Source organism: Dysidea avara, chromosome 15 (assembly GCF_963678975.1).
Source record: "Dysidea avara chromosome 15, odDysAvar1.4, whole genome shotgun sequence".
Classification (NCBI taxonomy): domain Eukaryota; kingdom Metazoa; phylum Porifera; class Demospongiae; order Dictyoceratida; family Dysideidae; genus Dysidea; species Dysidea avara.
In genome coordinates this window covers 6,013,048-6,085,136 of record NC_089286.1, presented here as the reverse complement: position 1 = coordinate 6,085,136, position 72,089 = coordinate 6,013,048, and the positions used below count along the sequence as shown (strand labels likewise).

Sequence of the window (72,089 nt, the reverse complement as noted above, 5' to 3'; positions counted from 1 at the left end):
CATGTCAACGCTGAAAGAGGGGCATTTCTGACAAATGCCAGTAAAAGGTGGTAATAATGAGTTTACAACTTGCGTGATTTTGTTTAGCAATTGAATTGTTCTACTAAGTGTTGACATCTCTTTTTATGCTCTCCACCTACATCTCACCAGCCAGTATATTTTCATAATGCAATCATTGCTGTACGATCTATTCCAACAAGTAGTATGACAGTGTTCAATAGGAATGTTTAATGCAAAACATTCTTAAACATTCTTGGTTAATGCAAACTGATTACTTTATTGATACAAACATACCAGCTTTGTTCATCGACTTGAACTGTCACTACAATAAAATGTGTATTTGTGCATATGTGATGAACTCTAAATGTGATATACATATAATGTACTTCAGTGGGGTATGTGATGTGTAGGAGATGATGGTTCACATTTGCTAACTAATGAACAAATGTGAACTATCATCTCCTACACATCACATACACCACAGGAGTGCATGCTATGTACAACACATTTAGAGCATACCACACTATGATATGCACAAATACACATTTTATTGTAGTAGTGTGTCTGTGTAATGGCTTAGCAAAAAATGAGTTTATTTATAGCACATAAATTCAATGCTTTTCTATACATCCTACTACCTGTAAATGATAAAGGATGTCAAAGAACACCTAATTTTTAACACTAGAATCATCTATAATAGCAGAAAATAGTTTTTTATTTACAAATCTTAGTGTCATGTACACCACACTGCTTGTCTTGTGTGCTTCACACACCATATCCTGAAAGTGTGCCTGCCCCCAAGGGTGTGCTGCTGGGTAAGTGTGCTATGACCACCTCAATATTAACAGTACACTGTGTGTTACTGCGAATTAATGCCTACGTGGTGGTGGAGAAAGAAATGGGACACAAAGGAGGAAAAGGTAAGTCCATAGTGCATGCACTGTAGCTGCTGCAGTTCATGAAAAGGCGAAGCATTGTTGAACATGCAGTGAAAAATCAAGCTTATAGTGTTAACCATAGTCAAGTTATGCTTGGCTAAAGACATCAGTTAGTTAGTTAGTCAGTTAGTAGAAAATTCAGTAAATTTCTTCAAATTCCGCAGAACCTTTTTGATGGGGCTGCTTTGAAGACATTTTTGGTCTTGGCTAACTCACCAGTACCATTACACTGTTAGTGAGGCTGGTTTTGGATGATATTTTTTGACGAAAACACCCAACCCTACTATACAGTATCACAATTGTCACATGTGTATGTGAAAGATGGAGGGATAAAGGTCACGAGATCCCTTTCACACGGTTATATCTAAACCTCTAGTACCATATATCTACGTATTGCTGTTTGTGCAATTCATTTAATGTCAGCAACCAAAACAATTACAATATTCTAATAAATTGGTGCATACAGTGTGTGCCAGTCTCAGTTTGCTACAAGTGTACACGTACAATTGTAATGTGAAATGTTTACTGAATATAGAGTTCGAGTTGATCAATTAAGTTAGAGCCAACAGGAAATATATTTTCTCTATATATCCTAGCTTCCATATTATCTGTGGTGGTCCCACTTAACTCTCGGTAGCTCTCATGGTTGGGTAGGGTTGTCACAACAGTTGCTATAGTGATGCAACCAGATCCGTCCCACAATGGGTCATTGAAGTAGTAGGTAGAAAAATTCCTAGTGTTAATGCTTCCTGATTCACAGTTCCTACAAAGGGAGGAGAAGGATACTCAGAACCAGGAGGCAGGAGCACATGGACAGTTGTTTGATGCTGAACGATTATCATATAGTCCATTAGCAAATGTCCAGATGTGTTGACGTGGGTTACCATGAGTGATTGATAGTCCATCAACATAGTAGCCATCTATTGTCTGTCCTGCTTCATGATATCTGTTAAAAGCAACTGACCATCCTTTCTGGTATCCTCTTGCTCTACCACACACTCTCTGATAACTTGTACCATTAGTGGAGAAGGTTGTAGAGGAGCAATTATTTGTAGGGTGAACATCACTGACCACACGACAGAAGCTAACACCAGAGTGAGTGTCTTTACACCATCCACTGGGACAATCACCTCCTGTGCTAATATCCATGTTGGCAATTCTTCTCCATCCTCCTCCCACACCAGCACATGTGGGAAGAGAAGCAACTGCAATTTCTGTCATGTTACAAAATATCCACTGGTCATCATTAATACGATAGTATCCTGACTTGTCACCAGTTTCAGGATTATTGTTGTAGATGTCCTCACAAGATGATCCAGTATAAGATCCCACAATATACTTTTCTAGGGCCATCTAATATCCAATAATATCCTGACTTGTCATGACTTTCAGGATTCATGTTATAGATATCCTCACAAGACTCACCAGGATAGAAAGGTGATTTAAACTGATACTCACTACACTGCTCAGTAGCCATCACCAGTTCCTTAGCAGTGTTGGGAGTAACGCGTTACGTAATATTATTACTTTTGTGGTAACAAAGTAATATAACGAAATACGCTATAAAAACAGGTAATATAACGCAAGTTACTTAACTTACAAATGAAACACGTTACATAAGTAATATAGTTACTGTAACGAGTCTAATATTACGTAATATTATTACTACAAGTAACGAAGTTACTAGTCTCATTAGTAACGCCTAGCCACAACGAAGTAACGAGGCCTACTGAATGAAGCTTATTCACCAGCTTCTTACTTATAACCAAGATTTGCATATTGTTCAACAACGCAATCATGTCACGTGATAAGGTGGTAGTTTCACACGTGACAGCTTAAGGCTGTGGCCACAAAGTAATATAATATGTAATATTATTACAGTTACTTTATTTTATGGGTAATATGTAACTGTAACTAAATAGTTCAGTTGCAAGTAATATGTAATATGTAACTAGTTACTTTTACAAAGTAACTTGCCCAACACTGTTCCTTAGTGAGGATCACTGATATTATGAAGATCACTGACAACATTTTCATCAAACTTGTATGTAACTGACGGCAGTTATAAATCACTGGAGTATTTCACTGGAATGGACAAGTGTAGTGGAATACTGGAATGACTATTTAGGGCAGACAGAAATATCAATTTGCTATTTTATTCATATGCTATTGTGGTGAAGTTATTTCCCTCACATAGATCTGATCTTTTATATATATAGCAAGTTGCACACAACAGTTATTAAACTAGACATAGTATTACAGGTTGTCACTCAATATATTAAAGTCCCTATTACCGTTTGTGTTGCAAAACCAAAGTTCACTCGAATAATTTCTTTGTGCTGGCTACTTAGCAATGGAATAATTTCATCAGATGCGTGCAAGTGATGTGCCTGAAACATAGGCCATCTTGCACAAATACAAGGTAGACAACAGTGGTAATATGCATTTCCAAAGTTAGATTGTTGAATTCCTCCAGCAACATAGCTCTGCCATTCTTCATGTTGAACGACAATGTTATTAGGTGCTTGAGTTGGCTTTTGTGTACTTATGCTGGCATCAAGTACAGAGAGATATGTTTCCATTTATAAACCAGGAGCTTATAAGCTGGGCCTTTGGCGCTTATGAGCTCCTGATGAAACAAGGATGGGTAGAGCCTGTTGAATCAGAATTGTTAGTAGGTGATGTCATTTGAATGTTTGCAAACTGTGGGCTATAATTTTACATTGAATATGGCACTGGAGAAGGTAATGTGGGAGTAACTGACATGGGCATAGTAGGAGTATAGTGGTGAAAATTGGGCTGCTCCATGATCCCATGGAGTATGAATGATATATTTCTGCCGGTAGTTGTCTTGAGGTATCAGTCGAATTAGACGGTGTCATGGATTTTTTATCTTGTGATAGTACCCTGAGAATTCAATCAATTTATTGTTAGCCTCAGATGTTGCAACAACATGTGAGCAAATTCCAAGAACTTTGTAATTTAAGCAATTGCCATCACAAATGAAGCGACCACCTTTACCAGGTTTTACTAATTAATGTGGTCGCTTGCCAGATGTAGTCTTAACCATTCTTGCTTCTGCACCATGGCCAGGAGCTAGAATCAGACTTTCACTGGATGACAAAATATTTCTGCCTTTTTCCATATTCCTTCCAGTGATGGATGGAATAATCCTTGAGCAAAGGATCTTACATCAATAGATAAGCAATCAGATTGAGATATAGCCTGAGTGAGACGAAATTTTGAGTTTTGACGATTTTTAAAAGATTCTATATCTGGCTGCCAGTAAGTGTTTTCTTGTTTTTAACGCTACATTTGATGTTAGATGGACTAATATTATTCTGTAAAGGTGATTTTGTCGCATAAGAAGTTTCTAAGCTGGTTTTTAAAGGCGGTATTTTTGGCAGCACGCATCACTTTGATGCAAACCCTACTTAAACAGTTCGGTAGATACTATGTGTGGCTGGTGAAGTATCTCTGTTTGGCTATGAATAATGCTCTACCCAGTAATAATAAGGAAACTGTAAGACCTTTAGTCTAGTAATGAAAGGAACAAAACAAGGTAGTGAGTCACTACAATTATCAATAGTTGTAGCTATGATTCAGATGGTTTGCTTGTGAACATGGCTTACTTGCTTATGGCTACAAATATCACTGTTGAAAAAAAACTGTGAAATAAGTTTTCCCATTCCTGTTAAGTATGAAGTCCCCAGGATTGTGTTGACGTCAGGTGATTCCAAGTGTTATGGGGGGAAGCCGGACATCAACTCTTTCCCCCCTTCCTAGTGAAAAATAAGGTTTTAAAAATCTTTACCTTAGCTATTTGTCCGGCACTTCATGATATTTGAGTGTGGCTTGACGTACAGTGATACACAATCCTGAAAAGTGGACGTGGCTTACAAAAGAGGCTGGACTGCTGCAGGAATTTTCACATAGTCAACCAATTCTGATAGAGATTCTGATCGCAGGTAGCTAGCAGCAGACCTTCAAAGTTTTTGACAAAACTGCGAAGTCCCTATATGGTAGCTCATTGTCTGGCCGTCACTGAATTTGATAGGACATTGTGGCCTATATGGTTTACCAACTTAGTAACCACTCTATCTGGTGGCAGCTACCACTAGCAGATGTCGCACTGTTATCACTGACAATGAATATAATATTGTATAGTGGGAAATTTTAGAGGGATCAAACTTCTGCCAAACAGTGTAAAATCTGATTTTCGTGTTTTTTAATTCACAAAAGTCTAGAAAACAGATTTGGTAAGTATGTGTATAAATCTGAAACATTTCACGATCATATTTTCACGAAGCTATCATTGCTCGCAAAATTTACGAAAGGTTTTGTCCCTCAAAAAATTTCCGACTATACGGTACTGTTACCAGTGCCCATTTGCATACTGTATATTGAATGTTATGGATGCACAATACAGTGTGTAGAAAGGTAATGTAGTGTTAAAATTTTCAGAGTTTTTGATCAAAAAGTTGCTTTTTGTGGCTGATCAGGCATTTGGGTTTTGTACTTGGTAATGTTAGATCAAGTGGTCATAATTTTTGTGAAGTCTTGGTTAGACTTTCTGTGTTATTTCAAGAAGAGAAGCCATACATACAGTACTACCATTGGTTATATAGCTGTCCGCCTATATTGTCTATCCATCTACATTCTTTTTTTGTCAGGTTGCTTAAAATTGAACAGATTATCTGGCAACTCCAAGTTTGTTATTACAAAATGAATGTTGACTCTAAACTTGGTGAAATTCTTTCTATAGACCGCAAGCATGACCACAAGCAAACTCAGCTTACCCATAGCTTATAAGCACTTTTTGTTGACAGTACGTTGGTATGTGCATTTTTTTTCATTTAGTCAACCTTTTATGCGCTTTTTGATACTTTGATACACGTGTGTTATATTATTTTACTGTAAAGTTTTTCATGACATCCTTTTCTCTCATTCTTCACCTATTTATCTCTTGTGTATCCTTTCCTACTACAAGGTAATAGGTAGGATATAGAGCAGGAGTATAGATACCACTTAGTTGAGTGCACTATACAGGCTCACTTGAAATATATGTGATGTAGGAAAATTACTACCACAATGGTTACCATATTCTATAGTTTGCTACAAGTGTACATGTACAGTTGTGATGTGAAGTGTTTACTGAATATAGAGTTCAAGTTGATCAATCAGGGTAGAACCACTGATAAATCCATGTTCTCTACATATCCTAGCTTCTATATCATCTGTAGTGGTCCCACTTAACTCTCGGTAAAACCATGGTTGGGTAGGGTTGTCACAACAGTTGCTAGTGATGCAATCAGATCCGTCCCACAATGGGTCATTAAAGTAGTAGGTAGAATGGCTATATGAACAGGAATATATGCACAGAATAGAGGTCTTGTAGTTTTGGACACATCTGTCTGACTAGCTGCACTGGCAAATCAAAGCACAATATACAACAAGTAAATTGGGGAATGTCATCATTATAAATTATTACTATATATGTATTATTAGTTCCTGATTCACAGTAATAGTCAGTTCCTACAAAGGGAGGAGAAGAGTATAGTGAACCAGGAGTACATGGACAATTATATTGATCATAAATATTTAAATCATCTCCCGGACCATCATATAGTCCATTAGCAAATGTCCAGATGTGTTGACGTGGGTTACCATGAGTGATTGATAGTCCATCAACATAGTAGCCATCTATTGTCTGTGAACGAGATAAAGTAAAAGCAACTGACCATCCTTTCTGGTATCCTCTTGCTCTACCACACACTCTCTGATAACTTGTACTATTAGTGGGGAAGGTTGTAGAGGAACAAGTGTTATAATCATCACTGACCACACGACAGAAGCTAACACCAGAGTGAGTGTCTTTACGCCATCCACTGGGACAATCACCTCCTGTGCTAATGTCCATGTTGGCAATTCTTCTCCATCCTCCTCCCACACCAGCACATGTGGGAAGAGAAGCAACTGCAATTTCTGTCATGTTACAAAATGTCCACTGGTTGATGTTAACACGATAGTATCCTGACTTGTCACCAGTTTCAGGATTATTGTTGTAGATGTCCTTACAAGATGATCCAGTATGAGTCATCCCACAATATACTTTTCTAGGGGCATCTAATATCCAATAATATCCTGACTTGTCATGAGATTCAGGATTCTTATTATAAATGTCCTCACAAGACTCACCAGGGTAGAAAGGTGATTTAAACTGATACTCACTACATTGCTCAGTAGCCATCACCAGTTCCTTAGTGAGGATCACTGTTATTATGAAGATCACTGACAACATTTTCAACAAGCACAAAACTGACTGCATGTAGAATGCAATGCAATATATAGTTTTGTTTTCTATTTGTAACAGTGGACAAACAGGAAAGGTATCCATGCCTACATATGTGAGGCTGGTGAAGTATCTCTCTGCTTGGCTGTGAATAATGCTCTACCTGGTAATAATAATATTTAAAGGTAATCAATTATCTCACTTCAAAGGAGCTGTAAAGACAAAGTAATAGCCCATTTTCAATAAGGCTAGAGTATGCAGTGCACTTTTGACTTCTTGTATGGCTTTACTGGAGTACTTAAAGTTAACTGTGAAAGCCTGTTTTCCATAGACTCCAATGTATTTTGACATCACTTTTGATTAGCTGTTAATCCGGTATACTTTGGTGTGGCAATTACAGGTTTTCAGAAGCTTCTGGAACCACTCTATTAGTTGATTCTTGTTGAATAGCGGTGACCTGTTAATTATGACATCATTTGTGCACGAGTTGTCTTTAGCAGCTAAAACAGACGAGAGAGAGCTCTTTTGTGAGGTACGCACTTAGTGGTAAAGAAGTGGTGTTTCTGGTAACCTTCCTTACTCCTCTAGCCTTTGTCTTCCCTGCTTTCTAGTCTATTACACACACAAATGATGTCATAAGTGAGCAATAATTTATACTGCTGCATATTAATGTTAACATTTATCACAATTCTTACATGGTATGAACCACCAACATGGACTGGCTTAAAGAGTACTCCTTAAAGTTTATAAAGTTTCATAGCAGTCACCAATACTGTGAATTATGCCCAAGTAATGTGTGTAGAATGAGAAGGCTAAAATACATTGGAGCCATTGAAAAACATGGTTTCATGGTTAAAATAAAGTAATCCACTGAAGCCATAAATTTAATTAGATTCCTTGGTTGGTTATTGAAATTGGACTATTCCCTTGGTCAAGGCTGGTAAAGTAATGTTGAAGGAGGAAAGGGTGTTGAAGGAGGAAAGGGTAGTGAGTCACTGTAATTATCAATGGTTGTGGCTGAATACTTTAGAAGTATGATTCAGATGGTTTGCTTGTGGGTTATGGCTATGAATATCACTGTTGAAATGGAGAACTCTGTGAAACAAGTTTGTCATGCCTGTTAAGTATGAAGTCCCCAGGCTTTTGTTGACATCATATGTGATTTCAAGTGTTATGGGGGGGGGGGGGGGGGGGGGCTTTCCTGGTGAAAAGTAAGGTTTGAAGAATCTTTACTTAAGCCATATCTGGGACTTCATAGTATACCAGTGTTATAACTACTGGAATTATCTATTGATTACTAGACAAATCTTCCAGCATGCTATACACAACCAGGGTTCTGCCCACACTGTGGTTCAAAGTAGCCAGTACCTTCTTAAATCCAACTAGTACAATTCTTACATTTATCACTGATATACATACTCCAATATAACACACAGCATATCAGTTCATGTTTACTTTAGGCCACCACTCAGGAATTACTTGGCAGAACCCTGCATAGCTGGGTGATATCCTGGTATTGTTGATAATGGCATGTGATGTGTTTGGATACCATGTTGCTATGAGGTGTTTACCACTAGCCTAGTAGCTAAGTGGAAATCTTTGAGTAAAGTATGCTAAGACAAAACCTAGAAGACGCAGTCAAGACAAGTATTAGATTTGAACTGTATTTCTCCCTACCCAATGACAAATGGCAGTAAAAGGAGCTAGCAACTTGCATGATTTTGTTTAGCAATTGAACTGTGGTTAGTAAATGTCATCACCTCTTTTTATGCTCTCCACCTATGTCTCACCAGCCTGTGTGTATTTTTTCTTGTCATATAATGCAATCATTGTTGTACGATCTGTTCCAACAGGTAGTATGACTACATTTAATAAAAATGTTATTGTTAGCATTCTCTATCCTCCCTCCCCCCAATCCGCAATCTCACATAACTGCCTTAACAGTGTGATTACATGAGACTACCTTATAGGGTAGAGGTAAGCTTTGTTGGAGGGAGAGAAAAGACAATGTTATTCTGCTGATTGTCTTTATCTCAGTATCACCTGAGAATATGAGGTTGAGTTCGTTAAAAATGCATCTGGCATGTGTGCTAATGCTGCCATTTTTTGGCTCCCTCCAAATGTTTCTAGATCACATTTAGATGTAATTGTGAGTCAGAAAATCTCCCATAGCTAAACAGTTTAGAGTTACATAATAACATTACTTATGCTGTAACAAAGCAATATAACGCATTACAAGTAACGAGTAGTATATAATGGATATTACATCCAAAAATTGTGACCGTCTCAGCGAAAACCCGTCTTGTTTGTACAAGCATGCGTATTGAGAAAAATGAAATTTAAAAAAAAAAGTGAAATTACACGTGTTACAAAGAAAATTTTACACAAGTTTTAATCAAGCCATTACTTAGGAAAGGAAGTGTTAAATCGACTAAACCTATATACCATCATGTTCGCCTACTCATGGGGAGTTCGAAAATCTTTGTTTCATTTCTGTAGCCCCAATGATTTGCGTGGCACATGCATTTGTTTACGATGCGGTAGATGTAAACAAAATTGTCATTGTTTCTCGCCTTCATACACCTATGCACAAGTGACTACAGGGCTAAACTACACTTGTGTCACTTGTAGTTGTAGGCTGGGAACATGTATTTAGAAGATTGGGCTTAATTTATAGCTTGTAACCAAATACAAGATGTAATAATATGTAACATACAGTAGCTGTGTATAGTGTGTACTTGTACGCATGCGTGTAGTGTATTTGGGAAGCGTCAATAAGAATAGTATAAGGAAAAACCACACGGTGTAAAGTTCCAGCCCTTGTGCTGTAACAAGGTACCCCAGCCTACACCCAGCCCCACATTACTTTGAGGGCTGTTACTAGTTACAGTCCTCTGAGTAACGTGTAATATGTATGTAATATGTAACTCGTTACTATTTTTCTGGGAGTAATATGTAACTGTAACATGTTACAATATATAGTGTTACATTTTTAGAGTAGCGACCCAACTCTGCAAGTTTGTCTATGTAGTAAGAGGTCACTGTGTTCTTACAGAGTCTAAAGGATGAGATTAACCCTAAAAAATTCCATAGAAACTTGTTGAAAGTCACTCTGAATGCATATTTGGGGTAGGGAAAGTGAGGCTGGTTTTGTGGTGATGTTTTTTGGCTAATCATTGTGGCCCCTACTATACAGTACTACTGTACTGTATGATTGGCTAACACTCTCTAAGACTGACATATATCATTTACTGCAACATGCACTCTACTACTGAGTGACTGTTCTAATAGAGTATTTCAATTACACATTTGCTACACATGTTTGGCTTTTGATCGTAACTACTCCTATTACTTTCAAACCACAAAATGATGGTTAACCTCTATGTACTGCTAATTTTCAATGTGTTCCTGTAAAGGCTTTACTTTTTAGGCATAGCACTTGTCGTTATTAGTTCAAAATTGCTACAAATCATGTTTAATGTTTAATTAATGTGACCAGATTTGGGTAATTGTGCAGTCATGTGGTCGCTACGCTCATAATTTGAAGAAAATTGAGGTTAGTGATGTGCGATAATAAGTTTGCAACTATATCGATTAATCACGATAATTGCATCATGATACGATAGTTATCACGATAGTAAATCCAAATGATAAGATGTATAATGTAGCACTAATTTTGCTTATTTTCTATGAATACGGGTAAAGGCACATCCTGTATACCCGAATGCATATATGTCATGCCAAAATACAGCAAAGTTCAATCTCAGAAAACAATTAGAATACATAATTGAATAAACAAATGAATGCTGTAATTGTTCGAGTAATTCTGGCGATGTAAGAAGGTATAATATTGGTGCTCACGATAATCTCAACTGAAGCTATTATCATATCACGATAATGAACCACTGCGATACGATTACCACACTATCGATATTATTGCACATCACTAGACTGTGTTTGCCTTGCAACTGCTTTAAAGCACCTTGGTACCCCTGTGTCTAGGCCCCTTTTTAATTTCTTGTCTTAAAAACCATAAGACGTATATATCAATAATAAAATACAAGCGCTTATTTAATCAATCATAACTCATGACTGCAACAAGCTACAAAGATGGGGCTTGAGTCAATCTGTTCACCATGAAGTTACTGGCACATTGATCAAGGTGTAGTGTTTTCCATGTACGTCTCCATGAGGACTGAGAAGAAGGCCATTTCAACAATTAAATGACGATGGTAAACTTTATTTCTACCATATCGTAAATAAATGCCCATATATCTTACAAACCACACACTATATAACCCAAAACAGATTTTCTTACTACCAATGAACAGGAGAATCTGGTGGTGTATAGATTTTATTGATTTGAGCTTTTTTTCAGTAGACACTGAAGCGATTAAAGATTGTGTAAAAGTTTTATGTACCACCTGTATTTCACCTGGTTCTGCTCAGCAGGTCACATGTTAGTCTACACTTCACATCAAAGAATACTGTAAACACAAGGTATTTCCCTTGGTCAGGGCTGGTCTAGTAATGTGGAAGGATGGAAGGAACAAACAAGATATATCTGTAATATCAATAGTTGTAACATCTTGTTAATACCCAGTAAAGGTTTACATGAACTAGGGTGTCTTTAGTACCACACTGACAAGCATGATCAATCAGTGGCTTGTTGTTTGACATGGAGATAAATCCTAATTGGCAGTGAACTTGTAGGTATGTGAAGAGTTTGCCATCTCTGTTAAGTATGGAGTGCCCAGACATAGTCTAAACGCAATAAGTGTTACTGCATAAATGGAGAGTATTTATGTACTGTATATTAGGGATCATGGTCTTTTCTGGCTATTTTTTATTTTATTTAGTGGAATTTTCTGCTGACTGACTGCCTGACCGCCTGATGCCTTCAGACAAGTGTAACTTGATAACAGCTATGTCTACAGGATTAATTTTTTCACTGTTTGACTCATGACTGGTGTTTTTGGCATACTGCAGTATGCATGCTTCATGTGTGTCCTCCTTTGTGTCCCATTTATCTTAGTTGACAGTGCAAGATGTCGATTCATGGTAGCATTGCATGACAGCTTCCCTATGTTTGACAGGAATTGTCTGAGTTTCTGTTGTGACTGCAGAGGTCCTTTTCCTAGTGTTCTTTGTTTGTAACACTGTGTAACGGGCTGAATATTGCTGACAATGAAGTGCTTTTAAAGTAGGTTGCAAGCCCATTTCTTTAAGAGACTACCAGGGCTGAAATGATCGTGGAATTTTAGTATTCGAGTACTCTCTAGAGTTAACGATCAAGTACTCATGAATACTAAATACTTGTAGTCATACCCTTTTGAAATGTTGTATACTGACTTTAAACAATTTGCTGCTTTTTCAAGTAACAACAATGATATACATACTGTATCAAAGTACTGATGTTAGTGTTCCTGGCAAGAAACTATGCCAATCAAGCTCTGTAGCATTCACTGTGCCACTCCCTGATGGAAAATGAAACATGTGAGCTGGGTCATGTGATCTTAATGAGTGCTCAAGTACCAATTTTATTGTTGGAGTACCAAATCCTAGACTACTTGAGTATTTGCAGTATTTCTATCAACCTTAGAAGCCACACAAGCATATTTAATTTTTTTGGTTTCTTAAATAGCATGAATATATTTCAAAGTGGTAAAATAAACTGTGTTAGTCACTTTTCTAAGGGTGCCTATGTTTTTGGTATAAATGGTACCATACACATATTTTTTTCGAGGCATTTTATTTTCGTGAAATTCACGAATGGTGCAAATATCATTAAATTTTAGTACTCGAAAAAAAAATTGGTTTGGATCCCAGGAACCAGTACCAGTAGCTATAGTCTGGCATACCGTAACACATGGTTTGTATGTGGGGTGGGGGAGATGAAGGGAGGGGAGTACCCACACAAAACCATTTGGCACACACTGAGGTAAAGTGATGCTGTGTATCAAGTGTAGGCTAGCTATTTGCTCTTGAATTTTAATGTCAGGTGCGAAGCACTGTTAGAGGATATCTTGTCTATCAGAATATCTGGACTGCAACTATAGGTGATGTCCTCAGCTGTGAGAAGGAGCCCCGAAATGCTGTGGATCCATACGCGGTGGCTACAATATTCGTGGATGCAACTGTTGGTCACATTCCACGAGAATATTCCTGTGTGTTTTCAACATTTTAAGCCATTCTGATTCCATTAGCTGCACCATAACAGGTAGCCAGCGGCTCAAGTTGATAATGAGGTAATAGCTGATAACAATGATGCTTCCAAGTTGTCAACTGGAATGGGACCCAGAGATACAGTGAGCGTTGATGACAATATCACTACTGTAAACGATACTATACTGCCAACTGACAGTGATGTTACCATGGCACAAGACACGCCTGTCACCATTGCCACACCACAATGCTACATTGCCAGTGAACATTCATATGCAGCTAAGCCAACACAAGGAAACCTTACTTTAGGTGCTTGTTATAATGTATGGTTAAAGTTTAAAGGTATTTCTTTATGTGATCAAGACCAGAAAATCCTTGAAGAAGGTGGAATGCTAATTGATAAGCACATAAACTTTGTACAAAGACTGCTGAAGCATTTATTCCCAAATATACACAGCTTACAGTTGACACTATTGCAAGATAAGAATCATAAAGAGCCAACTACTAATCGCATACAAGTACTACATGTGAACAAAAATCATTGGGTGTGTGCTGCATCTATGGCATCAAAAGAAAATGAGGTTAATGTCTATGACTCAGCATACAGCAACTGGGATCATATATGTTACAAGCTGTTGCAAACTCAGTTCCAATGCAGCAAGTGTAATGTTAAATTTGTTGATGTGCAAAAGCAAACAGGAGTTACAGATTGTGGTTTGTTTGCCATTGCCAATGCAACAACAATTGCTTTTGACGGAAATCCTTCCAAGACACACTACAATGCAAGCATCTTCTTGAGTGTTTCACCACTAAAACTATTCTTTAGAGTTAAACATTATTCATAATGTATGTCTAGACTAGTGATTATTCATTACATAATTAGATTTTCAATTGTACAACAGATCACAAGTTGAAAAAAAAATTTACAATCTAGCTACAGATATGTTGGTTCCAGTAAGCACCATATGTCACAGCACTACAGTATTTCTGATAGGATATCTGTTATACCTGCTGCACGAAATCCACTGACGACAAAACCACTACCTTTAATATAATCACATGCTTTTTCCAGCCACTGAAACCCGAGTGGTTGTAACAACGATAAATGGAGATCGATAACCCTTTGTCATCGTTCCCAGCAAGAACTCTCTGCTTTTATGCCAAAAGCATACCGTTCTTGGAAACTAGTGATCTTTAACTGGCTTGTTGATGCTTAAATCCAAGGGCTGTAAACGGTCTGTACAATGTGCAGGAACTTTCACAAAAGAAATATTGTAGCTCTCTAAAGCTGCAAGGAAGCCTTCCGTTGTCTGTGCCTTGAACTGATCAAAGATCACAAGAGCTCAATGGGTATTACTTAATTTCAGCTCAGCCTTTGTTTTCTTGATGTATGGAATTAGAATTGTGTCCAAATAAATCACTATTGTCTGTTCATTAGACCAGTGATTTGGTGTTTATGTTACATTCCAACCATCTGGAACTTTTGCTTTTGGAAGACATGCAGGAGTCTTTCCAGCATAAATCACCTGTGGTGGACGAAACTTGCCACTTAAAGTACGAGAAAGCAATGCTGTCAGTTGTCGGTTGTTGTCACTACCCACTATTTCCACCCTCTCGGTACCCTTAACCCAGACATACTTTAAGCCTGTATGGTCCCAGTTGATGATGAGATCAGCAGGGATATCTTCCATGAAAACTTTAGTTCTGATGTCTGCCAAGTATTGCTTCTTTAATCCTTCAAAATCTGTGGGGTCAACTTTAGCTTTTGTTGTTCCATGCCATTAACTAAACCCCTTCTTCCCAGTAGCCGCCTAGCCCAATGTGGGGTTATGTCAAAAGGACCTCCATTTTCTGCTAACAAATTAGCATCATATGAGGTTACTACACCTATTGCAGTGCCAATTGTAACTTTGTATTTACAACACTGCCACTCCTACGTATTGCCTCAAGAAACTGCCTTACTTCTGTCTCTAGGTGGTCTCCAATTAGCAGGGGTCTCCCTCGTCGCTTAGTTGGTAGTTTGACTACTGGACTTCTCTTCCTCGACTCATTGTGTTTGTCTTTCCAGCCACGGACGGTAGTCTCTTTCAACTCAGGGAATTCTTTCGTATTATCAAAATGTTTAATGGCAGTAGTAACTCCATGTATGGCTGCGTAGCCTCTAATCTGAGCCCTTTCTTCATCTGAAAATCTACCGTATGTTCCTCTCTGCTTGCTTACCCTATCGTCTTGGATGATTCACTTGTTAATCTCCTTTTCTACTGCTTGTATTCTTGCCTTTGGTATGGAAGGTGGCAGCTTGTCTTCAAGTGTAAGGTTTTTCAGTTTAAAAAAATCCTGATATCCATTGAAAGCACTCTGCGTCATTTTGTGCCGAGTTACTGTATATAAATAGGTATAACAATTATTATGCAATAATTATATTATGCAATATTTGTCACGAGATACCGCTTCCAAGATCATGTGATATGTAGTAGAAGATGCATTCGCAAAAATAAAAGTGTGAAATACTTGAAAACAGGCTGTTTGCAAAATTTACATGCCTCTAAAAAAAAACGTGTATACGGTACCAATAGAAATAGTATGTTGCACATCTGTGGTTTGTATACCTTAACCCTCTATGCTTTGTAACCTATTGATCTGGATGGACACCCAGCTTCTGGATATGGTTATCCTTTGCTTGCCTACAGACTGTACAGAGATACAAAGTTTTAATATATTTACTATTGAGCATTTCATCAATACATTTTCTATTGGTTTTATTTTTGTCAGGTTCTTCATGCATGATATGATTGGTAATTTTAATGGCACCTAATCCAATATGAAATAGTATGATTGCTGTACAAGATACGCTGGTGCCACTTCTGTCAAGGTTCTTCTGGTATCCTGTTGTGTACTGTCATTGAAGTGAGAACACAAGTGAACATCTTGGTAATAAGGAAATAAAAATATTCATTTAAATATTTAAATAGTGCAACCCTTGTACACAATTTTGGGGCTCGTGAGCTACCTTTCCTACCAGCCAGACATAATGCATGCCCTCACAGTCAACTACTGAACTGCAGTCTCAACTTTGTTTTTCTTTGTAAATACTATTTGTCTGAATTCAGCTCTAAGGTTTACTTGTTAAACGGTGTTTGTTTGCTATCATGTTTATTGTTAGCTACAGAAAGCTTCTCAAGTATAGTATTATAGCTAAGATATTGCTCACTAATGTAAATTTTCCTTGAAGAGTGACCCTTCCTTCAACGGTGTTTTATTCACAAATTCCCTGAAATTTCTAATTATAAATTACCCTGCAGGGGCGTAGCAAGGCAAAAAAATGAGGGGGGCCCATGCATGCATGTACTGGTATAAGAGGGGAGGGTGAAGTTATGTACTTGTGGGAACATGCATAATGCGCGAAGCGCACTCAGAGCATGCAAAGCATGCTCTCCTTCTAGGGGGGTCTGGGGGCATGCCCCCCCAGGAAATTTTTGAAAAATAAGTGTTATAAGACTGAATCTGGAAGCAAATTTAACCATTATTTCGGATTACAGGCATGGTTAAATAAAGAGTCTGATAGCAATGATGTATACCATGCATGTGAACATGCATGTTTTTGAATTAATTTCCTATATTAGAAAAGTACATAAATAAGATGATACATATATAGCTATAGCTATAAAAATACTTAGCTATATAATCACAACACAATATTATTAAAACCTTCCAAAATAATACATTCTACGTTTGTTTGCAGATGCAAAGTCCTTAGCTAAGTTACACAAGTCAAGTGAATCTGTAATGTCTCTGTGGATATATAATAGGAACAAATTATTTAATCTGGAACTTGTCATAGTACTTCTGAGATAAGTTTTCACATGTCTGAGGGAAGAAAAGGAGCGTTCAGCAGTAGAAGTTGTCACTGGAAATGTTAGATACAATTTTAAAAGTTTATCAACCTCTCGTAGCATGCCCTTGTATATTGAACTCTTGTTCATTACACTTGCTATTGTTCTCACATTGGTTACCTTTTTTATGCCTAAACAACTTGTTTTAATTGCATCTGGTAGCATTGACAGTTGGGTCTTCAAGTTTTCAAATGCAAAATCATTCTTCAAATACATCTCTAAATCTGGAGAGATACTCTTTTCTGCATTACCACTAGAAAATTCAATAAGAATCGATTCAATTTCATTTACAATTCCTAGATTCTTTTGAATAAACCTTCTTTCAACTTCACCAGCAGTTGCTTCAGCTACTTCAAAATACATGCGACGGTGTCTGTCTTTTGGAGTTTCATAAATGTGGGAACTTGCACCATCATCAATTCTTCTAGGCCTTTTTCTTTGATGTGGAAGGGTCAGTTCTGCTGTTAAATTGACACTTTCACGCATCACTTCACTGTAAAAACTATTAAACCTTGCTTCATTTCTCATGGAATTTAAATGCGTTATGAGAAGTTGAGCACCACGAACTGCCTCTTGTACAGTGACATCCTTTGCTTGAATATTTATTGATACCTGTTCTGCAGCAGAAAATATGAGATATGCAAGTTTTAGACCAATAAAAGTATCAAAATTGTCCATCTTTGATGCCATTCCATTAGCTTTTGCAGCACACTCATCCAAGGATGTGCTTCATACCAACTACTTTGAATCGTTCTTGAATGAGATTTCTGCTTGCCATGTTCTTTGATAGAGTATAACTGTTGTCTTTTAGAGCTATCAACTGCTGAAGGATGGTAAGGAATGTTAAAGTTAGTACAGCACTGACACTCGCATGGACTAGCAATGGATGACGATGATGGACTACTAGTGGTAGCAGTAAGTGATGGCATATCCCTAACTTGATCAAGTTGATGGTAATTCAACAATACAGCTTCACTCAAACTTTGACTTGAGGTATCTGGTTCAAACGAGTGAGGTTGCTCTGATTCAGCTACCTCCATCAGATTCACGCTCACAGATCCATCATTACGCACACTGTTATGGCTAAAACAAGGCGGATTTTCAGATCCACCTCCGCTAGTACCGCTTGAGGAGCCTCCTTTAGAAGCTCCTTCACTAACAACCGAATTCTGTGAGCCTCTGCTAGTGGTACAAAACAATTCGTTTAAAGTTTTCTGCCGAGACATAAAACAGCTCTTCGATAATTATCTAACACGTGTCACCATGTGCTAGCACCATGTGAGTTTTAACATATTTCACAGCATTTTAGCGCCTCTACAATTATTTCAAATAAACTGGGTATGCTTTCACTCAGTGTCTCCCTCGGTGTCTCCAATCAATATCGTCAGTCAGGGAAGACAATACATCAGCGAAAGTAGGATCACGTGATGTATTACTGTAAAATGGCTCCTGCTGGCAACTGAATAAGACCTGGCCTGTTCTCTATATGCATGGCCACAGACTAGGGGGCCCTGGCCCCTGTGGCCCCCCCTGTTCCTACGCCCCTGCCCTGTTTCCATAGTATTTCCTATTGATTTTTTTGTACATTGATTCTTGAAATGTATTTTAAGATGTCTTGTGTTACACACTGGGTGACATTTCATTTATAGGACGATGTTCCGGTGGAGAGTCCAGTGTTGACATTTGAGCCGGTGGTGAAGCTAGCTCCTGTGGAGGTGAAGACATTAGAAGAAAATGAGGAGGAAGTGTTTAAAATGTGAGCACTAGTTATAATGGAGACTGCTATACAATAATTGTAGTTCATTGATACTTGGGTACCATAAAGCCATTTGGAGTCCAGTTTCAACTCCTTTGTGTAAAGCACAAGTTCAGAGACTGATAACAAGAGTTTATAATGGTGTAGGGAGAGTGTCGAACTACGCTATACCTTGTGAAATATGAGCCGGTAAAGTCCTATGGCATTGTTCAAACGACTTTGTGATTTGTGTTGATTGGTAACTAATTATAAGTGCAGTGGGTACACCCATACATGTTGAGAGACTGAAGTAGTGTACTATCACACTATGCATTGAGGAACTAGTAGAAAGAGAAAAGACAAAGCCAACTAACCTGGAAAGCCATAGATATCAACATCATGGGTGACCTCTTAATAGGAGGTTTCATCATGGTCGCCATTTTCAAAGCATGATAGCCATAGGAATTCAATGTGGACCACCTGGCCAAGGTGTTAAATCTGAGCAAACAACAGTGGTCAGATTTACGAGAGAACACAAAGATGTGGGCTACTTTACAGGTTTCATTGGGTATAGCGAAGTTCGATACTCTCCCTACACCATTATAAACTCTTGCTGATAAGTGTAGTGAAAAATCCACACTATTATTGGCCATGTACCATTGGAAATTTCAAACATCACACAGTTAACAAACTTCTACCACTTCTTCTCTTGTATAACTACACCTTGTGTTAGAGCTTGTGTTAGAGCTTGTGTTAGAGCTTGTGTTAGAGCTTGTGTTAGAGCTTGTGTTAGAGCTTGTGTTAGAGCTTCATGTTTATCTGTATGAGCTTATCAACTATGATTAAGTACAAGAAACAAGTACAGGGATTTTTCTAGAAAATAAATTCAGGGGGGCAATCCGAGTTTTTCAGAAATTGAGGGGGGCAGAACTTAAATTAGGCTAAATTTGTTTTATTGTAGCTAGCTAGCCATCGACTAAATTTTATGATTTCAAATCAATTTATCATTGTTTCATCATTGGGCTGGTTGAGGCAGAGTTCAGGGGGCAAAATCATTTTCAGGGGGGGGGGGGGGGGGGGGAAATGCCCCCTTTGCCCCCCCCCTAGAAAAATCCCTGCAAGTATGCACCTTGATATACTTGTGCTTAGCAACCATACTCTGTAATATTAGGTCATTATTTTAAGTACTAGCCTTCCATTCTCCTCATCAAACTACCCAACCTTGAACATCACAGGGTTTGGGATAACAACTGCCCAGTGAACAGTTCAATGCCCAGTGAACAGTTCAATTTAATGCCTCAAGTTATGGTTATGCAATAGCTAACATGAACGTAAAGCTGTGAGCCCCTAAACTAAGGCCACCATTTGTAAGAGACAAAATTTAATTTTCCAATTGTGTCTATCTTTCAACATGTGTTAGTGTTACAACTTTCCTTTGGTTATCACAGGAGAGCTAAGCTGTTCAGGTTTGACACTAAGGAAGATCCTCCGGAGTGGAAGGAGCGTGGTGTGGGAGATATGAGGATTCTGAAGCACAAGAAGACTGGTACATATCGGATTGTCATGAGGAGAGAAAAGACGCACAAACTTTGTGCAAATCATCGATGTGAGTTGTAATGTTTACTGTGAACCATTCTGACTAACTGTTGCTATAGTAACTGCTGATTTGAAGTTGTTACCGAGTGCTGGTAGTGATCGTGCATGGGTATGGACAACTCAGGCTGACTTAGCTGATGAAGAGGCCAAACCAGAACAATTAGCAATAAGATTTGCTAATGCTGAGAGTAAGTGACTCTGCAGTTCTGCTATTTGCCATATTTGGTAAATAAGTGCCAGGATTAATTATGTCGGGCTTCCAGGACATTAATAGCCCCAGGCTGTTGTTTGCTTAACTATTTCACATGATAATCATTTAAAACAACATATAATCCAATCCCATGTTAAATGATTGAGCATGTTTTTGTTGAAGAGCTAAAGAAATCGAAGCTTTGAAAGAATAAATTCTAAAGTCTTTGGAAATAAATTCATCTAATCCAAAACAGCCAAGCTGTAAAAAAAGTGTGCGGCCCTCAGAAAGGCTATGGTGAAAAAAGATGTGAAATCCAAGGTGGCGGCCAAGAAATGGCTGTGATGGTAGGTTAGTGGTAAAAATTTTAATAATGACAATTCAGGTGAATTTTTGTGCCGCTTCACAAAAATTCACCTGAATTGTCGTTATTAAAATTTTTACCACTAACCTACCATCACAGCCATTTCTTGGCCGCCACCTTGGATTTCACATCTTTTTTCACCATAGCCTTTCTGAGGGCCGCACACTTTTTTTACAGCTTGGCTGTTTTGGATTAGATTTCATTTCTTTTTGTATTTGTATACCCCAAAGCCGGCCTATGGCCAGCTTTGGGACTTTTTTAACCTATGTTTTTTTCTTTACTACAGGAAGAAGAAAAGATGAAGTAGATGTACTTTAAATATTTTATCAGTAAATGTACAAATTATATATACTGTATAATACATATGTGACCGGATTTGCGAAAAGGGGTCCAATTTGCCAACTTTGACAATTGATAACTTCAGATTGGAAAGAGCTATTGCCTTGATATTTGGGCAGTGGTGAGCACCACTATAGCTGAATACATGGTGAAATGTTCAGGTTAATATGTTACTTGAACACTGAGTTATGGTCTCCAACATTTACGGAATTGGATGTGTGTGGAAGACCCCTTTTCGCAAATCCGGTCACATATATTGATTACAGAAATCTCCATGGTGGTTTCTTTGTAACTGAACACTCTACAAGGTGACTTCTTCTAATTGCTCTCTCTACAGGGTGAATTGTTTGTAGCTGAACGATCTACAAGGTAACTTCTTCTAGCTGATCTCTCTACAGGGTGATGTGTTTGTAGCTGAATTTTGTATAGGTGATTTGTTTGCAGCTGAGCTCTTTACAGAATGGTTTCTTTGTAGCTGAACTCTCTAAAAGGTAACTTCTTCTAACTGATCTTTCTACAGGGCAATTTGTTTCTGGCAGAATTTTCTACAGGGTGATTTCTTTGCAGCTGAACTCTCTACATGGTGGTTTCTTTGTAGCTGAACTATGTACAAGGTAATTTCTTCTAGCTGATCTCTCTACAGGGAGATTTGTTTGTAGCTGAACTATCTACAAGGTAACTTCTTATAGCTGATCTCTACAGGGTGATTTGTTCGTAGTTGAATTCTGTACAGGTGATTTGTTTGCAGCTGAGCTCTTTACAAAATGGTTTCTTTGTAGCTGAACTTTCTCCAAGGTAACTTCTTCTAACTGATCTTTCTACAGGGTGATTTGTTTGTAGCTGAACTATCTACAAGGTAATTTCTTCTAGCTGATCTCTCTACAGGGCGATTTGTTTGTAGCTGAATTCTGTACAAGTGATTTGTTTGCAGCTGAGCTCTTTACAGAATAGTTTCTTTGTAGCTGAACTCTCTACAGGGTAATTTGTTTGTAGCTGAAATCCCTACAAGGTAACTTCTTCTAGCGGATCTCTCTACAGGGTGATTTGTTTGTAGCTGAACTCTCTACAGGTGATTTGTTTGTAGCTGAACTCTACAAGGCGATACTTCTAGGTGATCTCTCTACAGGATTCCTTGTTTCTAACTGAACTCTCAACAGGGTGATCTGTTCATAGCTGAACTCTCTACAGGTGATTTGTTTGTAGCTGAACTCTCTACATGGTGGTTTCGTTGTAGCTGAACTCTCTACAAGGTAACTTCTTCTAGCTGATCTTTTTCACTGCATATTTGTTTGTAGCTGAGTTCTCTACAGGGTGATTTGTTTGCAGCTGAACTCTCTACATGGGAGTTTCATTGTAGCTGAACTCTCTACAATGTGACTTCTTCTAGCTGAACTCTCTACAGGGTGACTTGTTTCTAGCTGAACTCTCTACAGGTGATTTGTTTGCAGCTGAACTCTCTACATGGTGGTTTCTTTGTAGCTGAACTCTCTACAAGGTAACTTCTTCTAGCCGATCTTTCCACAAGGTGATTGAGTTTTTTGCAGCTGAACCCTTTACATGGTGGTTGCTCTGTAGCTGAACTCTCTAAAAGGTGACTTCTTCTAGCTGAACTCTCTACAGGATGATTTGTTTGCAGCTGGATTCTCTACGTGGTAGTTTCTTTGTAGCTGAACTCTCTACAATGTGACTTCTTCTAGCTGAACTCTCTACAGGGTGACTTGTTTTTAGCTGATCTCTCTACAGGGTGACTTGTTTTTAGCTGATCTCTCTACAGGGTGACTTGTTTCTAGCTGAACTCTCTACAGGTGATTTGTTTGCAGCTGAACTCTCTACATGGTGGTTTCTTTGTAGCTGAACTCTCTACAAGGTAACTTCTTCTAGCTGATCTTTCTACAGGGTGATTTGTTTGTAGCTGAATTCTCTACAGGGTGATTTATTTGCAGCTTAACTCTCTACAAGGTGACTTCTTCTAGCTGAACTCTCTACAGAGTGATTGATTTTTTTTGCAGCTGAACTCTCTACATGGTGGTTTCTTTGTAACTTAACTCTCTACAGGGTGATTTGTTTGTAGCTGAACTCTCTACAGGGTGATCTGTTCATAGCTGAACTCCCTATAAGGTAACTTCTTCTAGCTAATCTTTCTACAGGGCGATTTGTTTGTAGCTGAGTTCTCTACAGGGTGATTTGTTTGCAGCTGAACTCTACATGGTAGCTTCTTTGTAGCTCTACAATGTTACTTCTTCTAGCTGAACTCTCTACAAGGTGACTTGTTTCTAGCTGATCTCTCTACAGGGTGACTTGTTTCTAGCTGAACTCTCTACAGGTGATTTGTTTGCAGCTGAACTCTCTACATGATTGTTTCTTTATAGCTGAACTCTCTACAAGGTAATTTCTTCTAGCTGATCTCTCTACAGGCCGATTTGTTTGTAGCTGAACTCTCTACATGATGGTTTCTTTGTAGCTGAACTCTCTACAAGGTGATTTCTTCTATAGCTGATCTTTCTACAGGGTGATTTGTTTGTAGTTAAACTCTCTACACAATAGATTCTTTGTAGCTGAACTCTCTACAAGGTGATTTCTTCTATAGCTGATCTTTCTACAGGGTGATTTGTTTGTACCTGAACTATCTACATGATGGTTTCTTTGTAGCTGAACTCTCTACAAGGTAACTTCTTCTAGCTGATCTCTCTACAGGACAATTTGTTTGTACCTGAACTCTCACATGATTGTTTCTTTGAAGCTGAACTCTCTACGAGGTGATTTCTTCTAGCTGATCTTTCTACAGGGTGATTTGTTTGTAGCAGAACTCTCTACAAGGAAACTTCTTCTAGCTGATCTCTCTACAGGGAGATTTGTTCGTAGCTGAACTCTCTATACATGATTTGTTTGCGGCTGAATTCTCTACATGATGGTTTCTTTGTAGCTGAACTCTCTACAAGGTAACTTCTTCTAGCTGATCTCTTTACAGGGTGAATTGTTTGTAGCAGAACGATCTACAAGGTAACTTCTTCTTACTTATCTCTCTACAGGGTGATTTGTTTGTAGCTGAACTTTTTACAAGGAAACCTCTTTTAACTGAGCTCTGTACAGGGTGAATTGTTTGTAGCTGAACTATCTACAAGGTAACTTCTTCTAGCTGATCTCTCTACAGGATGATTTGTTTGTAGCTGAACTATCTACAAGGTAACTTCTTCTAGCTGATCTCTCTACAGGGTGATTTGTTTGTAGCTGAATTCTGTATAGGTGATTTGTTTGCAGCTGAGCTCTTTACAGAATGGTTTCTTTGTAGCTGAACTCTCTACAAGGTAACTTCTTCTAGCTGATGTATCTACAGGGTCACTAGTTTGTAGCTGAATTCTCTACATGGTGGTTTCTTTGTAACTGAAGTATCTACAAGGTGACATCTTCTAGCTGATCTTTCAACAGGGTGATTTGTTTGTATCTGAACTCTCTACAAGAAATCTTCTTCTAACTGATGTTTTAACAGGGTGAATTGTTTGTAGCTGAACTCTCTACAGGGTGATTTGTTTGTAGCTGATCTCTATACAGGTTACTTATTTCTAACTGATCTCTTGAATTCTGTTCAGGGTGACTGCTCTATTAGGATGACTGCTCTATTAGAGTATCTCGATCTCGCACTTGCTACACCAAGTTGGATTTCGTGTTATAACTCCGTGGCTTTAAGTCTGATTCTTCTACACCATTGAAGAGCCTTTCTAAGATGATAACTCCATCTGTACAGCGATTTTGAAAGCATTACCCCAAGCGGTTTACCTGGTAGGCGTGGCAAGCATAATAATAATAATAATAATAAAATAAAAATATTAAAAATTAGCTAATCTCGATTGCGTAATTGTTACACACTGTTGATTTTTTCGCTGTATCTTCCTGGTTTTTAGCTCGATTTCTTTCAAACCACAAAAGGTTTGAGGTTCAATAGTTAACCTATTCACCCACCGATTTTCAGCTTCTTCCCATACGCGGTTTACCCTGTAGGCGTGACAACATATTGGTGTTATTTTTCGTGCATAATCGCTCATAACTCTTTGTCTGTTTATGGTATTCCAGCCAAACTTGGTACCGAGATGCGCCTTTATACCCCCCTTCTGTGTGCCAAATTTCAAGGCAATCGGATAACGCGTTCGAGTTTTATAGCAGTTTTTGTAAGTGTGCGACAAGAAAAAGAAAAATAAGAAGAAGAAGAAGAAGAAGAAGAAGAAGAAAAAAAAAACGAAGAAACTCAGCCAATTTTTGAAGTCGCATATCTCGGGAACGCGCGAAGCGATTTCGCTCAAATTTGGAATGTAGAGTGCTGCAGTTGGGGGGCATGTCCACAGCAAAAATCGTCTTGTTTCATCAAGGAAGCACAGAGCTACGGAGGTGCGAAAATTGCGTTTTCTTTCTTCCTGTCAATATACTCACGGGTGTTACGCGCCGGCTTCTTGGGCCGCACGACACACTACCGTGTGTCTTGATTCACTTAAGTAGCTTTTATGTGGTGTTGACATGTGATGGATAACAGTATCATTACTGTGTTAAACAGTTGACCCAGAACGGGTCATTGTGGGGAAATGATGTCGCTAGTCAGCTACAGTTACAATCAAGCCAGTGACTGATTAAATTCGATTTCACTTGAGACTCTGCCAGTCTTCTCCAGCGCACAAATGGGGAGGATTATTTCATCAGTAAGTTAGTTTTGCAAGCGTGCATGTATCTTCATAATTTGTGATACAAACAACAAATTTCTGTGTATTTCTGGACTTCGAAATAACGTACTCTTCAAAATCAAAATTCAGATTTTACCATTGTTCCAAACCCCCTTCCATAAAAAGATACAAGCAAAAATTTGAGGTACTCTAATGAAGCAGTCAAATAAATACTCTAATAGAACAGTCACCATATACAGCACTTCCTCCACAGTTGCTGAGTACATGAAAACTGGCATCTACTCCATTCCATGGGCACTTTTAGCCACAAATAGCCAGCTAGAAATTTTGCAGATTGATCCTTTGTAGCCATTTTACTGTATACGTACTAATTTTTGAGGGACGTAATTTTTGTGGTTGCTTGGCTATCCAAAAAAATTTTCATCCTTTAAGCAAGGGCGGATACAGGGGGGAGGGTCAAAGGGGGCTCTTGACCCCCCCTCCAAAATTTTTTAGTATACCAAGATCGAGATATTCTAATAGAGCAGTCACTCTAATAAAGCAGTGACAGTACTAGAACAGTGTGTAGTGAGCTATTTAAGGATTTTTATGTACTTTATTAGCTATAAATGCGTGGTTGGTGAGGTGGGCAGTTATTGTCAGCTGGCTGTGACCTTTTTTTTTTTTGGTCTCACCTTATCAAACCAGAGACAATGTAGTGCCTCAGTTCATTTTTGACCCCCTTTCTATAAGTCTGGATCTGCCCCTGTTTAAGGTTACGGTATAGCCACGGGCAATCATACAAAATTTTGAATGCCTATCGATACTTTTGAGAAGCCCATAAAACCAGCCTAGTAGGGTGAAAAGTTTTAAATGAAGGTGAAGCCCTTCATATTTAATGTTTTATGTAGCTACAGTGTAGTTTGAGGCAGGTGGAACACTATAATTTGTTGTAGTAACACAGGTAAGCCAGCCCATACATTGCTCAGCTGGAGGCTCAGCTCCAGCTGTCACTACCATGTTTTTCCACCACTAAATACAGCAAAAGCTGTAGGCTCTATTGGCATTTCTGGGGCATAGTGATGCTGTATATTAAATTTATTAGGTCCTGTGGAAGTGTTTTTGGCGTGTTTCTTCCCAGTGACTCAGATACAAGCCTTCAAAGAGCTTGTTTCACTCGAAAAAACTACTAAAAGTTCAATAAAACGTCTATACATCCAGTAACTTAAAAAATCGCTTCCACAGGACCTAGATATTTTAGTTGCTTAATGACTTGTGTTGAAATTATAAGGATTCAGTAATCTGTTAGTCTGGTTTTTGGCGGCACATTTTTATAAAATATCGCTCTATTGTGGACCACACACCCAAGAACAGCAATTGTTCTACAGTAAAAACAAACAAGCACAATTAGTTGTGTTGCTAACACAACACAGTTGTTGAAATTATTTATCCCTGTTGGTTTAAGCAGGTTTTGTAATTTGTTCCGCCCACGCATTTTAAATTATTCCGTAACCTTAAATTTGACAATTATCAGGGTATAGGTAACCTCAAGTAATTCTCAAAAATAAAACCGTGAAATTTGTCATTCTATGAAAATTATGTACTTTGAAAATTTGTACATATATGATGAATGACAATTGTCTGATAACTAGTATGACCATCACTGATCCCTACAAGTCTTGATCAGTGCAGACCACTTAGAAAGAAAGTGTATTTATATATTTTACATATTATAGTGTACTAGTACTAGAGCTCGGTGGTGTTGAAATTTGAATACACGGTATTAGTAACAGGATAATATCGCGGTGTATTGGTATATAGTTAGCTTGTTATTGTAACTATTGCATCATTTCTTGGGCCTAGTATAATGCAGTGTGCATCCCAAAAACCAAATATATAGTTCAGTACAAGTAAGCATGTGTTGTAATGTGACAACCTCAAGTTTTTGTTTAGGGCATGTCTGCTAAACCATCAACAAATTGGATAATTATACACCAAAGGCTGGGTTAAAAGTAATCCTGTACCAGTATTTCGATATATCGGTTATCAAAGGCTGTCATGGTTTGATAATCCATTATGATAATTTATCATGATAAATGGTATTACCGATATATCGCAGAGCACTAACTAGTATTAAAAATTGAAGAAGTGATGAAAAGTAGTGAAACAAGAGATGAATGATAGTAATACAACATAGCTGGATGGGAAAATCCCTACATTGGCATGTTACAGTGGAACCCCTCTAAGACAGACTCCATTAGGGAAATGAAATATGTAGGGGTTTTCTAAAATTTTAAAATAATTAGTTTTAATGCACGAGACTAGACCAAGTGGTGGAGCAAGATGGGTTATGGTACCATGTGAACCATGATCAGTTTAATAGCAACAGAAGTGATGTTATTGATCATGAGTTACCAAAAAATGGTGTGTGGCCTCTACTACACACTATCCAGACAATTAGGCACCACAAAAATTTTATGCATGTTGTGAACAGAACTGACAAAGTTATGATTCGAACCTATTCATGCCAAACCAAACACAACAATTTACCCAGTCACCCGCCTACACATACTAACTTTTTAAGTTTACCACCACACTATGAAATTAATTTCATAAATTTATGGCTTATAGTAGTACTTGTATTACATAAATGAAATATCGGTGATATACACCACATAATCTACCTCATAATATCAGTGCTGATACTGATATCTAATCCAAAACAGCCAAGCTGTAAAAAAAGAGTGCGGCCCTCAAAAAGGCTATGGTGAAAAAAGATGTGAAATCCATACAGCTTTTTTTACACATCACTTGTTTTTGTATTTTTCTTGTACTGTTAATTGCACTGACAAAATCAGACCATATTTTATCAAAATGCTTCAAACAGCACACACCAAACCTGAGTGGTGTAAAGATAACCTAGTTCAGGTTCACTGGGTGACAATAGCATGCAGTGTATTGCATAGTCCCCAGAGGCTTTGCCTTTTCTTTTGGATGTGTGTTGTATGTAGTGTAGTAGCTATATCTGCCTCTATGTCTATATATGCATTCATATGCAGTGCTATACTGTAAACATTAATAATAAGGCATCAGTGAACATGCCTCCAAAATTTTTTTGAGATTTTAAGATTGAATTTTTGGCTACTTTTACCAATTTTTAAACTGTGAAACAACCAAACTAACTGCATGTAGGGCAAACATTGTGGTTTGGTATACTCTATTAAAGTAGTTACTTGACTGCTCTATTAGAGTATCTTGATCATTTTTGGGCTATGATGGATGCTACATAGTTAAATGCAATTGCTTGCATGCTACTGAAATACAGCAGTAGACTATATAGTGTTTTGCTATGATAAATTGTCAATACAGCAATAATAAGTGTTAAAATTAAAAAGGGGTTTCTGTCAAAACTACAGAAATCCACCTAGATCTGCCACTGCTGCATTAACTTGCAACATTAATTACATATAACTGTATATCAGAAAAGTATATAGTAACAACAGAGACACAGAACTTATCAATGGATGCAAATTATTAAAACAACCTAGATGATGAGAGTTGCTACTTTTTATGGTGAATTCCAGTAACTTCTAATGCTCAATCAACCACAATCATTGGTGTTTGCCACAAACTCTAATGATGTTCATCAGACACTGAATTGCTGCAATGCATATTTTTCCATATTTGGTTATATAACTCAACTGTGACATTGTGTAATATGTAGTTAATTACTGCATAATCAGACCACACATAATGCATAAAAAATAACAACTTATGTCCAGATTAACTAAAGTCAATGACCAATGAAATTACCCCAATCTACCATCTTGATTATTGACCATATATATGTACATTTTACACCACTCAGCTAATTACCTTACACTATTACAAATTTTATACTATTTATCTTTTACACTATTTATAATAATAAGTAACATATACTGACCATATATGTACAAGAAAGTATCACATTACCATATTAAGCTATATACATACCTACTACACATTGTCACTGTTAGTATAAAAGAGATCACATTGTGAGGTGATCACTAGTTCATTAGTAGCTCTACAATGACTACTACTACTACTATTACTACAATAATACTACTACTGGCTATTGGGATAATAGCAGTTCTAGCTGGATGTCCTAAGGCAAATGCTCCTATTGAAAGTTGCTGTTGTCTTGGCTTCAACACTAGTGTCTTCAACAAGAGGAAATCAGGAGTGTATACCATGGTCAATTTCTGTGAAGTGAAATGTTATAATGCAGAAGTGTATTGTGACACTATCAATGGAGGAGGAGGATGGTTAGTGGTACAGAGAAGACAAGATGGATCTGTTGATTTTAACAGGAACTGGGGTGAGTATGAAGATGGATTTGGTGAATTGACTGGAGAATTTTGGTATGGACTGAGAGCCCTCCATTGTCTCACTGGTCAAGGTGGTTGGGAAATGAGAATGGATATTAAATACAAAGATGGTAGAAGTGTCTTCCTCCATTATGAACAGTTTAAAGTTGCATCAGCTAAAGACAAGTACAAACTAACTGTTGGAGGATTCCAGGGGACCACTACTGATCCAATGGAGTATCACAATGGAATGAATTTCACCACTAAAGACAGTGACAATGATCAGTGGGGTAGGAATTGTGCAATAGAGAACTGGGGGTACAGTAGACCAGGTGGAGGATGGTGGTATAAAGGCTGTGAAGTTTTAATGCCAAACCACCTTTATAGTCACTTTGTAGATTTTTTAGCAAGGAGTTATTTTATTGAGATAAAGATCAGGCCACTCAATTGCAATATTTGACACATAGCTAACAATGTACTATCAGATAGTTACAGACCAAGCACATTTCCTAACTATATACATATGCTGACATTCATTTATCAAGTTGTGTGCTCATTACAATCATAAGCAAGTCTATATATACAAAAAGTTGTGTAAACATTTTTATACAATCGTATTGTAATGCTATTGCACATGCTGTATTAACTCAATTATTGTGTGGGTAAAATATCTACTGATCTGAAGAGATCTTGATAACCATATATGTTGGCTAATTTTGTAGCAATCAAACTTTGTTGAAATATACGAAACTGTCAATGATACTCACCAATGAAGACATTGCTTGTGTGACACATTATTTATGATAGGAAAATATGCAATCACATACTATACATATATTCATGTCAAAAAGCCAGTACAGTATGGTAGTAATGTAGATCAAGGATCATGGAGGTCTGTACTTTCTCATCATAAAAAAACCTATACCAGAAACCATGCAGCTTCACAATACTTTCACAGTGCCTTGGCTGTATTACCAGACCGAATTAAAACTGCCTTCAGTAAGACCTGAAATGATTCCAATAAGTTGTTACAAAAATTATCATGACAGTGGCACTGTATAGTAGGGATTATGAGGGTTTGCGCTTTTGCCAAAAAAAAATGGTTAGAAACTGGCAATACCTTCATGGCACCTTAGAATATGCATAGACAGGTCAGAGTGCCTTCAGTGCAACTTTAAACACTTCTCCTATAAAAAGCTATTGAAATTTTTATCTACTAGCTGACTGATGGACACCTTTAGACAAGCATAACTTTACAATGGCTATGGTATTGGGCTTGATTTTTGGGTGTCTTTTGGTATACTGCAATGCCATAGACTTTTGTCTTTGTCCTTCTTTGTGTCCAATCTTTTTTGCTGACAGTGCAAGGTGTTGATTTATGGTAGTATGCAATGGCTTCCTGTTCTGATTATTATTTTTTAATAGGTATTTTATGTGTTGAGTGGATTGATTGTGCAGCAGAGGTGCTTCTCATCCTATATTCTTCAATTATAAAGTGTTGAACATACACTGTATCTGAAATAATGGAACAATTTAAACTGTTGTGGAGGCTACAACTTTGTTGCATTATTTAAAATTGTATTTTCATTAATTCATTATAATTGAAGGGGTCAGTGGAAAAAGGGGGTAACCCACAATTTTGACAAAAACAAGTTATAGGGCTCACAGTGTAGTTTGTACAGCAAATCTCGCAATGCAGTGTGCCCTCGTTTTGCAGCGACAAGCGATTAAAAATTATGTGTATCACGTGAGTAGTTACATCACGTTCATGACTCAGCAGTTTTTAAAATTTGGTTGTTTCAAGATGGAGTCCGACAGCGATTCGTGCGCTACAAGTTTTGAGTCTCTTGTGGAACGAAGAAAAGGACGAAAGCGACTACAATATATTGATTCAGAATTATGGAAGAGAAAGAGAAGAAAGCTGAAAAAAGTCAGTGGTAAAGCGTACCAAACATACAAAGGAGAACAAAAAGACAAGAAAAGATTGGATTGCCTTCTTCGCTGTCACTGCAATTTTCGCTGCCCTTCGAAATTGTCTAGAAGTGAAAGAGAACGTATCTTTCGTGACTTTTATCATCTTGGAAGCCATGACAGCCAAAACAAGGGGGTGTCACTCAGGCTCTTGCTGTAGGTAGATCTGCGACTGCGGTCAAACTCTAAGTCAACGGGCAAGGCCACTAAATAGCTCTTACAGTGGGTCAAGGGTCAAGACGATACGGAAGGTTCGAAACCCACAATCGAAAACTATACGTAGCTATTATCAAGTTTACGGGATTATACGTAACTCACAAGAAGTAAGGATCTCCAAGAAGATGTTTTAAAGCTCCAACAGGCATTTCGCCGTAATTATAATGATTTTTCTCCAAGCTGCTGGTAGCACGCACTAAGAAAATATTATACTAGGTTACAAGCGCAGGTGCGTATAGGAAAATAGAGAAATAAGTGTAGGTCAAAAGTTCGACAAGAAACGCTCAAGTCACAGGTCAAAGACGATAAACGCTGCAAGTCAAGGGTCAGGGTGAAATTTTCTCTGGTCAAGACTTTGACCGCGGTCGCAGATCTACCTACAGCGTGAGCCGACATGACACCCCCTTGCACTGCCGTACAAAGATCTAGTGTAATCGATTCGAGAAAATAAACTTGGTACATTTAACACTTTATGACCTCATAGGCAGTAGGTTCTTAGCGTCATCTGGTTTCCTTCGTCACTTGTGAGTTGTGACTCCTGCCGCGGCAAGGTCCTTTGAGCGGGTCACTCTAGATTCGAAATGCTCTATCACGTGAGTAATCTAGGCTAAATATAGAAGTGTGTTTCTAATATTTTCGTTCGGTGGATTCACGAGTGAGTAGTCTCGTGCCCAGACCCCACCCACTGCGTTGAATAGGGTCTGGTGACTTACGCTATGTTTTTGGGCCCGCCGCCATATTGTTTACGTATTTGTATCCATAGCTGTAGTCGGTCATTTTCCTAGTTCTAGCCTATCAAATCGCGTTGTACCTGAATCAAGATGTCCGATTGGTCAGAAAAGAAAAATGGCGTAGGGCCCAAAACTCCTGCGAATGTCACCAGACCCTATTCAACGCAGTGGGTGGGGTCTGGGCACGAGACTAACGAGCGAGTTGATGTTGTGTGTGCGCGTTCACTACAACCCCTGGTGGTACCACGTAGTAGCGCACATAATTTATAGTAATTTGCGTGTCAGTTTACTATTGGTAAGCTTGTGACGGAGGTTTTTAAAAAAAACCACTACGGTGATGGAGGGGCCCCCCCCACCCTTTGCCCCCCCTTGGATACGCCTCTGGTTACAAAGTGAGTCTGATATTATCCTCTGTTTTAAGGATTGTTTGAAGAGAAGTTACATGTGGTAAAAATGATGTAACATTGCTCCATCTCCAACAACAGCTGATGAACATGGTATGGTGACAGGCTGAAATATCATCAACTTGTCTATAGACATGCACTAACATGCTATTTGATAGTCATTCTAATAACAACGAGGCTTAATTTAGTCTTTAGTAACTAGGATGCCATCATAATAAAAAGTTAATTATTTTTGGACATTTAACATGTTTTGATGTGTGTCATCTCATAAAGTATTTCTCATTAGTATAGACTAGCTATTAAAATATGACATAGTTTGTGTTGATTGTCACTAGTATACCACCTACCTACAGAGTGATCATCAGCCCACACAACATACTGGTCAGTGTAGTATGTAAAACATGTGCAGGTATGTAGGCAGGGGGGTTCAGATGGTTCAGGCAAACTCCTTTTTTTCAGTGGAAAAAAAGTTTAAATTAAAAATTACATTAAACTTAAGTAGGTATATGCATGCTCTAGCGGGATATAGTTGATTTCTTAAAACCAGATGGTGACGTCTAAATTGATAGCACTTGTGAATTTGGTCCCTTTCCCATAACATTGTTCAACTACTGGCACTGCTTGAAGGTTCTTAGTTTAGTAATTTGTTAAGCTGCTTTACTGTAGTTGTACCAATAGTACAGTGTCAGTAACTTTAAGTATATGGAACATAATTGTTTTACTAAGTTTTAAACTCTCAGTAAAACATCAGTGAATGCGGGTTTACTGTAAAACTACTAAAATAACAAACAATTAACTGCTCCATATACTGGGGATATACCACTCTAGTAAACTAAGAAGCTTCAAGCAGTGTGGAGACCTGGTATGGTGGTAGTCTATCCATTGAAATTTCAGCTATCTAACTTCTGTTAGTGCAAGTATAGTTATTCTATTAGAGCAATTTACAATTTATTTTGTTCAATCAAATCCACAGGTTATTAAGGACTATCTAGCTATCTGAACACAGGGTGGTCCACAAGGGTTGAAGTTCCATGGTACAGCTTTGGTGTTTCCATGTTCACTCATCTATACACAAGTCCCCACATACCAATATTTGCATAGCATAGTTCCGTCGCTGGTTGTCTCTATTGCTACTAGCTTTCATTATTATATGAACATTTAAAGTGTATTTGTGCACATCAACATTGCAAGTGGTCATCAGTGTGGTAGATATTCTTCTATCCAAATGCGACATTTAGGTCAGTGCAATCCAAGGCATTCTTGTACAATGGAAGGCATGAAAAGGTCAGAGAGGAAAAGGATCTGGAGATAGTAATTAATACTGAATTAAAATTTCACTCTCAATGTTCAGCAGTAGTAAATAAAGCTATAGTCCACTAAATAGTACTAAGTCTATTTAGGAAGAGTTTAACTGTGGAGATGTTTATCAGTGTATACATTCATTTTGGAATATGGGAATCTGATATGGGGGCCCTGTTACAAGACTGATATGTATGAGTAAGAATACTTAACTGAAAGACACCAGAATTGTTTATCCTATATAAGAGCATTCAGACTACACAGCAAAATTACAAGCACTACAATACAGGAGATACAGCGATGACATGATAGATAAGGTACTAAGAATAATAAGAAAATGTTATGAGCTTGAATTATGTCACAAATAAATAAATAGAATTAACTAATGTGTATATTAAGCTAAACGGTGTGGGTCTTGACACTATACAATCTGGAGTTAGTACAACTCCTCCTTCACTCTTCTTTACACTTTAAAAGATGATAAAAATAAGTTAGCTGGATTCTTGTCAATAATTATCCATTAGGAGTATTACATCACGTAGATTACCTGGGTGAGAGTGAGTAATGGTAGTGTAGATCTTTGTATTGTCAGCACTTTATTAAGGGTGAGAGATCATTAATGTAAACAGTAAAAAAGATGACTCAAGAACAGATCCCTGTGGTATTCCGTACCATGTCACACCAATGAATTGGTAAAACAGTTGAGCCTATCTATCAGCATGTCAAATATCATACAGTACGATAGTAGACCACAAAGGAGTAGGTGTGGCCCACGAAATAACATCACCCAAAAACCAGCCTCAATTTTCCCAGACTACGATGAGGCAGTATTAGTTAGGTAAAACTAAGCCCAAACAAACTTTCAGATCAACCCGAAATGCTTTCAACAAGTTGCTACGGAATTTTAAAAAAATATTTCAGATGCGGTATGCATAGGATCACCAGTCATAGTAATTATTTAATAAACAAGTACACAGAAAAAATTGGAATTTTCAACTAGAGTAGGGACCATAGCACATCGATAAAAAGTACTGAAACAAGCTGGAGTAGCTAGTGCACAATATTAAATCACAGTAAAACAATACGAAGTGTTATATCCCTACTGTGCTAAAGATACCATAATAAAAATGCACAGTAGGATATAACACTTCTTATTGTTTTACTGTGATTTAATATCGTGCACTGCTCCAGTTTGTTTCAGTACTTTTTATCAATGTGCTATGGTCCCTATTCTAGCAAAATTTTTTGTGTACTTGTAGTAGCTAGAATGGATATATAAAAATGTATAATAGACCACTTATGCTAATAGAAAATTCAGCCACTACAATTAGTTTGGTGCTGTGTTCCAGATGACTGAAATAAATCACTATACATGTCATTGATGTGACAGTGACAGTGACAGTGACTTTGTAATACAGTGGAACCTGTCTATAATGGTCACCTTGGGACCAGATATATCTGGCCTTTATATACAGGTGGCTGTTATAGAGAAAACCTGTATAAGGTGGTCAGCAGCATTTTAGTGGCTATGGCCGTTATAAATGAGTGATTATTATTAAGAGGCTCGCGCCAACCGCAATGCAGTAATACTTTAGTACAGAAAGGACAAGGTGAGCTTGTTATGAATGTTGGTTATAGCTATTGAATACGTTTAAGCAATGAAGCCTGATAGGTTATATAGTATTCATTGAAAGGCAGGAAGTGTGATAATTGTGCATTAATTGAAACGGTGACGTGGTGCCAGACAGTTGGCTTAACAAGCCACCATAAAAGGTAGCAACCGCTATATGAAAGAAAAAGTTACGTATACAGTGATTCATAGGCGAATTCTTGGTTGGCCGTTATACGCGTTATACAGGTGACCGCTTAATGCAGACAACAATGCATACATTTGTATGGGAAAATATTTGGGACCTCGTGTCCATGGCCGTTATGCAGAGGTGACCGCTTAATCCAGGTGACCGTAACACAGGTTCCACTGTAATAACATTTCCTGCAAAATGTGATTAAGTACTCACTTATTTGTATATGTCAGTCTGGACTAGCTACGTAGTTCCAAGTTTATTATTTTAATGGATAGTCTGCCACCATACCATGCAATATCTGTAAAAATATTAATTTAATGAGTTAAGGAAATGTTGTTTGTGGTTTGTCATTGATACACTAGCTTTATATGACTAAGGGAAAGTTTGTTGATAATATTTTGTTTATAATTTTGGAGATACAATTAAGTTATTTGATAAAATTACATTTTGGATTGATGGATGATATTTAAAATTTTTATTTGATATTTTTTAAGTTAAACCCAACACATTTAGCAGAGTTGTTCTCCATGTGAGAGTACACAACACAAAAACCATTCCTCCTAAAAAAATACTCAACGTACTGTACAATACATACAGTAAGTAGCTAGCTATGTGCAATAACAACAATGCAGCAACTAATTAGAACAGAGTGTATATAGACGTGTGTGTGTGTGTGCATACAGCTTCACCGGGATATTTTTTGTACGTACCTCACACTACTCACAGGATGATCCGGTATAAATCATTCCACAATATTCCTTTCGGAGGATCCAGGTTTATCACGAGTCTTTGTATTCTTGTTGTAGATAGCCTAACAACATTCTCCAGGTAAGAAAGGAGATTTAAACTGATAGCCATCAGCACACTGTCCATCAGTAGCCATTACCACCTCCTGAGTGAAGATTGCTGCTATAGTGGCAATCATGCACTAACAACATTTTCAGCAGCATAATACTCACACATTATGAAGCTGAAGTATTGGCCATGGGTTCTACCTGCTGCAACAGCAGTTGATTTGTTCTAAAAAGATTTTATGAGTTAATTAAGGAAATGCTAATTTGTGGTTGTGTTTGTTTATACTTACAGTGTAAGACTATAAGGGGAACTTTGAAAGCACTTGGTGTGTAGATCAAGACACACGATAGTGTGTCGTGCGGCCCAAGAAGCCGGCGCGCCACACCGTGAGTATATTTACAGGAAGAAAGTAAACGCGATTTTCACACCTTTGTAGCTCCGTGATTCCTTATCCTATTGAAACTAAAGTTGCTACAGACATTCCGGCTAGGTAGGGGAATCCACATACCAAATTTGAAGAAAATCGCTCCAGCCATTTCCGAGATACGAGCGGCCAAAGTTTGGGTTTTTTTTCTTCTTTTCGCACACTTTGCAAAATTCGCAATAAAACACGAATGCGTGCTTGGATCGGGCTGAAATTTGGCACACTTAAAGGGCTCATTAAGGCGAATCTCAGTACCAAGTTTGGTAGGAATCCGATGAACATTCACGGAGTTATGACCAATTATTTGCATACAATAAGGTCGAAGGTCTGTCACGCCCACAGGGTAAACCGCTTGAAGGAATGAGCTGAAAATTGCTATGTAGATGGAGTAACTATCGTAGGAGTGCCTTTTTGTGGTTTGAAAGGAATCCAGTTAAAGGCCATCGAGATATGACACAAAACCCAACCTATGTCACAATTACGCGATCGACTTTTATGAATAAAAAAACTATTAGTTCTCACGCCTACCAGCCAAACCGCTTAGAACAGTGAGCTGAAAATCGGTGTGTAGCTGAAATAATTATCATAGAAAGTCCTTGCAGTAGTACAGAAGAATCGGATTACAAACCACTGAGTTGTGATTCCAAAGCAAACTACGTGTAGCATATGCGAGATCGAGATACTCTAATAGAACAGTCACCCTAATAAAGCATTCAGCTACGTTTATAACTTACTCCATTATAGAATTATATGGCATTGCAAGTTATTCTGTAGGGAGTTCAACTACAAACAGTTAATCTTATAGACAATTCAGCTACAAGCAAGTCATCCTGTAGAGAGTTCAGCTACAAATATGTTGCTGTAGAGATTCAGAACATTATAAGTCACACTGAAGAGAATTCAACTATAAACAAGTCACCTTGTAGAGAGTTCAGCTACAACAAGTCACTCTGTAGAGAATTCAGCTACAAACAAGTCACTGCGTAAAGGGTAAAAGCTACCTAGTAGAGAGTTCATCTAGATCAACTACAAACAAGTTACTTTATGCAATGTTCAGCTACAAGTAAGTCACTCTGTAGAGAGTTCAGCTACAAACAAGTCACCGTGGAGAGAGAGTTCAGCAACCAATCAAACAACCACCATGTAAAAGAGTTCAGCTATACAAACAAGATATAACTCTATAGAGAGATCAGGTAGAAACTTAACAGATCACACTGTAGAGAGTTCAGCTAGAAACCAGTCATCTAGACTGAGTAGAGAGATCAACTAGAAATATCACCTTGTAGAGAGTTCAAATCACCCTGCAGATAGTTCAGCTACAAACAAATCACCCTATAGAGAGATCAGCTAGAAGAAGTCACCTTGTAAAGAGTTTAGCTACAAAGAAACTACCATGTAGAGAATTCAGCTATGAACAGATCATCCTGTCGAGAGTTCAGCTAAAAACAAGTCATCCTGTAGAGAGATCAACTAAAAGAAGTTACCTTGTAGAAAGTTCAGCTACAAAGAAACAACCATGTAGAAAGTTCAGCTGCAAACAAATCAAACTGTACAGAGTTCAGCTACAAACAAATCACCCTGTAGAGAGATCAGCTAGAAACAAGTCACCCTGTAGAGAAATCAACTAGAAGAAGTTACCTTGTAGAGAGTTCAGCTACAAACAAACCATCATGTAGAGAGTTCAGCTGCAAACAAATCACCCTGTAGTGAGTTCAGCTACGAAAGGAACACCCTGTAGAGAGTTCAGCTAGAAACAAGTCATCCTGTAGAGAGATCAGCTACAAAGAAAGCACCATGTAGAGAGTTCAGCTACAAACAAATCGAATTGTAGAGAGTTTAGCTACCAAGAAATCACCCTGTAGAGAGTTCAGCTAGAAATAAGTTATCCTGTAAAGAGATCAGCTAGAAGAGGTTACCTTGTAGGGTGTTCAGCTATGAACAAACCATCATGTAGAAAGTTCAGCTGCAAACGAATCACCCTACAGAGAGTTCAGCTACGAGAAGATCGCCCTATAGAGAGTTCAGCTAGAAGAAGTCACCTTGTAGAGAATTCAGCTGCAAAGAAACCACCATGTAGATAGTTCAGCTGTAAACAAATCATCCTGTAGAGAGTTCAGCTACGAACAGATCACCCGGTAGAGTTCAGCTAGAAACAAGTCACCCTGCAGAGAGATCAGCTAGAAACAAGTCATCCTGTAGAGAGACCAGCTAGAACAAATCACTTTGTATGTAGAAAGTTCAGCTACAAAAAAAAAATCACCCTGTAGAGAGGTCAGCTACAAACAAATCTCCCTGTAGAGAGATCAGCTAGAAGAAGTTACCTTGTAGAGAGTTCAGCTACAAAGAAACCATCATGTAGAGAGTTCAGCTGCAAACAAATCACCTGTAGAGAGTTCAGCTACAAACAAATCACCCTCTAGAAAGATCAGCTAAAAGAAGTCACCTTGTAGAGAGTTCAGTTACAAAGAAACCACCATGTAGAGAGTTCAGCTACAAACTAGTGACCTTGTAGAGACATCAGTTACCTTGTATATAGAGAGTTCAGCTACAAAGAAACTATCATGTAGAGAGTTCAGCTACAAACAAATCTCCCTGTAGAAAGGTCAGCTAGAAGAAGTCACCTTGTAGAGAGTTCAGCTACAAAGAACCATCATGTAGAGAGTTCAGCTGCAAACAAATCACCTGTAGAGAGTTCAGCTACAAACAAATCTCCCTGTAGAGAGATCAGCTAGAAGAAGTTTCCTTGTAGAGAGTTCAGCTACAAAGAAACCATCATGTAGAGAGTTCAGCTGCAAACAAATCATCTGTAGAGAGTTCAGCTACAAACAAATCACCCTGTGGAAAGATCAGCTAGAAGAAGTTACCTTGTGGAGAGTTCAGCTACGAAGAAACCATCATGTAGAGAATTCAGCTGCAAACAAATCACCTGTAGAGAGTTCAGCTACAAACAAATCACCCTGTGGAAAGATCAGCTAGAAGAAGTTACCTTGTGGAGAGTTCAGCTACGAAGAAACCATCATGTAGAGAATTCAGCTGCAAACAAATCACCTGTAGAGAGTTCAGCTACAAACAAATCACCCTGTGGAAAGATCAGCTAGAAGAAGTTACCTTGTGGAGAGTTCAGCTACGAAGAAACCATCATGTAGAGAATTCAGCTGCAAACAAATCACCTGTAGAGAGTTCAGCTACAAACAAATCTCCCTGTAGAAAGGTCAGCTAGAAGAAGTCACCTTGTAGAGAGTTCAGCTACAAAGAACCATCATGTAGAGAGTTCAGCTGCAAACAAATCACCTGTAGAGAGTTCAGCTACAAACAAATCTCCCTGTAGAGAGATCAGCTAGAAGAAGTTTCCTTGTAGAGAGTTCAGCTACAAAGAAACCATCATGTAGAGAGTTCAGCTGCAAACAAATCATCTGTAGAGAGTTCAGCTACAAACAAATCACCCTGTGGAAAGATCAGCTAGAAGAAGTTACCTTGTGGAGAGTTCAGCTACGAAGAAACCATCATGTAGAGAATTCAGCTGCAAACAAATCACCTGTAGAGAGTTCAGCTACAAACAAATCACCCTGTGGAAAGATCAGCTAGAAGAAGTTACCTTGTGGAGAGTTCAGCTACGAAGAAACCATCATGTAGAGAATTCAGCTGCAAACAAATCACCTGTAGAGAGTTCAGCTACAAACAAATCTCCCTGTAGAAAGGTCAGCTAGAAGAAGTCACCTTGTAGAGAGTTCAGCTACAAAGAACCATCATGTAGAGAGTTCAGCTGCAAACAAATCACCTGTAGAGAGTTCAGCTACAAACAAATCTCCCTGTAGAGAGATTAGCTAGAAGAAGTTACCTTGTAGAGAGTTCAACTACAAAGAAACCATCATGTAGAGAGTTCAGCTGCAAACAAATCACCTGTAGAGAGTTCAGCTACAAACAAATCTCCCTGTAGAGAGATTAGCTAGAAGAAGTTACCTTGTAGAGAGTTCAACTACAAAGAAACCATCATGTAGAGAGTTCAGCTGCAAATAAATCACCTGTAGAGAGTTCAGCTACAAACAAATCTCTCTATAGAGAGATCAGCTAGAAGAAGTTACCTTGTAGAGAGTTCAACTACAAAGAAACCATCATGTAGAGAGTTCAGCTGCAAACAAATCACCTGTAGAGAGTTCAGCTACAAACAAATCTCCCTGTAGAAAGGTCAGCTAGAAGAAGTCACCTTGTAGAGAGTTCAGCTACAAAGAACCATCATGTAGAGAGTTCAGCTGCAAACAAATCACCTGTAGAGAGTTCAGCTACAAACAAATCTCCCTGTAGAGAGATCAGCTAGAAGAAGTTTCCTTGTAGAGAGTTCAGCTACAAAGAAACCATCATGTAGAGAGTTCAGCTACAAACAAATCTCCCTGTAGAAAGGTCAGCTAGAAGAAGTCACCTAGTAGAGAATTCAGGTACAAAGAACCATCATGTAGAGAGTTCAGCTGCAAACAAATCACCTGTATAGAGTTCAGCTACAAACAAATCTCCCTGTAGAGAGATCAGCTAGAAGAAGTTTCCTTGTAGAGAGTTCAGCTACAAAGAAACCATCATGTAGAGAGTTCAGCTACAAACAAATCTCCCTGTAGAAAGGTCAGCTAGAAGAAGTCACCTTGTAGAGAGTTCAGCTACAAAGAACCATCATGTAGAGAGTTCAGCTGCAAACAAATCACCTGTAGAGAGTTCAGCTACAAACAAATCTCTCTGTAGAGAGATCAGCTAGAAGAAGTTTCCTTGTAGAGAGTTCAGCTACAAAGAAACCATCATGTAGAGAGTTCAGCTGCAAACAAATCACTTGTAGAGAGTTCAGCTACAAACAAATCTCCCTGTAGAAAGGTCAGCTAGAAGAAGTCACCTTGTAGAGAGTTCAGCTACAAAGAACCATCATGTAGAGAGTTCAGCTGCAAACAAATCACCTGTAGAGAGTTCAGCTACAAACAAATCTCCCTGTAGAGAGATCAGCTAGAAGAAGTTTCCTTGTAGAGAGTTCAGCTACAAAGAAACCATCATGTAGAGAGTTCAGCTGCAAACAAATCACTTGTAGAGAGTTCAGCTACAAACAAATCTCCCTGTAGAAAGGTCAGCTAGAAGAAGTCACCTTGTAGAGAGTTCAGCTACAAAGAACCATCATGTAGAGAGTTCAGCTGCAAACAAATCACCTGTATAGAGTTCAGCTACAAACAAATCTCCCTGTAGAGATTCTAGCTTATCACTGACTGTTACATTGAGATGATGATAATGGACACCTTCCAGCATAGAATTACCATGATATATACAGGTAGCTCTGTCTTCCGCTTTCGAAAATGAAGTGCATGTCTCTATAGGAAAAGTTTATTCCCCACTGTAAGTGTTGTATTGATATAATACTAAAATGCACGCTACTAAAGTCAGTTCAGTTGTTTACTAAAAGCTCAGTTTAACTCATAAATATGTATGGTGTAGTGTAGCTACACTACATTACAACAATAGTCAACCACAACTTCTCAAATCAATAATATCCTGCTGGGATGTTATATATACAAGAGTAATGTATGATAATATACAGGAAATGGTCAGTATAATGAGGTGATATTATTAATGAGGTCATAAAATGTACCTTAGCTGTGTTCCAGACCTACTTGACTTGGCCACTAAAAAAACAGTTTAAAATCATTAGCTAGACATTGCACTGCAGTTTTTTTACCCTGCTATTATCAGAATTCTTTTAAGACACACAAGATTACTGTAGTTGTACATTTATAATAGATCACCATATCATACTTTTTTGGTGTGCCATCATCAATCATTGAATTTGAGTCTACACACACAACCATTGACTATTCTAGCTACTTGGTGGTTGACTCTTAATCATCAACCATTGCATTGTGAGATAATTTTTAGACATACGACCATTGACTATTCTAGCTACTTAATGGTTGACACATCACCATCGATCATTGCATGTGAGGTGGTCTACACACATAACCACTGACTATTCTAGCTACTTGATAGTTGACACGGCACCATCGATCATTGCCTGTGAGGTGGTCTACACACACAACCACTGACTATTCTAGCTACTTGATAGCTAGTTGACACATCACCATCGATCATTGCATGTGAGGTGGTCTACACAGACAACTACTGACTATTCTAGCTACTTGATAGTTGACTCTTCATCATCAAACATTGCATTGTGAGATGATTTTCAAACATACGATCATTGACTATTCTAGCTACTTGATGGTTGACACATCACCATCGATCATTGCATGTGAGGTGTCTACACACATAACCACTGACTATTCTAGCTACTTGATAGTTGACACGGCACCATCGATCATTGCCTGTGAGGTGGTCTACACACAACCACTGACTATTCTAGCTACTTGATAGCTAGTTGACACATCACCATCGATCATTGCATGTGAGGTGGTCTACACAGACAACTACTGACTATTCTAGCTACTTGATGGTTGACTCTTCATCATCAAACATTGCATTGTGAGATGATTTTCAAACATACGATCATTGACTATTCTAGCTACTTGATGGTTGACACATCACCATCGATCATTGCATGTGAGGTGGTCTACACACACAACCACTGACTATTCTAGCTACTTGATAGTTGACACATCACCATTGATCATTGCATGTGAGGTGGTCTACGCACACAACCACTGACTATTCTAGCTACTTGATTGTTGACACATCACCATCGATCATTGCCTGTGAAGTGGTCTACACACACAACCACTGACTATTCTAGCTACTTGATAGTTGACACATCACCATTGATCATTGCATGCATGTGAGGTGGTCTACACTCACAACCATGCACTGACTATTCTAGCTACTTGATGGTTGACACATCACCATCGATCATTGCATGTGAGGTGGTCTACACACACAACCACTGACTATTCTAGCTACTTGATGGTTGACACATCACCATCGATCATTGCCTGTGAGGTGGTCTACACACAACCACTGACTATTCTAGCTACTTGATAGTTGACACATCACCATCGATCATTGCATGTGAGGTGGTCTACACACACAACCACTGACTATTCTAGCTACTTGATAGTTGACACATCACCATTGATCATTGCATGCATGTGAGGTGGTCTACACTCACAACCATGCACTGACTATTCTAGCTACTTGATGGTTGACACATCACCATCGATCATTGCATGTGAGGTGGTCTACACACACAACCACTGACTATTCTAGCTACTTGATGGTTGACACATCACCATCGATCATTGCATGTGAGGTGGTCTACACACACAACCACTGACTATTCTAGCTACTTGATAGTTGACACATCACCATCAATCATTGCATGTGAGGTGGTCTACACAGACAACCATTGACCATTCTAGCTACTTGATGGTTGACACATCACCGTCAATCATTGCATGTGAGGTGGTCTACACAGACAACTACTGACCATTCTAGCTACTTGATGGTTGACACATCTTTAGTAAACATATGCATACATCCATATAAAAATAACATCAAAATGGATATCTCGACCCCTGATTAGAGTAAAAACTAAAGGTCCCCCTGATTACAGTAAAGGTGGCAGTGCTATCCTTTAATAGTTTGATAGATGTATCATGCTTATCATTTAAATGACCTTAAGTACACTGTCATCCTCTGCATTTATGTTGAAACAAAAAAATGCTCTCTTATTCTAGCTCGTGCTACCAGGTGTAAAAGACAAAAGAAGAAAACTTTGACCCATTAGCCTTTTTGCTTTTGATGCTATCATAACATTATCAAGCATAATATCTTACGTGCCATCTTTATGGTCTACATGCAGTGACATTCTGATTTAAGGAGATGCCCATCTCATACGGGTCAGACACCAGTGAGCCACACAAAATGTGCCTTCTCAAATTTGCTTCCAGTCCCACCAATCCAACAGGGTTACTGTCACTATGACTATTAGACCATTACAGAGTTCGAGTCTAAAAATCTGAAGCTGCATCTGAATCAATTTTGATGTTGACATTGAATCTGGATCATCAAATGAGTCAGATTGATGGACCGACATTGAATTAGACCATTATATTATGTATCATATGTGACCGGATTTCACAAAACCAGGCTTCCACACACACAAAATCAAACTTACGATTTTACCAGAAATGGATTGCTGGTCTAATACACTATCATATTTCACACTGTACTTCCTTCAGCACTGATAAGTCTGGTTTCTGTAGCAGCTTTCTTCCGACCCTGTCAAAGCCACGAGTGTGAGATTGGCACCATTAAATGGCCATGGCTTTGTGATAATGGTGTGTAGTGAGCTGGGACTTCACAGAGAGCTCGCCAATAGTGTTCTCAGTCAATTTGGAGTAATTTGAGGGCCATGGAGGGCCATGGAGAGCCCAAACTTGGCCTCTGGATTCCAATCGTCTTCTTACTCCATTTTATACCCGTATATTAAGACCACCGTCCACCCCCACCCTCCCACCCTATTACTACTCCCACCCTCCCACCCTATTACTACCATCTGTGATATTATTACCCGCTCAAAAAAAGCTGCTCAAAACAGGGCAAATTTTGGGTATCAGAAATGTATACACCCACTCAGTGATAGCTAGTGAACAGATGAACAATTGGTGCAAATTTTGTTTGCACAGCTGTAGGCACTGTGAAGTTATTACACAATTTATTTATTTATTTATTTATTTATTAATGCTTTACAGCACAAGTGCTGAAGGTCTGTAGGACACCTGGTCCTACAGCCTGCTCAAAGACTTTAGCTACTTAGACTTTAACTACTTAAGGTGTGTTTGAAAAGTTGGAGAAAGGAGAAAAAATCCATGACTGGACCTAGGTAGCCTCGAACCTGCAGCCATCCGATTTACGCTCGAACGCTTACAGGAGTCTACCAGGTGGTCAGGATGTTTTCTCCTTGTTATTTTCATGTAATTATATCCATAGGAATTCTAGAGAGTAACTCATTATCTCTAAGTACCCCAAGTAGAACCAAATGGACACTAGTTTATTTATTAATGCTTTACAGCACAAGTGCTGAAGGTCTGTAGGACACCTGGTCCTACAGCCTGCTCAAAGACTTTAGCTACTTAGACTTTAACTACTTAAGGTGTGTTTGAAAAGTTGGAGAAAGGAGAAAAAATCCATGACTGGACCTAGGTAGCCTCGAACCTGCAGCCATCCGATTTACGCTCGAACGCTTACAGGAGTCTACCAGGTGGTCAGGATGTTTTCTCCTTGTTATTTTCATGTAATTATATCCATAGGAATTCTAGAGAGTAACTCAGTGATTCCTTAAAATCGCCATATCTCCTAACAAAGCTTTGTGCGTCGAAGCCTTGTTTTGTCAAATTCAGTCACATATTACTGACATCACTTATTTAACAAAGTATCATGATGTCACATTTGAGAATCACAATATTTAAAACCAAAATGTAAAAATTTCAAATATTGGTCACAATACCACTGCTGGATGACTCCACTATTATTGGAATTTTAAAGATATACAAGATTACACCAATTGTGCATGTATAATACTGCAGATAAACTAGATTCAGTGAAAAAAGTAACATACATGTACAAGATTCTTACAGTTGTGCTTTAAGCTGCATGGTTGTAGCAATAAAACATAAAAGTCCATCACGAAACATTGTTTTGTTATTGTTCACTAAGCTGTGAAAAATATCTTCAAAGCTTGGCGATTGTTCAGTAAATGTTGTCTCCATCCTAGTAGTCACCAAATCCTCCCATTCTGCCAATGGATCTTGTCCGAACTCACTGAACAGTACCTCCATTCTCTTCAGATTGTCTGCCAGCTTCGTTGGCTGCTGGGACTACGGAGTTGTCAATAGGTTTTGTCTGATTGTTTTGAGCCATCAGCACGTTTGGAATACCCCTGCCTGTACAAAAAGAAATGATGATATAACTTATAAGATTTAGTGACAGTTATGCATAAACACTGTGCATTAATTTTTTTTGATATACCTCGGATCCGATGCTCATTCCAGGCAGCCACAAACCTTTTCATCCCTACTTGGCTAACTTGGATGCTATACCAGGAGACACAAAATTTGACATCGTCATGATGATGTTCCAAGTTAAAATCGTGGTTTTCTTGCATTCAATTAGGATGGCCTTAATCGGATAGCTTACCCTTCATTGACTTCAACCTGGATCCTTTCAACCACATGATTCTATTATACAAAAGTCAACACGTTATCCAATGCTAACAAGTACACTGTATAGCATAATAGTGTGTATGTACTGCTTGTTAATTAAAATTTAATTTTGCATCAATGCTAATATTTTATCCGATCTTTAAAATGTATCAAAGTTATTTATCCTGTATGTGTATCCAATTGAAATATCTACTTTAGCTAGTTGCTGACGTTGTTAATTATACTATCAGAAGGTTAAGGTTATTTCATCACGTCACAAAATCTCACCTGGGTTGAGGATGTTTGCAAATGAGGTGGTGCAGAAGGGTTTCTTCTATATTCTGCCAGTTGTTCCTGCATGTACAGCATTAGATACCACTACTTCCCCTGATCAACCCTGAGTTGATCCCACATTCCATAGTGGCAGATGATCTGTCTAAACAATAATAAACAGACACTTGTACATATACATGAGATGGTAGTATGTACAGTACATATAGCATGTATTATACTTGTAGTGCGTAACGTAATACCTGTATATACACTGTCTCGTAAACAGTGTAGTTGTTTTGATTGGCATAGTAGTAAACGCCACAATTTTACAGCTAAATCCTTCAACTGCACATATGTGCATTACTCTGAACATCACGTTCTTCTCGTTTTGGTCGATGTGCAGTTTCTGACCAAAATAATCTGCCTGGTAGGTTCCAGGGTTTGTCATCCGAGCAACAGAGTGTCTGCAGGCTTGAGAGTACAGAGGCGAAACAAGCCTCAGAGACTCCCCTACTCTCTTCTCTCCAGCTTTGAGTCCTTCGGATGCCAATACCCTAGTCAATGTTCGACGTCCATACACTGGACCCACCTGGTTTTCAAATGTTAGAAAAATCTGATAATACTAACGATGAATAAACTAAACAATGTAATATTATTTGTTGTATTTTTTCATGTTAAGATAGATAATATCACTTTATCACTTATCCAATCCAATTGCATATTACTGTATATACTAGCTAACTACCTGTTGAGCAACCTTGCCATGTGTAAAGGCTCATGATATTTTAAAAATTAAATTCAACTAATTCCAGTACTACATATTGCTGGGTTTGCACACTATGATATATTTAAATGTATAACAACATTTATATGTATTAATGTCAATGAATGTCAAAAGATAATTTGACACAATGGAAAGAGCTAACTCACCTCACTGACAGCAGCGGTTACAATTCTATCTAATTCAACTTTTGTGAGCCTGCTTGTCTTGTGTATGTCTCTTTCAAGACAAAATCTACAGAATGAAATAACTAGCTGACTGTATATACGTATATATAAACTAATGCATTATATCATCTTATGATCTATACATTAATCCAATCATTAAGTGAAGTGGCAATGAGATTCATGGTCGGAAGAATTTAAAGCTGTTTGTCGGTCCCAATATGGCTACCTACATTTTTCAATCTGACTCTTTTTTTAGTCTTATAATAGATTGTCTTTATAGAATCTACATTACTCTCGCCATCATGTACTCACTTGCAAACCTTGCCATATGCATCCTACTTTGGTTTAAAAGGCATGTGGCATACATATCAATGATAGCTATACGTGCAACCACATTTAACAAGTATATTCGTATACATAGCTAGATGTTCTTCATGGTCATAATGTTCGGTGAGCCTTAGCTAACAGAGATAGAAATGTGATCATTCCATATGACCAGCAAAAATCATACCTGTCTAGTCACTATTGAACAGCACTTGCCACCAGGATCAACAAGTTTGAGTGTGTAATTTCACTTTGACCACTTGATTTAATTCAAACTATGTAAAAATAATGCCTGACTTATTGTTAATAATATATTATTTCATCTGAAGGCTTTGTAACTCCAGTCACATGGGAAGGAAGGGTCTGCAACAAAAAAAAGCTGGCTGCTGATAAACCTTGTTGTACAAAACTCAACTTAGTTTGAGTTCTTACTTCAATTGATCGAGTATGTGCCAGATGTATGCACCCAAGTATATGCATGATCATGGTAGCTATAAGTTTATTTATATTCCATGCTCAATGTACTGCACACTAGCATGCATAAGTTCACACTTAGCTAGTTTTGTACCACCTACAGTATCTGGTCTAGAAATTCATCCTGAGTTACATATTCTGTATTAATTATTTCAATAGCTAATATCCATTTCATATGTGTTGATAATGATAATGTGATGTGCATTACTGTTTTGTTACATGTATAATCTTTGTAACTATGTAAATGTTTGTAGCTAACCAGCACTGGGTGCTTCCATGTACAGTAATAATAAATAAATATCAGGGGCGGATATAGGATTTTCCAAATGGGGTGGGGGGTGGGCGGAACTGGTTACAGACATAACAACACATGCACAGGTGACTGAGAAATAATTTTTGTGATGCTGAATGGTTATTATGCAGATATTAAGAGATCATGTTCATCAATGCATAGTCATATGGTCATGACAATTTTGGAAATTAGGCTCTCTAAAGTGAATTTGAGAGTGGTTTCAGCATGATTTTTTTTTAAATAGAGCAATATCATAACTATATGTGCTATAACTTATGACCTCTAATATTAAAAGCATCACATGCTTTGTGTCATAAACGATGTATATACAGAATCTAGGGCTATAAGGGGCAACTACAAGTCGATAAAGCAAAGGTGGGGGCATAACCCCTTAGCCTCCCCCTCCCCTTGGATCCGCCGCCCCTGAATAGAGTATAACAGACTGTTCAATTAGAGTATCTCGATCTTCAAAGAAAATGGAGTGAAGGGGTCTCGTTTTCACTCTTTAGATCCCTCTCTTAGAGATAAACAATGGTTTTATGGTGTTACATTATCACTTTGCACTGCTGCAAGCTGGTGCAAGCTTCCCGACTCGAATACTGACTTTAGCTAAACGGGAATCAATTTATTCACCCAACCTGATGTCAGCACGTGAGATAATTGTTGTTTTACACGCGCTTATTAGCCTAGACTCTATCACTTCGTCAAATTTACCACTGGAGGGTTAACATCATACAGAAGGAAGTTTGCAGACGTTTGCTGGTTCTATCAGTACAGGCGGGGAAGACGTTCATGGTATAATTCGCCTGGTCTGGTATGCCATGAAGCTCGTGGTGGACTCCGGTGGAGCAATGTTGCCTTATTCACAGTAAATCCGAGTCCGTATATCGGATATATGATCTCGTATATATTATGATGGACTCAATTGGAAGTGGCAGTCCATGGCCAGTAGTCACTAGCTTAGCTATATTCCCTGGTGAGATACTAACTGTGTCTATAGTTTGTCCTGTGCCATCATTAAGTATACCATCCGGGCCTACCAGGCTGGAGCCTACCTGATAGCATTGACATATTGAGTCTGACTCTGTTTCCCACTGTGTGAGCTGTCACTGATGCTACGGTTGTACCCCCATAATCTGTCCCCCCAGACTAGTACAACAGCTGCATTTAGCTATATTATATGGTGTGAGTATGGAGAGTTTCCTGTGTTATTATGATCTTGTTAGTGATTTTTTGTAGCAGTCAACACCTAAATGTTAATATTCTAGTCCAATTTTTTTTTGTCTATTTGTGTATGTCCATCTATGTCACTGTGAATGCTTGTATCACTAGTCACGCTTGAGTTCAAATGCTGGTATAATCTTAAATTATTTCATGTAAGCAATGCACATGTACATGGAGGCCTAAATTTCATTGTTAGCCACTTTCCTCCTTGAAATAATTTTATAATAAGCTAATAATATGCTGAGCTGTCTGGTCTACTTGGCATTCACGGCATTGGCATACTTGGCATTAAAACCAGATTTTGAAGGTTGCAAAGCCTTATAGGTTACAAAGCTTCCGAACCCTCATTCCAGTTCTATTAGAGAGCTCTTTATCATTATACCTTATAATTACTGCACAAACACATGCACACCTTCAACTATACTGTACACAGCTGTATATCCAGAACAGAATTGTCTATACCATCATGAGAAATAATATAATGTAATAAAGTTGTCATCAGCACAAGATGTCTTATTCAGGTACAGTATTTACACACTACGTGTTGTGCATGCAGCACGTACAATTAATCTAAGCTAAGGAAATTTTCAGTTTTACTAAGCAGGGGTCTGTCAAGCATGTATACTCCTCCATCTTCAGAAGCAATAACATCATAATGACAGCCATGCACATTAAGGAGTTCAAAGTGATCTATGTGATGTAGCCGTGAAGGAGGAGGCTCTTGGGTAGATCAGCTTAGCATTCTCCAGGGGCTTGTAGCACAGCCAGTGATAAGTGTCTTTGTAAGGAACTAATGTATACACGGGTATATCAAAAAGTGAGGCTGCTGCTAACAGCTCCACAGCTGTTCCCCACACCCTCGTTAGCCGCACTCTCGCTATGTATTCAACCATGTCTCCATCAATGTATGGTTGAAAATGAGTCCGGTTCCTAGATATAAAATCAGCCAGCAACTCCCTGATCTTTCCATGTAACATTTCATCACCGTAAACAATTTGAGCCACTGAGCGGTAGAAGCAGTTCCCATCGCCTATGATAGGTTTAACAAGACGATTCATCTCATTCAGTACTACCATTTCATTGTTCGGAGTAGCCTACGTTCAACAGAGAGGTTATATATTGTCTATCAACCAAATTATGGTGATTACCTTTGGGGTATCTTCCATATTTGTGATGACAATGCTTTTTTCAGGTGGCAGCTCCTCTATAGAAACCAATCAATCAACCACATACAGTCATGCATACTGATTGTACTATAATAGCCTCTCACTACAATAATTGTATAAACCAGTAAACTAATTGTAAATTAACAGTGCATCCATCCTCATACAAGTATTATTTTAACTTCATTTGATTTATCATGTGAAGTTATCACATGAAGTGTCAACAATTATTGTAATGTAATCGTATCAGTGGTTAGTGTGTGTGTGTTTTTTCCCTTGTTTATATACAACATACCTTCAACATTTAATACTGTTGAATCCTCTAACTGGTCTAGGGAAGTGCATGATACCTAAAAATAAATATCCATTAGTTGCCAGATCATATATTTTCAGCCCTATATATTCAGATAGTTTTATTTAATAGAAAGTTAATTTACAACAACAAATAAGCTGGTATCAGCATTACTATATGCAAGGAAATTTTGACATCAAAACATTGATGGATTTGACAAATCACAGCAATTTGTCAAAATGCTTACCAATTAAGTGCCTCTCCACTTTGTGCTAAGCAAAAGCATGTAAAAGGCAGCCATATTATGTAAGCGCTTAGCAAGTCCAAGTGATTCGTCACCTTTTTTCATCAAATCCTTACAAGCCAGAATTCATCAATTTTTTTGACGTCAAAGTAAATTTTCTTGCGTATGGTATTACATACAGTATGCTTGCTTCTAACAAATCACTTAAAATAATAGTTTGCATAATACATAAACAACACTTCCTACTATTATGGTAAATGATTTCTTAATTAATCAAGTGGCTATCAAGTAATACACATTAAATAAATACTTCTGTTTTCTTGGCTGGTTGTACTCCAGGCATGGCTACAGCTGGTAACTTTTGATGTGATGTCCTGCCTATAAATTCATACAGTGATGACACATGTACATGGATTTAACCATTGGATAAGTACCAGTGTTTAAACATTGACGATGCTTGCATCTCTTCTTTTTCTTTCCTGGGCCACCAAACCGTTTCATATCCTTGCAGTTACAACAGTCACCGCAATCATCTTGTACACATCCAGAACATTTACACCAAGATCTCTTCTTGCCTAAATTGTACATGTGTAGTACTAATATTAAATATCATTGGATACAATAATCAGACCTGCTCTTTCCACTCTCTGTACAGTTGCTGCTGTTGATGATATAGCGTTGTCAACACCAGATGTTGAAGGTTCAGTGATATCAATTCCGCAATCCTGAATAAAAGGATATTAAAGTGTAAAATACATAGTGAATTACACAACAATAGCTATATAATCTTTACAGTAGGTCAAATTTACTTTTATACATAGGTAGCATAGATCTATTGAAACTGCCAACCCACAAAATGTGTGTTGGTTATAATGCCTGTTAATTATTTTGTTTTGAACAATATGGCCACATTAAACTGACACACAATGACTGATATCATGGGTAGTACTTGTATCATTCAGATATCTCTGATACTATAATAGCTACGAATTGAACAGGTGATGTCATATTAGAGGTTTGTCTTCCCCCCAAGCATGTATTAACACATTAAGAGTAAATATAAAAATTAAATGCTTACTTTTCCATTGGGGCCACTGCAACTGTTATCTTCTAACAATGCCTGTGTATAATATCCATTATCTATTATACTCTCAAGCAATAAGGTATATATACCTTTCTCAATTTGGCTGCCTTCACACCAACTCTGTTTCTAATTCTCCAATCTTGCCTCTTTCTACCTCTTTTACAATGAATAGTAGTCAATGATGAAAATCTAGACTTAAACTTAAGCTTTGCTCTGCGTGCAGTTAGTGTACTGGATAAGCTAGGCCTTAAGATAAGGCCATCAGTTGAGGGTGCCAAATCTCTGGCCAATACTTCCAGCTCATCACATTTGCCTTTTAAAACCTTAAGCTTATCCTTATCTATGATATTAAAAGACAATGTTTCAACTTTCTTTAAAACAATTCTTATTTGTTGTTGTGTCCGCTTCCCTTCTTGAGGTTTCTGCAGTTAACAAAGATATTAATATAGCATTGCTCTAACTAGAAAATGTAAATAATGCATGGTATGTGCAATACATTAAATTACAAATCTGTTGCATACCCGTTTCTTCAAATCGGAAAATTCTAATTCTTGTGACTTAACTTCAGTGTTAATTGTAGGTGTAGCATCATTTGAGCTGCAGGCCATCGCATCATTCGGGATGCCTTCAAGACTACTCTTTGTGATCGTGTGTGGCAGTAACCCGGCACCAGTTTCTTCCTTAGGTGGAATCCCTATTTCCACACAGAAATCATCCGCATCTAGATCTGTCTGACTCTCCAGCATAGGCACTGCATCAGGCATAATACCTTTCACCATTGTTGCTTCTGTCAGTGCGTGAGTATCAGTACACATATATGCACTATTCAAATATGCTTCTGGCAGTGAATCCCACCTCCAACCAGACTGGTACAAAAAAACCGCAAAAAAGTGCTTACAAGGATAGTGAGTTTTAGACCAGTCACCACACGTACAAGAAGGCTGACCATCAGATAATCCAAAATCAATGTGATGGGTGCTTGTTTCACCAGCAAGACTAAACTTTCCTTTCTGAATGTCACAGCTTAGAAAAGATTCTTTAGTAAATTTTCTCTTTGCTTTATCTAGTCGATTTAAGCAGTGTTTGATCAAAGCTGGCGGCCGCCCATGCAGATACTTTGGAACATCATCACTGTATGACCGGTAAGTGGAGCTCATTTTGTAATTCTGAAATATGTATTTCTCATGAGAATCTGGAAGAAAACTGTCAATCAGTATCTCAACTAGACATGAAAGTGTAATGTTTCTTCTGTGTGGCAAATAACTATATTTCAAAACTTTGTTTTGAGCTTCTATACCATTATTAGTTTCAACAGCTGCGTGAAAAGAAGTTTGACGATAGACTCTTGCCCACCTCTGTAACAAAAGCAGATAACACCAATTAATTAACAAAGAATATCAGGCGTTATACAGACTACTACTATTGTAGACTGAAATTGCATTAAAAGTACATGTACAATATACATGACATTGTATAGAGCGTAAACAAGTCAATTGTTATTTTCAATAAATTACCCTAACAACAAGGGCATGTTCAAAACTTACCTCAGGAATTCCCAGCCATGTTCCAATGAGCCACTCTTGTAAAGCAGTATGATCTTTCCATACACGTGACTCCTTTAGACGTTTCACTGCACACTGGTAATAGTAGTCTATCGGTACTTCTTCATCTTGACTTGGCACTGGTGCATGTGCACACTCACATAGCAGGTCAAGAACCTTCTCCCTTTCTTCATTGGAAAGACCATGTTTATGGTCCTTTGTCCATCTCTCCCACGCTTGCTCCCTGTGAAAGTCACAAATATATACTGGGGTAGATGGAAAGACATTTTTGACTGCAAGATACTCTGCATCTGAGAAATCACTCATGAAATATGCTGGATTCCATTTAGGATTCCACTTCTTCAAAATAGAAATTGCTTCTCCAATCTCTTCAGCTGATTCTGAGGAAACAACAAATTCAGCTACCACCACATAGCCTACATTAGTTTTTACAGATAGAAAAAACAAAGCTACTTCATATTTTGTTGTTTTGTAAGTGGCATCAATCAACGTTATGATATTGCCATATTTGACTAGGAGATCTCGTTGCCACTTTTCTTGGTGTACCCACAAAAATGCTTGGGAGCAATCATCAAGGTCATCATCATAACTTGTGCTGAACTGGATGTTATCATTGCCTGTTGATTCATCTTGATCAACCTGCCCACCAGACTTTTTAATGTAAGGCCTGAAAAAATGGTTGGAAGAAGGAGAAGACTTTTTCCATTCTTCAATTCTTAATTTCAGATTTTCTTGGTCCAGTATTGACAACTGCAGGGCTCTTTTAGCTTTGGATACGTGGTTTCGAATGTCACATACCATCGGATAAAATGATCTATCCGTATGACAGGGTGTTATGTTTAGTTGGGCAGAAACTGTGTGTTTCACATAATTCCTTAGCATCTTTCTTATTTCCTGTATATCTGTGATTCCATCAGCAACTAACTCTGCTATCTTTGTTATTAGAATGGGGTGGACTCTCTGGCTATAACCAGATACTTCTGTGAAACTGTGATCAGTATGAGCTTTTAATGTAGGAAGAGAAACATAACAGTACTCTTCGCCTTTGACTTTTCCAGCGACTATTTGACCTCTAAGGTCCTTCAATGCTTTCTCCTTTTTATTTCGCAGCTGTCTAGAATTCATCATAGAAGTAACAGTGTCACACAGTTGAAATTCCTTATATACTGTGTAATACCGCAATTTAATATGAGCACAACATCCCTTTTTTCTTGAGCTTTGCAAGCGTAGCTGCTTATTCTTTTTCTCCTTCTCCTTCCAATGTTGTGGTCCATACTGACAATCCAGCAGAACTTCTCTATCTACCGTAAATGGTGAATTATCAAAGCACACATCCTTGCTTCCTTCATTTTTTCTCCAGTACAATTTCTCACATTCTATTGTATAGCAGATTGATAGTAAGCATACAGTTTATGTACCAATAAAACTGAAAGCAAACAATGCTGGTGTAATAATATCTGCATAGTAAACAGGGGTGTATTTCGGGGAGTTTCCTGGGGTTCTGAAAACCCCTCTGAAATTTTAACTTAGCTATGAACTGAAATTGCAGCAGGAAATAGTTAGTGTATCTTATGCAATACGTGACCTTGGCAGCATAAATAATAATTATATATTTAAAATGTACAGACCTCCATATGGAGTATTGTTGTACATATCAAATACCATACACTCAATTCAACCAGCAGTCAATAGAAAATTAGCTAACATTTACAAGTCATATAGATGCTCAAGAGTTTATCTATGGCCGGACTGCTGCTTGAAGTGCAAAAATGACTAACTGATGATTGATGATTTTCTTTCTCCCCAGCTGACGCTTCACTAGTTAAACAAGCAGATGAAACTCCAATTGTTCTAGATCGTCTGGTACCATAAGTAGTAACTGTCTCAGTGCTATGCTTGGCCAACAAATCATCAACATTCTTCATCTTCACGAATCCTTCGTAATATTCTCCAACTCTTTTCAATCCTTCTTGCCACGTTGAAGTGGACAGCTCCATAGTTCTATCTTCGAGCACAACAACTTGAAATAAATACCTCGAGGCCAGTGCCATGCATAGAAACAGGATTTGGCGCCTTTATGCTAAGCGCCTATACAATATTAATAATCACGTGCTGACATCAAGTTGGGTGAATAAATTGATTCCCTTAGCTAAACAGCCTACTTTGTGGTCGCATGCAGTCCGAGGTCACACATACTTTTCATTTTTCTCATGTAATGATGGTTTTCTCTCAAATCGACTGTGATTGTAACTATAAGCTTTATTAGCCGATCAGAACACCAGCGCTAGTTTCTGGCATGCCATATAGCGGGCAGTGGAGCCATATAGCTAGCATGCTTAGCTAGCTACTGATTTAGTCATGCCATACCGTATATTGACTAGCTAATGCAGTAATAAATGAAAAAGAACACTGCTGCAAACCGATCCAGAGGAAACGCTCAGTCCTCTCTTGCCAGGAAACCTGTGCTGTAAGTGAAGACTAAGTCTTTTGTGGGTCCATCTCTCCTTTTTTATTTTCTCCCTTATAAATGCTTCCATTTCATCTAGCAAGCATTTCCCAGACATTATTGCAAGCTTATTACTATTATGAACTGTAGATCTTGCATGGTGTAGATAACTTATATATACTAGATAAGTGGTTAGATACCTACTTAACCCTTAAACCCTCATAATCCAGAAAACTGGATTTACACTTAAAAAATACGCATGCTTTGCACAAAGCACTGTAACTTTCGGAGCGTCCATTCTATGGTTATGCAATTTATGTCATTCTACTGGTGATGTAGCAAGGGTCAAAATGATACCTAGAGTTTTACCCGCTAACGCTAAATGGTGAAGTCAAAACCAGCCGTGAAAATAACTTTTCTGTAAGAAAACACGCAAAACCTTTACATACCTTTATAAAATGGTCGATAACTCGATGGTAGCTGATCCTATCGCTTTGCAACAGCAACCCTTCGTGAAATTCTGCATCAGGCCATATATGACTCACGTGAGTAAACCCACATTCGAAATTAAACACGTGGCAAAAATTTTGGAACACGGAGATGTGATTCGTCGTTCACCGCTTCATATCAAGTAAGCCACTGTAGTTACAGTGTTCATTTAACCTTCTCCAAGTAGCCCAGTAAACACACTTTTAATCTATGTGTATTTGTAGGCTGTAAGAATTAAGTTACCCCACCTATAGTGTCGCCATGTATGCCCATATTGTGTAAACACGCATTTCCGAAAAGTTTTCTGCGGGTTTAAGGGTTTTAATTGTGGTAACAACTGAATTCATACAAGTAACTAATGTGTCAATTTCTTGCCTACCTTTATATGGGTTAGCTAAACGTTATTGGTAGCAATATAAGATAGCACAAAGTGCTGTACAGCCTTAATACTGAAATAAATGAAATATGAATAAATGCAACCTCCCTTCAGTGCTATTCATAAATGTGACTGGGCCTGCGAAAATAGGGCATGTGGGCACATAAAAATTATCTACTTTTTCAAACTTTGATGTGTGATAACTTCGTATTCTATTATTGTTTGGTCATGAAATGTTCAGCACTTATTAAGCATTTAGTTGGCTTTACAATATAAGTTACAGAATGAAACTATTTTATCCCACTACTGAGATATGGGAAGTTATGTGGTGTGGTGTGGTGTAGTTTGTGCCCACGTGCCCTATTATCGCAGGCCCAGTCACATTTAATGTTAAAAACATTAGCTAGCTAGTTAACAAAAGCAACTTGGTAGTGGGCAAACATTAGGTAGTTAACAAAAGCAACTTGGTAGTGGGCTTAAAAATCGAAGAGGGTACAAGGAGTGCCCACTTCTTCAGCCATGTCCTTATATTAACAATATCAAGATACTGTATTAGAACAATCTATACTGTCATAAAACAGTCATCTCTTACCATCATGCAATTAGCTTATATCCCCTTTATCACCCTAAATGTTCCCATTACATGCATGGTAAACAAAGTTGTGAGTATTTCTTATCCGAAAGATATATAAGCATAAGCATAATATTATGTCATAACTGTTCAGAATACATCACCAACCAAATGCAACAAGATGCTATAGTTATGCATAAGAATTACTGAACATAAAAATTTAGAGTTATAAGTGTCCGGGGTTGTCCCTGAATCTGCTTAGTACTTAAGCTAGGCATGCAAACTTGATCATTTTTTTCATCCACAAAATATGGAATTTGGATGCTGGCGTGAGGTCAATTTTTGTTATTCATTTTGAAAGAAAATGCTCCAAACCACAACAATAACAATCTATCTGTAACTGTAAATTAAAGGTTAACTAATGCCTTCTTAAAAGTGATATTCACACTATACTCTTTTACTGAGCTGCTAGGTACATTTCTTGTGCTGTAAATTGAAAGCCCGCATCAGCACGATACATGGACACAAGACTAATATCAGCATTTGAGGAGGCCAGGTAAAAGTGATGTGCATGGGTCAGGATGAGAAAACAATTAAACACGTTTGCCCAGCATTATGCCATAAATTCAAAGCCATAACTCCACCCATATTATTAGACTCATCAAGTGATGATATACTCTCATTATTGGTGATAAACCTTGAATCCAACATGGGTCTACAGATTGCAAACAAAAAAAAGAAAATAAATTAAACAATATTTTTCTTAATTAGTCATCATCATTCACCTTCTCTTTTTCTCTTTGTGTAAATTTTTTTAACACATTGTCCATCAGTGATGATCTATGTTAACATCATTATGAAATGGTTGTATACAGCGAAAGATAGACAGCACATAAAACTTTCATCTGTCTTTCAGTTAGCCACCGCAGAATCTGACTGACCTCAAATATGCAGTTACACATATAAACACACAAAATCATCATCACTACTCGTTGTATGAAATGATTCCCTAGTGCTGTTTACTTCTTGTGTGTGTGTGTGCATGCAGAATAAGCCAATCTTATGCTAGGTAGAGAAAAAAAACTTAACCACATGTAAAGTCTGTAATGTGAAAACTATAACCTTTGAGACTGTACCAGTCTTAACAGGTTCATTAGCAACTGTACTGCAGCCCCATAGGAAATCCCAAATTATAGAATTCTTAATTGCACAATTCAGGATTGGAGATTATAACTAGGTTAGTGTTTAGTAAAGATCTGACCATTGCATTGTTTACTTTCATTCCATTGTTTAGGTTAACTGACAGTTACAAGGGCTCTATAATTTGGGATTTCCTATAGGGCTGCAGTACAGTTGGTAACCAATCTGTTAACAATGGTGCAGTCAAAGGTTAACTTTGACATTATGGGCTTTATCATGTGGGTTTTTTCTTTTGTCATCTTTCTGGTCAACAAATATATAATTATACCAACATCAAATGGCTTAGATCAGCCTGCACTAACACACTCACAAGTACACTATATGTAAGAACCAGGGGAATCATGCCTTAAGTTTGTAATGACACTTCAGACTGCTCTTATCAATGTTGTCTTAGGTCACCGACTGACTACCTGAAAATGGACTAGAGCGTTGGTCTAGTAATCAAAAGGTTTCAGTTTCAATGCCGGGTAAGGCCCAATTATTTTGGTGATGTTGTTGCTTCCTTGAGCAAGAAGCTTTACTCACATTGCTCCAGTATACCCAGCTGTTAAATAGGAGCCTTGTGACCTGGTGTCAACTGAGCAAGCAGCAGCTGTAACATCAATGGGTACCTGCATGGTGTTTACTGGGGAAGCAAATTCCAACTGTCCATGACTTACATAACAGGTGAAGGCTCAGGTGGGACTTTGTGTGCTCACACCCTCACCTGTGAGGCATAGTACAGCTTTCTGTGGGTTACTAGTCATATCCCAGGAAGATTTTCCAGCGCCGTCTCTAGTGCCTGAGTAGCGCACAGGTGTCCCATTGCTAGTCACTGGGTAGGCATGATTGTGGCAACATGGCAGCCAAAGGCTTTGCTATTATTTTTTTTTTTGATTTGTGTGTGTGTGTGTTTTATACAATACCAATGCTACCAAAGACATGGATATGCATGGGTATTTCATGAATTTCTAAACCAACAGTGTAAATGGGCCATGAAAATTTTACTTATCCCGTAGAATGGAATTTTCATGGTTTTATATAAACATTTTTTTCATGGGCATTTCATAGCAATTGCCATGGGCCATGCCATGAAACTGTCATGATTTCCATTGCACATTTCCGTGGGTCATTTAGAAATTCATGGAATAACCATGCTTATTCCATGGCCAGTTTCTCTGGTAGTGAAAACGGTTTGACAGCAGACAATTAAGCTATAGCTACTTAACAGGTCTGTTCGTAATTTTATGATGCAGCTTGAAATGCACACTGCTAGACATAGGCGTATTATCTTTTAGGTGGTAGCTGTCCATTTTCAGGTAGCCAGTAGGTGACCTCAGTTAGCCCAGTGACATTGATAAGAGCAGCCTTAAGTGTCATTACCAACTTAAGGCACGATTCCCCTGATTTTTACATATAGTGTACTTGTGAGTGTGTTAGTACAGGCTGATCTAAGCCATTTGATGTTGGTATAATTATACATTTGCTGACCAGAAAGATGACAAAAGAAAAACCCACATGGTAAAGCCCATAAAGTCAAAGCTAACCTTTGACTGCACCATTGTTAACAGATTCATCAGCAACTGTACTGCAGCCCTATAGGAAATCCCAAATTATAGAGCCCTTGTAACTGTCAGTTAACCTAAACAATGGAATGAAAGATAATAACAGAGTGCTTTATTTTCTTTAATTAAATGCTGACTTGCCTAGCTATCATCTCCAGCCCAGAATTGTAAAGGAATATATAATTTTTTGTTAGGCAACGCATAAAACCCCAACAACAGCAAATAGCTTGTCACCTGCACACACACACACAAACACGCACCCACACACACACACACACACACACACACACACACACACACACACACACACGCATACACACACACACACATACTCAAGCGTGTCGATCGATCCCGACCCTACAAAGGCCACTTAATTTAGGAGATGATAGCTGAACCCACAAACACTCACAACTGAGCCCACAAACATTCAATATTCATCTTCTGAGTGTTTTCAAAGCCAGCTCTTATAGCTTAATGTTTAAGGTGCAGTTCCATGCAGGTTGGGGTTGCTTCACTACCATGTACTGCAAGGTGCAATACAAACAGTGGTATAGATTTCCACACATGCCATTATCTTCGTAAGTGTATTCAGTGTGCCTTGCAGTACACTGTATTTGTAGACCTAGTCTCTTAGTGCCCAACTTTAAAGGTTAGGGAAAACTCAATGCAGTAAGATGCACACTGGAATGTAATCAGTGACCTCACATCAACATATACTTATTATCGATTGTAAATATGTGAAGAATACTAAGAAGGTGAAGAGCCTGTGAAAGACTTAAAAGCCTGTAAAGCATCTTGTTCTTCAACTTAATGCCTATTATCATCTTGTTCTTCAACATCTTGTTCTTCAACTTAACACTTCTCTTGTGCCAGAAAGCAAATTCTACTCTGGTACAGCCGCTGGACCACGGCGGTTTGTTGGCATATGGAAGTCACTGGCTATATTCTAGTTCTTGGACAATCAATTTAAGAACTCTGGAACAATGTATTTCATTGTAAACAAGTGACAAACACATAGAATCATTCATACTGATTGGCATCAATATTATCATCTATTTGGCATGAAGCAATTTGATCTGTGGCACTCAAATTCGAGTGATGTTTTTTTTTTTACATTGAGTTTCCCCAGACCTTTTTTTCAGAGTAGGAACTCAATCGATATGCACTGTGAAGGTGAAAGGTGGTCTGGCCATGTGAGACTAAGTGATGTCACCATTTACATGCATAAGACAAACCTTAAAAATGAAAAATATTGTAATGGAACATGCCTGTCCAAATTTGTCTTCCGAATTCAGCATAGATATGATGGCATTAAGTTTTCCTTACTTGCTGGGCTATGTCAAAGTTGTAGTGAGCTGTTAGGCTTCTTGACATAGGAAGAGATTGCATGATGACAGGTGTTGGTCTGTATTCTTCTCCATCCATGAATAATGCCTTTATTTTGGTTCTGCTGTCCTTGCATTGTTTCTTGTAATAGTCACACTCCTCCTTAACTATTTTGAGATGTCTTTCAGCAGTTTTGATGGCCTACACATAAAAAATTAACTTGATCTGTTATAAGTACAGTAGTTATCATTCTCAAATAAAAATATTGCACTTCCATGCTTAGGTCATGTATTATGAAACATAATAGTACATTATGTGGAGCATGGGGACCTACCTTTAGAAACCAATAGTAAAAGAGTAGTCATTGTACAGTACCTACTACATTAAAATTGTATAGAAACTCTAGGCATAAGCACTACCAGATTTTCTGCTGATATACACAATAGCCACACATAATATTCTAGCACACCCACTCTTTTCCCGTGCTGCAAGAGGTATGATACACTTCCAATAGACAAGTTGTGATATCACCCTGTAGGAATGTGAGGTGTTGATAAGGTGGTAAAAATTTTGATCAGTTTTCATTCTTCTGCACTTTTCCAGTCAATACCTCAGTCCCATTGTGTTATACGTCTCGCCATACATGTTTGCTTCACACACTATGATAGTACATCTCTATGTCTAATGGCCATGCAATTTTACAAGCAATTAGAGTGTATTTATACTTGTATTGTACTCGTAAGCTATGATCTACATGTCAGTTGAAAAAGTGCCCCAACATCATTTAAATCCCCTCCCCCGCCCTTCCTCCTGCCCATAATTTTGAAAGACCTGTTTTGCCTCCCCTGAAATTATTTTCTAGAAACATTCCTGCCAATAGTTGTTTTGATAATTGATGGCTAATTGATTTATAAATTAATTGAAACTAAGAGCCCTAGTCAATACCAATGTATTGGAACAGATTGGTATCGGCAATACAAAGCTGTCGATACCATTAGAGGACACTCATCTCATGTACTGTATCTTCAACCATCCCTGACTACGTTTCCAGTAGGGAATGAGTTGGCTGGGCTAACAAAGTAGCAAATAATTATGTGTTTAACCTGCTACATTGGCTTCGTGTGTATTCTAATAAATTAGAACTCATGAATTCTTTGTAAAAATGCCAGTGCAGCTATTCCTCAGAAAGAAGCAAGTTTTATGGAGTTTGTAGTAATATACAATGTGTAAAGGCAAAGCACAGATGTTAATTTGTAGGAGTCTGACTTTTAAATGGTGATAAAGCTTGTCTAGGCTCAGTGTTTATTCGAGGATTAGTTTGTTTTGGGGTTGACTCAATCTGGAGTTATCCTCCCTTTCTGTGTAAAGATGAGATCTTAATTCAAGTGATCACAAAGTTAAGTTCACAGCCAGTATAATTTTTTGAGATCAAGTTGAGCAACTTGCTGGCAATCATGTCATTGTATTAAGTACTGATTGCTTCCTGTTAGGGGGTTATCCTGCCTAACAACCCTAGATTAAATGCTGTCTAGGCTTCAGTGCTTAATATTAGTGTCGGTGTTGGCAAATTATTTGCTAAAAATATTGATATTGAAAGTATCGGTAAAGGTGGTATTGGTACATCTCTAATTTTAATAAACAAGAAAGTTAGTAAAAGTCTTGTATGACTTCTTAAACTGAACAAATAATTTTGTTCTCAAACTAGGACTGCCACAAACCATATTAGGAATGCAAACAATGTCCTTCAATCATGTGCAAGGGACTGACCTATACATGTTTGTGGTTAGTTGTCATTTAAGAATGCATATCATACTTATGCTAATCTACAGTGATGAACAAACTAGGTACATTAATCTTTGGAATTGAGTTACATGAAGGCCAGCATGCATTGCAGTGCTCTGATCGATATCACTTTCTACCCCCATAGCAAGTGTATACTAACAGACTACCTGTGATTTTTCACCTTCACATCGATTCATTGATCTTGTAATCATTGCACTATTTTGGTGACAGGTCCAGCACAGGTCAGACATTGGCTTCCCTATGATGATATGAGGCAGACGTGTCTTCCAGTATCTGCAAAATGTTGATAGACCGACTGATAACATGCCACTGACTATACACGATTCATCATAAAGGGTGTTCTGGAGTTAGAAAATTAAAAATAAAGTAAGTCATCAACTCTACAGTGTTACCTTTTTGCTTATGCTTGATGACAATATCTTAATATCATCCCGCTTGTATCCAGGAATCCGTGCAGGAAGAAGGATGCCATTTTCTTCAGGGTAATCGCTGATAAAACGGACTATATGCTGGAAGACCTCATATGGAGTGACATTGGGTGGTAACTTCCCAGTACATGAATGCTCAAGCCATCGAATATCGGTGATGTAATGATTTTTAATGCCAGCAGTCTCTCCTTGCTGATCCCGTGAAGGAATCTAAGGTTTGCTGGCACACTTTACGGACATTATGCATGTATGTTGTGTGTGCCCTTTGTGTTTCTTCAACTGTGTGTCCACTATCTGTGATGTGCTCTCTGTTGTTGGTCAATGCCATCATAGCTCCAGTAAGTGCCATGTCAAGGTCCTTGTGACTCAAAAGATCATCTTGGGCACGATGTGATATAATAGTGCAGAGTAAAGAAGTTGCTAGAAGTGGGACTCTCAATAGTGTAAGGCCAAGCCAGTGGTATAGCCCTGGAGAACTCCAGAACTGTGAGTAATAGTGTGGTGCGATTTTAAAAATTCTGCCACAAAAAGGGTGATTGGTCCAAACCGTAAGAACCCCCCTGGCCATGCCCTTGATGATGAGATCATTTTTTAAAGCAGGTCTTATTTATATTTGTAGTTGTTACTTTGTTGAAAACTTTAACCTTGTTGTTTATACCAGGAACAGGGCGTGACGCTAGTAGTTATTAAACACTTTTAACTTCTAAACCCCGATAGGGAAGTCACTCTATATTCACTACTGCTCAGTGGTTTGTTGAATCATAATGATGCTGGTTTTTAGAGGAAGCCACAATGAGTTAAAGACCTTATTGCACCTATCAATATTACGCCCCACTACCCCCTTCCCGGGTGTACACGGAGGATTAATGGGGATTTGATCCAATTTGAACTTAAAATTAGTGGGGGGTTTGATCGAATTTGAACTTAAAATTTGCCCCACTAGTGGGATATTTAACTGTTCAAAAATGTCAGGTTGTTGCTTCCTGCAAGAATAACCGGTTTTAAAAATACTTATGTGGGGATTTGACCACCTGTCGTGTCCGGGGATTTGATATTCGGAAAAGTCAAATCCCCACCCCTCTCCCACTATTTCCCGGGAAGGAGGAGGTGGAGGATAATATTGAAAAGTGCATAAACATTAACTGCTATGTTAATTATGAACACCTTATAATATTATGTGTTCAAAATCACACTTTTATACATTTGAACTATGCATGAAATTCAAAACCTGCATGTGTGTGAGATTGCACCTCAAACCATGTTGTTCATGCCAAAGGTATGACAGTTGAGTCTAACTAAAACTACATACGAATTTTTTTAATAATGGATTTTAAAAAAGTAAACAAAATAGATAAATTAAAAGATGGCATTTTAATAAGGTAAATTGGGATCGCTGAAAAAAGTAACAAAACAAGAAGGGATCGCTGAAAAAAGTAACAAAACATGAAAGGATCGCTGGGGTTGCAAAGTAAGCCACAAATCCATAGTTTGACTTGGCAGAACAGAAAAATATTAAACAAAATGTTTACTTATTGTGTTATGAGTTAATAGCCATATAGCTACCAAGGTAGAGTAAAGTCAAAAGAGGATCACTTTTTTTCAGTGATCCCTTCTTGTTTTGTTGCTTTTTCAAGCAATCCCTATCAGTGGCGTAGCCACCAGGAAAAATTTTTACCGATGCAAAGTTTATACGTTGACCAAATTGAGGGTCTGCTTCTGACTCAACTGATTCACAAATACTTTTCAAGTATGGGTACTACTTTTTATTGATCTGATGTGATGTTTAAGTCAGAGATAATTCATGTGATGTTCAACAGCATGTGTTAAGCATGTCGAGCTAGGGAGTCTGGGGGAATGCTCCCCCTCAAGGAAATTTTACTTTGAAATGGAATGTGGAGCAAGCTTTTTTTTTTATTGTGACAGCTATGCATAATCAATTAGCTCAATGTAATGCCATGCAGTTAAAAAGTAATGTAAAGACAATAGACATAAATGTAAATGATCAAGCAGTGTAATGGGAATAGTGGCTATAATCTGTATTGGATGCTCTATTAGAGTATATTACGATGACTGCTCTATTAGAGTATCTCGATCTTTTACAAATTCAAACCACACAAAATAGAATCTATGGCTGTAGTACTTATCAGGGCTGGAGCCTATGGTACCTTGATGGTGCTGGACCACTTTTCAGCTACTGGGGTACAGCAATGCTGTCTAGTAATGTTTGAGTAGAAAATCTGGAGTGCCAAAACTCAGGCCTGCTCAGCCTGCTGTTAAGCATTTTTACCAAGGCAGCTACTTTGGTTGCCTCAATGGTAGCTACGCCACTGCCTATTTACCTTTTTAAAATACCATTTTTTAATTTATCTAGTATAATGTGTATGTCAACTCCCTCTTTGTACATGCACAAGCACACACAAATACTCACGCATACAGCTTCTACACACACACACACACACACACACACACACACACACACTGTATACACCCAACACAAAGTGTTACAGCTAGCAGCATCGTTTGTTCATCTTCAGGAAGGATTGTCCTTGACCTGTTGAGAATACATTGCCATCAACTAAGGGATTAAGAGAAATTGTAAGTCTTTTGAAGACACTTTAAGGAACACGTTCGTGCTACAATATCCTATGCATGCTTATGCACACGACCATTACACATGCATGCAAACATGTGTCCTTGAAAGTAAGTAATGTTCAGCCGTGCACATATTAACTATGCAATGGAAACACTTTCTTACATAAATCATATACACTAGCCTTTAGCTGAATGTCATGAACCACGATAGTGGGTTCATAATAGGTATCGTGGAAATTTTCAAAGATACTTAGATACTTATATGTGACTGAATTTGAGAAAACCGTCGATCTACGCACAAGAATAGATTGTGAGATACACGGTTTTAAAGATTTTAATCGAGTATAGCTCGGGAAGGCCAAAAGTTACGAGTTTGAAATTTTCACCGTGAATGCAGCCACCTATCACTACTGGACAATGATCCATGCTATTACCATAAAATTCCCATGATCCTATGAACTACGTATGAAAGCTGCAGTTGGTTTTTTTTTCATGGGTAATGAAATACCCATGAAATGCTGGAGTAAAATAATGTACCCACGAACAACCCATGAACGAGTGAGTTTTCATGGGTTTGTATACCATGAAAATTTGTGAATCACAGCCATGAACAACCTGTTGAAAACCTATGAATAATATTCATTGGCTTTCCACAGGTTTTTCATAGGTGAGATTTCATAGGCTTTTCATGGGTTGTGCATACATATAAACCCATGAAAACTCACTTGTTCATGGGTTGTTCGTGGGTACATTATTTTGCTCCGTGCATTTCATAGGTATTTCATTACCCGTGAAAAATACCAAGTACAACTTCCATGGGTATTTCATGAGGATCATGTGATTTCCATGGTAACAGCATGGATTTATTGTCCAGTAGTGTATGCTATTTAACACACTTTAGTCAGCAGTAGGCTAGTTATTGACATAACCATGATTTTGAGCAACCTTTTTCACCACGGTATCTATATCACACGTACATTACCTAGGGTGGTGGTGGCGGCGGTGGGAGGGCAATTGATATATGAAGAGAAAATGGCCGAGCGGGTTATATGGAGTGCCCAGCCTTATTATAGGGCCACCATTTCCACCAGCACCGCTCATTGCCACCAGCACCGTTCAAAGTGAAGGAAATACACTTAGAAAATGTCTGGACAGCTTCTCAAGACAGTCCACGTCTGTAGCTTCGTGCTCCAGCTGCCCAGTGCCATTCCAAGGTGCCAGTGTGCTCCCAGTAGCTCACACACGCCCGTACAAATCCACTCGAGAAAGCAGCCTTGGCAAAGTATTGGCTTGGCTGTGGTGCAAAAGTGTAGTGTATTGATGTGGCTATCCATTTATGGTGAAAAGTCAACTTCAAGGTTGTGTGCGTAGATCAACGTTTTTGTAAAATTTGGCCACATATACTTATAAAGATACTTAGATGCTGAGATACTTAACTTTTATGTTGGAGTGTTTTGGACTACAGTGGAACCTGTCTTAACTACCACCTCTATGGTAAGACCACCTCTCTAAAATGGTCAACTTTAGATTTACCTACTGAAGAAAGTATAAACTAATTCACCCATCTAAAGCATGATAATAGCCTAAGCGACCAGGACAATGATGAAGGTGTTGGTTGGGTGACAATGTCATAGATAGTTCGCTTTGATTTCTGGTGAATTTACAACTCAATATTTTTTTAATAGTTCCCATGAAGCTTTAGCTTTAAAATTTCTTGTTTGTATATGTACTTGTATGTATGTTTGTTAGTTTTTAAAATTTTATAGGGTTTACTTGGTGAAGTTGGAGAGAGTGGCATAGACCCTGGCCCTAATGTATGTCTCCAGTAATTTCACTGTGTCATTAATCCTGTTTTAGTCATACTCAGGGTAAGGATGGCAACCTTGAACCGACTGGTGCTACTGGAGCACAAGTGAGTCATCTTTTATTGTTTGTATAGTGTGTGTCATGTTGCCTTTGTTTCTGATTCTTCATTAAGAGCAAAATTATTTGTAATTTCACACCATTAGGGAAGCCCATGATCATTTGGTTGGAAATGCTATAAGAATTGTTTATGAAACAATTCACGGCAGGGAACTGAGGGCTCCCAGGCCCAGCTGGCTTGCCTGGAGGGAAGAGAGCATCAGGACTCACTGGAACTGCCAGCTACCCCTCTGGAACCTGGTGATGATAGAGATGACGTTGAAGATGGAGACCAAGGAGAACTTGTGAGTGTCCGGTTTTTTATTGGTGTATGTTACATCGTGGAGACTTAGCTTACATACATTGCTTTATTATTGTACGTGTGTTGTGTGTGTATGTGTGTTTGTGTGTGTGTTTGTATGTTTGTGTGTGTGTGTGTTGAAATGTTCACTCAGTCATTTATGTGTACCATTCGTACCTGTGTATATGCACACCTACATATGTAAATACACACTTAATAATAAATAAATAAACCCCACTCTTAATAAACCCCTCTGTGGTGGTTAACACGCCAGTTACAGTTGTGAATGTTGAATGTGCTGTACATGTATATAGTGGTTTTACAAAATTTAGTTATTTCTGTGTAACCAGACCCTAGTCTGGGTTTTGGTAGCATACAATAGAATTAAATCTGCACTCTTTTCCCCATGCTGCAAGAGGTATGATACAGTTCCAATAGATAAGTTGTGATATCACCCTGTAGGAATGTGAGGTGTTGATAAGGTGGTAAAAATTTTGATCAGTTTTCATTCTTCTGCACTTTTCCAGTCAATACCTCAGTCCCATTGTGTTATACGTCTTACCATGCTTGCTTCACACACTATGACGGTACATCTCTATGTCTAATGGCCATGCAATTTTACAAGCAGTTAGTATTCATAGGCTGTGATCTACATGTCAATTGAAAAAGTGCCCCAACGTCTTTTAAGTTCTGCCCCTCCTCCTGCCTTGAAAGACCTGTTTTGCCTCACCTGAAATTATTTTCTAGAAACATTCCTGCCAATAGTTGTTTTGATAATTGATTGAAAATTGAACAATCATTCATTCAATCATGTTTTGGCAAGATTTTAAAAATTCTGGCACAAAAAGGCAGATTGGTCCAAACCGTAAGAATCCCCCCTGGTCATGCCATTGATCATTTTTAA

General features: G+C 38.2%; 6 protein-coding genes across 7 annotated transcripts; 2 read left to right on the top strand and 4 right to left on the bottom strand.

The window, feature by feature from the left end:
* Positions 1–5,967: 5,967 nt before the first annotated feature.
* Positions 5,968–7,376, bottom strand: LOC136245235 (uncharacterized). The gene is made up of 2 exons (XM_066036726.1): positions 6,430–7,376; positions 5,968–6,356 (listed from the first exon to the last, which is right to left on the bottom strand). The coding sequence occupies exons 1-2, from the start codon at positions 7,333–7,335 to the stop codon at positions 6,090–6,092; spliced, it is 1,173 nt and encodes a 390-aa protein (XP_065892798.1). The 5' UTR covers positions 7,336–7,376; the 3' UTR covers positions 5,968–6,089.
* Positions 7,377–18,913: 11,537 nt separating this feature from the next.
* LOC136245928 (ran-specific GTPase-activating protein-like) lies at positions 18,914–20,833 on the top strand. The gene is made up of 3 exons (XM_066037380.1): positions 18,914–19,044; positions 20,472–20,629; positions 20,679–20,833. Coding segments are annotated over exons 1-3 (297 nt in total). The 5' UTR covers positions 18,914–19,042; the 3' UTR covers positions 20,816–20,833.
* Positions 20,834–30,229: 9,396 nt separating this feature from the next.
* Positions 30,230–30,967, top strand: LOC136245234 (ficolin-2-like). The gene has a single exon (XM_066036725.1). It carries the CDS (start codon positions 30,230–30,232, stop codon positions 30,965–30,967), a length of 738 nt encoding a protein of 245 aa, XP_065892797.1.
* Positions 30,968–47,638: 16,671 nt separating this feature from the next.
* LOC136245067 (uncharacterized) lies at positions 47,639–59,208 on the bottom strand. 2 transcript variants are annotated; one of them, XM_066036577.1, is made up of 7 exons: positions 59,103–59,208; positions 49,531–49,615; positions 48,861–49,189; positions 48,616–48,763; positions 48,323–48,363; positions 48,155–48,219; positions 47,639–48,069 (listed from the first exon to the last, which is right to left on the bottom strand). In XM_066036577.1, exons 4-7 carry the CDS (start codon positions 48,694–48,696, stop codon positions 47,945–47,947), a joined length of 312 nt encoding a protein of 103 aa, XP_065892649.1. In that variant the 5' UTR covers positions 48,697–48,763; positions 48,861–49,189; positions 49,531–49,615; positions 59,103–59,208; the 3' UTR covers positions 47,639–47,944. The 2 variants fall into 2 exon arrangements, 1 of the variants encoding a protein (XP_065892649.1); XR_010695723.1 differs by lacking the exons at positions 49,531–49,615; positions 59,103–59,208 and adding an exon at positions 49,346–49,371 and having other exon boundaries at positions 48,155–48,363.
* LOC136245872 (uncharacterized) lies at positions 52,246–58,204 on the bottom strand. The gene is made up of 11 exons (XM_066037333.1): positions 58,075–58,204; positions 56,190–57,583; positions 55,167–56,000; positions 54,735–55,067; positions 54,640–54,681; positions 54,193–54,286; positions 53,996–54,136; positions 53,872–53,939; positions 53,321–53,375; positions 53,011–53,066; positions 52,246–52,956 (listed from the first exon to the last, which is right to left on the bottom strand). The coding sequence occupies exons 1-11, from the start codon at positions 58,202–58,204 to the stop codon at positions 52,543–52,545; spliced, it is 3,561 nt and encodes a 1,186-aa protein (XP_065893405.1). The 3' UTR covers positions 52,246–52,542.
* Positions 59,209–60,696: 1,488 nt separating the features above from the next.
* LOC136245871 (uncharacterized) lies at positions 60,697–66,739 on the bottom strand. Its single transcript, XM_066037332.1, has 6 exons — positions 66,671–66,739; positions 66,355–66,600; positions 66,109–66,303; positions 64,160–64,360; positions 60,875–60,929; positions 60,697–60,804 (listed from the first exon to the last, which is right to left on the bottom strand). Exons 1-6 carry the CDS (start codon positions 66,737–66,739, stop codon positions 60,716–60,718), a joined length of 855 nt encoding a protein of 284 aa, XP_065893404.1. The 3' UTR covers positions 60,697–60,715.
* Positions 66,740–72,089: the final 5,350 nt, after the last annotated feature.

Coding starts and splice junctions, on each gene's coding strand:
- LOC136245235 (XM_066036726.1), bottom strand. CDS start 7,335: ATGGATACCTTTCCTGTTTGTCCACTGTTACAAATAGAAAACAAAACT. Junction 6,357..6,429: donor GAACTAATAATACATATATA/GTAATAATTTAT, acceptor CAGTGCAGCTAG/TCAGACAGATGTGTCCAAAA.
- LOC136245928 (XM_066037380.1), top strand. Junction 20,630..20,678: donor ACTTTGTGCAAATCATCGAT/GTGAGTTGTAAT, acceptor CTGTTGCTATAG/TAACTGCTGATTTGAAGTTG.
- LOC136245234 (XM_066036725.1), top strand. CDS start 30,230: ATGACTACTACTACTACTATTACTACAATAATACTACTACTGGCTATT.
- LOC136245067 (XM_066036577.1), bottom strand. CDS start 48,696: ATGCTGTACATGCAGGAACAACTGGCAGAATATAGAAGAAACCCTTCT. Junction 48,220..48,322: donor CAGGTTGAAGTCAATGAAGG/GTAAGCTATCCG, acceptor CTCCTGGTATAG/CATCCAAGTTAGCCAAGTAG. Junction 48,070..48,154: donor GAATGAGCATCGGATCCGAG/GTATATCAAAAA, acceptor CTTTTTGTACAG/GCAGGGGTATTCCAAACGTG.
- LOC136245872 (XM_066037333.1), bottom strand. CDS start 58,204: ATGGAGCTGTCCACTTCAACGTGGCAAGAAGGATTGAAAAGAGTTGGA. Junction 57,584..58,074: donor TGAGACAGTTACTACTTATG/GTACCAGACGAT, acceptor GCTATACAATAG/AATGTGAGAAATTGTACTGG. Junction 53,067..53,320: donor AACAGTATTAAATGTTGAAG/GTATGTTGTATA, acceptor TGGTTTCTATAG/AGGAGCTGCCACCTGAAAAA.
- LOC136245871 (XM_066037332.1), bottom strand. CDS start 66,739: ATGGCACTTACTGGAGCTATGATGGCATTGACCAACAACAGAGAGCAC. Junction 66,601..66,670: donor TCACAGATAGTGGACACACA/GTTGAAGAAACA, acceptor AGCAAACCTTAG/ATTCCTTCACGGGATCAGCA. Junction 60,805..60,874: donor CACAAAGAGAAAAAGAGAAG/GTGAATGATGAT, acceptor TGCAATCTGTAG/ACCCATGTTGGATTCAAGGT.